Source organism: Impatiens glandulifera, chromosome 4 (genome assembly GCF_907164915.1).
Source record: "Impatiens glandulifera chromosome 4, dImpGla2.1, whole genome shotgun sequence".
NCBI classification, from domain to species: domain Eukaryota; kingdom Viridiplantae; phylum Streptophyta; class Magnoliopsida; order Ericales; family Balsaminaceae; genus Impatiens; species Impatiens glandulifera.
Genome location: NC_061865.1, coordinates 14,022,848 through 14,092,752, shown reverse-complemented (window position 1 = coordinate 14,092,752; position 69,905 = coordinate 14,022,848). Strand labels below are relative to the sequence as shown.

The 69,905-nt window shown below is 31.1% G+C and overlaps 5 protein-coding genes across 5 annotated transcripts; 2 read left to right on the top strand and 3 right to left on the bottom strand.

The window, feature by feature from the left end:
• Nucleotides 1-28,153: 28,153 nt before the first annotated feature.
• LOC124934785 lies at nucleotides 28,154-29,041 on the bottom strand. The gene has a single exon (XM_047475290.1). It carries the CDS (start codon nucleotides 29,039-29,041, stop codon nucleotides 28,154-28,156), a length of 888 nt encoding a protein of 295 aa, XP_047331246.1.
• A 9,360-nt stretch (nucleotides 29,042-38,401) lies between these two features.
• Nucleotides 38,402-40,136, top strand: LOC124934784 (ring-infected erythrocyte surface antigen-like). The gene is made up of 8 exons (XM_047475289.1): nucleotides 38,402-38,511; nucleotides 38,607-38,687; nucleotides 38,832-39,033; nucleotides 39,453-39,521; nucleotides 39,584-39,664; nucleotides 39,727-39,804; nucleotides 39,850-39,891; nucleotides 39,996-40,136. Exons 1-8 carry the CDS (start codon nucleotides 38,402-38,404, stop codon nucleotides 40,134-40,136), a joined length of 804 nt encoding a protein of 267 aa, XP_047331245.1.
• Nucleotides 40,137-58,630: 18,494 nt separating this feature from the next.
• LOC124934783 (UDP-glycosyltransferase 71A15-like) lies at nucleotides 58,631-59,479 on the bottom strand. Its single transcript, XM_047475288.1, has one exon. It carries the CDS (start codon nucleotides 59,477-59,479, stop codon nucleotides 58,643-58,645), a length of 837 nt encoding a protein of 278 aa, XP_047331244.1. The 3' UTR covers nucleotides 58,631-58,642.
• Nucleotides 59,480-59,496: 17 nt separating this feature from the next.
• On the bottom strand, nucleotides 59,497-60,189 carry LOC124934782 (UDP-glycosyltransferase 71E1-like). Its single transcript, XM_047475287.1, has one exon. The coding sequence runs from the start codon at nucleotides 60,187-60,189 to the stop codon at nucleotides 59,497-59,499; it is 693 nt and encodes a 230-aa protein (XP_047331243.1).
• Nucleotides 60,190-66,664: 6,475 nt separating this feature from the next.
• On the top strand, nucleotides 66,665-67,933 carry LOC124934781 (uncharacterized mitochondrial protein AtMg00810-like). The gene has a single exon (XM_047475285.1). It carries the CDS (start codon nucleotides 66,665-66,667, stop codon nucleotides 67,931-67,933), a length of 1,269 nt encoding a protein of 422 aa, XP_047331241.1.
• The last annotated feature ends 1,972 nt before the right edge of the window (nucleotides 67,934-69,905 follow it).

The window sequence follows — 69,905 nt, the reverse complement described above, 5'->3', positions numbered from 1 at the left end:
TTTTTATTCCCTACAATCATATGAGTTGATTGCAACTTACAGATCATGATTTCATGATCTATATCAAAAGTTATAGAACCTGCAATTCTTGACCAATTCAAGAACACTCGGTCCCCGATGACCGAGTCCTGTAAGACCGGGACCAAGAAATAGGACCAAGAATCCTCGATTCGGACCTAGACAGAGGACTAGTGTTCTTGAGTTAGGACCGAGACTCAAGACCGGTGTTCTTGAGAAAGGACCAAAGAATCCGACCTAGGTTTCTAACTTCGGACCGAGCCTCCTACGTCCTCGACTGAGAAACCTAGACATAAGACCGAACCTCCCAAACCTAGGACCGAACAACCTGAGTTCAGGACCGAGACTCCTAAAACCGAAGAACGAGACCTCCGGTCCCTCGACCGAATAGTCCGAGTTCAAGACCGAGCCTCTTGAACATAGGACCGAGCCCTCCATATTCATGGACCCATGCTCCCAAGCCCTGATCTAGACCACCCCAGTCTAGACTGAGACAGTTCGAGCCTAGATCGACAAAATTGGACCCAGACCCTAGGACTTCGATTCTAAGGCTTATTTGGTCCACTTTTCAAAATCCAAAATTGTTTTTATAAGTTTAGAACCCCAATCTATTTTCAAATAATCCTAAAATGTTAGAAAATAATATTTAAATATTTTCGGGATATTTCCTAAACGAAGATTTTGGCTAAGACCCCGTTTGGAATTTATTAATAAATTCTAACACTTATCTAATATTTTTCAGGATTTTACTCAGTTTTATATCAATGCAATCGTATGTACAACCTTTTAAATAATTTTGTACAATTATTTATGTAATCTAAACATATCCTTGTTTAGGATCCCCCGAATTACTAATTAAAGAAAATAAATGTTCTAAATAAATATTGTAATAGCCAGACTTTGTTTTAATAAAATAAAACCGTCATTTGACGGGCGCGGAGGATATAATGCGAAAGCCCTTTTCCGAGCGTAATCAAAATTCGAACCCTTATAGAAACTCTAGTATAAAGTACGTTTATACACGTACCTTTTACTGATTTTTTAAAAATTATTTGGCGACTCAATTTTCAAATAAATAATCTTTTAAATTAGTTATGTTTCAAATAAATTTAAACCGGATTTTGACCAAATTATTATTTGGCTCCAAATTATTAAAATTTGAATAAAATTAATTATTTTACCTGATTAATTTCTAAAGATCTCAGGTATTTCTCAAAATCTTTTAAAATAATATTTTCTTTTATAAGTCGTCTGACACGCAAAACAATGTTGAAATGCATCGAACTTTGAGTTACCCGCGATCCCCGTTTTGCCACGTGTCATCTGGAAACGTGTTAACCTACGGAAGGAAATTCCTAGAGGTTAGGATAGTTTTCCTAAGATTTAAAAATTATGTGTGTATTGTATAAATTCGAAATTTTCTAATTTATATAAAATATTTTCAAAAATAAATTCGGAAATTAAACGTGCTTTAACAAAAATTACAGTTATATAATTGAACATTTTCTAAATAATTATTAAATATTTATTATATTAATATATAACATTATTATAGTTTTTATCACAAAATATTATATCATTATTGTTAAAGAAAATAAAATTAATGTTATTGTTTAAAAATATAATAAAATTATGGTTGAAATTGTTATTATTTTATAAAAATATTAACATAATCAAACATTTATTCACCATTTTATTAATCAAATTGTCGTTCATTCAATAAAATAATAAAATACTTTATATTTTTAAATAAAATTTATTGTTATTATATAATCCCTTTAAATCTTTATAATTTTTTTTTTTAAAATTATTATCAATCAATTTTTTTAAATAATCATATATTTATGAAAAAAATTATATGAAACTAGTCCTAGTTAAAAATGCAAACAAACTAGTTTTTCGGATTGAAGATTTTTAGCGAGCCTAAGCTCAGTTAAGCTCATGTAATACTTGCTTTATGATTTGTATAGATTTTTCGAGCTAAACAATATATAAAAATTCTTATTTTATTCTAAAATCCTAATAAAATTGTTAAGATTAATAGAGATAATTACAAATTAGAAAGAAAAAAAACTAAATATTACCAATAAATTAAATTATAAAAATATCTCAAATATAATATTTTAATTAATATGCTCATGTATATATAAATAATATTTATAAAATAATTAGTGTTCTAATATAAGTTTAAGCCCATTCAACAATAACGGTTGTAAACTTGTAATTGCAAAATCCAAATTTAATTATACATAATGCCCTAATTTTGATCAAATTCAATTTGAATATGTTTAAATTTAGTTTTGCTTATTTTGTTTACCATGTTTGGATAGAAATAAATTCAAGAGCATTTACAAGGATGAGGAGTGATGTTGATGACGTTTAGAAGAGCATTACGTTTATTTGCGATTTCCTCCTTCGTACTTGGAGCCGAAATCTCAAGAATGAGCAAAATTGGTGTTTATGTTGAAATTAGAGAATGAATTATGATGAAGTCACTCAATCTAACATCTTCAAGGTAAGATTACTTATTATTGTTTGAAAAGTTGTTTGTTTGTGGTTTACTCATTTAGTTTGTAATTTTGGTTTTAATAAAAATTAAAGTAAATGTTTGTTTTGCTTTAAATAATGAATTAATTAAAAAAAATTATTTTTTTTGGGCTTTTTAATGAAATAACACCTTATCGTTTTTATAAGAAAAAAAATAATTATGATCAAATTGGGTGAACCAATTCCTGTTATACCCACCTTTCAAACAATTTTTTTCCAAATTACCCAACTTTTCATTCACATTCCTAAACTACCCACATTTCTCTCTAAATCATTAATCAACCTTTTAATTACACATTTTCCACATTAAATTCACTAATTACTCTATTTTATAAATACAAATATATATAATTAAAATTAATAATATATATTAAATAAAATATATTACCTAAATATTAAAATAACACATATATTTTATTTTTACTTAATTTTATAAATATAATATATATAATTAAAAATAAATATTATAAATTAAATAATACAAATAAATATTATAAACTAAAACAAAAATCATTACCTACACCTTTAATATTATATACTAAAATAAAATATATTATTTAAATATTAAAATAACATATATATTACATAAAATATTAAAATAACACATATATTTTTTTTCTACTTAATTTTATAAATATAATATATATAATTAAAATTAAACATGCTAAATTAAATATCAAAATAAATATTATAAACTAAAATTAAATAAATAACATAAACCTTAAATAAAATAAAATAAAATAAACCTTAAAATAAATTACCTAAATTTTAAAATATTTATAAAAATATTAATTTAAAAAACCTTAAAATTACAATAAACTTTAAAATATATATGTTATTTTAATATTTATGTAATATATGTATTATTTTAATATTTATATAATATAATATATTTTATTTTAATAAATAATATAATATTAAAAATTTATGTAATTTAATTTATTTTAGTGTATAATAATTTATTTTAGTTTATAATATTTATTTGAATTATATTTATAATATTTAATTTTAATTATATATATTAAAATATATATATATATATATATATTTGTATTTATAAAATAAAGTAATTAGTGAATTTAATGTGGAAGATGTGTAATTAAAAGGTTGATTAATGATTTAAAGAGAGAAATGTGGGTAGTTTGGGAATGTGAATGAAAAGGTGAATAGTTTGGAAAAAATTGTTTGAAAGGTGAGTAGAACCGGAATTGATTCCAAATTGGGTCGCCTAAAAAATGATTGATTTTATCCTAGGTCCAAAAGAAACAGATGGTTTTAACCTAATTACATTTCTATGTGAAGCCTTGTTTTCTTTTGAGTTTTTAAAAAAATCTATTCAAAATTAATTTTTTAATCACTTCTCAACAATCACATCACTATTTTAAATTATTATTTTTTTATTTTATTTGTATATATCAATACTCTTTAAGTTTTTTACCAAAAATAATTATCACCTCCTTAAAATAATCACAAATGCAATCATTTCAACTAAGGTGAGGAGGGAACAAGATAGATATCTAGATGTCAAGGAAATGTGGCAAACAAATGCAATGTTGTCTCAATGTTGTAATTGTTTTTTTTTTCTTGTCAATTTGGTCATTATATATTCAGATTCTAGTGATGATTCAATTTAGAAACTTGTTTTTGTGTAAGATCAATGTAATGTGTAGCCTTGTCGACGTTGAAATGAAATGAAATAAATATGTTCAATGTTGAATTGAAATGTGTGTTAATGAAATAAATATGTTATATGATTGAGTTTAATTTTAGTTGAACGGTAGTTGAATTTATTTAGTTTGATAAAGTTTTAATTAAAAAATATTGTAAGTTTGTAGATGAATCAACAAAGGTTTTTAATTCAAGTCTTTTTCATCTTTGGAATTCAGGCCTTTTTCATCTTTGGATGATGGAACTTTTATATGCATTTTCAGCAAATGTCACATTTAATTTTAAATAGTCAAACATATAGTGGCTTTTACTTCTCGGTGAGAAGAAATGATCACAAGATCACTATGATTATTTTAGTAGATTGTTTCGCAATAAGAACTAACAACTTGGCTAGAGGGTGTAAACGAGTCGAGTCGAGTACCATACTATTCGAACTCTATTTAAATTGCATTTTATATACTCGAACTCGATCGAGTACCAAAATGTATACTCGAACTCGGCTCGATTTCAATTCGAGCTACTCGAACTCGAAAATTCGAAAATTAAATTTTATTATTTAAAATTAAATTTTATCACTAAATAATATCTCAAATATAATATAATATATTTCATAAACTACACATATATAATCACAATATTATCTAAGAATAAGAAATATAAATACCATCACATAATTTAAAGATAATCATTCAATTACAAACATTTTATTTGGAAATTACAAACAGAATGTTCATCACAAATATTAAAAATTATACAATATGATGCATGTGTCATATACTAATATTCCAATTCTACCATATTCGAAATATTCGAAATATGAAATATTGGAAGGCTAAAAACAATGAGAAAATTGTTCCGTTAATAGTAGAAACCAAAAAATAGATGTTTGAAAGTCTTTTGATGGAGAAAGAATATGAAAGATAGATAAATGAGAAGAGAGAGGGATTCGACTGTTTGAAAATGAAAGAAGAAGAAAAAGAGATTTGACCGTTTGGGAATAAAAGGAGAAGAGAGAGATGAGTTTGACTGTTGTGAACAGGGCTAGGGCAGCCCACTCCCTAGGGCAACCCAATTATTAAAATTAATAAGATATTTTTATTAAATTTGTTATAATTTTAAACAAAAAGTGTTGTAACTTAGTGGTAAAAGACAAATATTTAAAAAATTTAGTTGATAGTGAGTTCAAATTTCATTAAAAGCTATTTTTTTAATCCATTTTTAAAATAGACTTAGGGCAATAATATTTTCGATTTTTTTTATCCGAGGCTGAGGCAGCCCAAATCTCAGGGCCGGCACTGGTTGTGAATAGAAGGAGGAGAAAACAAGAATGGAATGAGAAGAGAGATGATTTGAGAATGAATGTTTTGGGCGATACAAGGAAATTAGATTATATATATATATATATATATATATTATATATATAATATATAATATATAATATATAACGAGCTACTCACGAGCTACTCGAATAACAAATATAAAGATTGAGCTCGAACTCGATTTTATAAACGAGATACTCGAACTCGACTCGAGTTTTGTCAAACCGAGTTCGAGTCGAATTTTAATCGAGCTACTCACAAGCAGCTTGACTCGTTTACACTCTAGGTTAGACTCTCTGTTGGACCAGACAATGCAAGAAACCAACTTAGAAGCTAAAAAAACTGAAACTTGACGTATTGGCTTTAACGGTGGACTTTTATTCAGGGGTTTCTTTTTTGTCGTCCATCTCCTTTCGGGAACACAAGTGTTGGAGACGTCCCAAATTCTAATTTTGGCTTTCATTAATACTTTTTGTCTTCTTGGGCTCAAATATTTTCTTACAAGTTTTGGGAGACTTCCAACAAAATGATCATCCTGTCTTGATGATCATTTTGATTTTTGATTCACTTAATTTGATAGAGTATTTGAACTAGCACAACATAGACTAAATTTAAGTTTTAGGCTTAAATTAAATTGGTTTAAGTATTTGATTTAAAATTTATTATTATTTTATCTTGTTAAAAAAATATAAATATAATTAGTATTTAATTTATTATTAATATAATTAATTAATAAATATATATATATTTAAATAAATATATAAAATTTAATTTAATTTATTTTTAACATAATTAATTAATAAATAAATAAATATATCACTTTTATCAGTATATTAATTATTACTTTAAATGATATGCAGACATCTAAAGGTTAAAAAATATATAAAAAATAAAGGAAAATTTGATAAAATGAACTATTTCAAATTTAAAAACATTTCAAGATTAATAATGTTGGCAAAAATCACCTTTTGAGTCTATTTAATGTCCAAATTGTAAATTGTCCTTAAGAGGTCTTTTTGGTATTTTGAGTTGTTAAATCCTCCACATTTCTCTTTTCATCTTTTTCTTTTTATAAATCTAAACATCAGCAACTAGTAACGGTTCTCGTTCATCCCCACAACTATCTAACTTATCGTTCAACATCAGCGGTTTCTCCCTCAATCCCTACGTTACTCTTCCCTACGTTACTCTTTGAATCTCTCTTTCATATTCTCCCTTAATCTGTTTCTTTTCTCGTGAAGCGAATATAGTTCATGACACATATTTACAATTTTCTTGGTTAATCTAATATTTTGAGTTTGCCTAAAATTTTTTTAGGGTTTTTTACATTTTCTAACTAATATATTTTTGTTAGGGATTTTTTTTTATTATCTTTCTAATTAATCTAATATTTTCATTAACATTGTTAGATATGGGAGGCCTTTGAACTTGAGGGAGCTTGTGCAATTACCTGACCTTTTTAATAATAGTAAGTTTTTTAGATAGACAATTAACATATATATATATATATTTCTTCAGTTAATAACTATGTTTATTTTATCCTTTTAAAGTTTTTCAAACATGAAGATGGTAAGACGGTTGTAACTTTGAATGAGCAGTAGAGATGGTTATATGATTATCACTACTTATAATAATGGATTATCTACACGGGTAATTTAAAATTTACACGAGCTAATTTTTATTAAAAAAAAATTTCGGGCTAATTTTTTATCAAAAAGTCTATTCGGACTAATTTGATAATAATATAAAGTACACAAACAAAATAAACTAAGTTTACTATCAAGTATCTTTTAACGACGACAATTCATCAATAACGACGCTAGTTTAGTGTTATTGTCAAATACATAAAAAAATTATTTTGGGCTACCCAGACTACGACCCTTGCAGTCTTATACTTGGATCCGCCCTGATTATCTAATTATATATTTGATTGTTTTGTAAGCTAACTTATTATATATATATATATATATAACTGTCTATTTTTTTATATTATTTATTTTGACTTTTTATTTTAAAAATAGTCTGAAATTAATTATTTTTATTTAAATTAAGGTTTGCAAAAAAATTGTATCTGCACACAAGTTACATTGTTAAAACAAATTTATAAAATTAATTATAAAATTTTATTAAATATAAATAATCAAAATATATATTTATTATTACAAATTAGTTTTTATAAATATATTTATATTTATAAACCACTTATTTAATTGATAAACTTATTTTTTTAGTAAAATTAGTTAATAATATATAATTTACAATAAATAAAATAATTTAATATTAAAAATATTTATAAAATAATAATGTTATAAAATTATTTTTTTTCACTAATATAAAATTTGTTTAATAAAATATTTAAAAAATCTTAAATATATTTAAATATTAATATAAAAATTTAATTAACAAAAAATATGTAGCATGTAAAAGTTGTTGTATTTGTGTATTATATATATATATATATATATATATATATATATATATATATATATATATATATTATATTTTTAATTATATTTATATTTATATTTATTTTATCATTCATGAAGAAGGAGATGGATCAATTACAACTCCTCTGTTCGAGTGAAATCTATATATATATAATGATGCTTAATTTTTAAAGTGTCCGGATTGCCGGGTCGAGAGTTGTGGTTAATTTGGATACTTGAGTCGGATTGTGGGTTGACCCGCCTTTAAATTTTAAAACGGTTAAAAATGAAATTAAAAATGCTAGAGGTATGTTTCGAACGTGCAACCTAACAAAACAAGTACAACTCTTTAACCAACTAAGCTACAAAGACTTTATATTTTAAATTCAACACCAAATTTGATAAACGCGGGACGTTTTAATATTAATATAAGTTCAACTTTTTAACTAACTAATCTATATATATATAATGATCCTTAATTTTTAAAGTGTCCGGATTGCCGGGTCGAGAGCTGTGGTTAATTTGGATACTTGGGTCGGATTGTGGGTTGACCTGCCTTTAAATTTAAAACGGTTAAAAATAAAATTAAAAATGCTAGAGGTATCTTTCGAACTTGCAACCTAACAAAACAAGTACAACTCTTTAACCAACTAGGCTACACAAACTTTATATTTTAAATTCAACACCAAATTTGATAAACGCGAGACGTTTTAATATTAATATAAGTTCAACTTTTTAACTAACTAATCTATATTTATATATATATATAATGATGCTTAATTTTTAAAGTGTCCGAATTGCCGGATCGAGAGCTGTGGTTAATTTGGATACTTGAGTCGGATTGTGGGTTGACCCGCCTTTAAATTTAAAACGGTTAAAAATAAAATTAAAAATACTAGAGTTATGTTTCGAACGTGCAACCTAACAAAACAAATACAACTCTTTAACCAACTAGGCTACAAAATTTTATATTTTAAATTCAACACCAAATTTGATAAATGCGGGACGTTTTAATATTAATATAAATTCAACTTTTTAACTAACTAATATATATATATATAATCAAGCTTAATTTTTAAAGTGTCCGAATTGCCGGATCGAGAGCTGTGGTTAATTTGGATACTTGAGTCGGATTGTGGGTTGACCCGCCTTTAAATTTAAAACGGTTAAAAATAAAATTAAAAATACTAGAGGTATGTTTCGAACGTGCAACCTAACAAAACAAGTACAACTCTTTAACCAACTAGGCTACAAAAACTTTATATTTTAAATTCAACACCAAATTTGATAAATGCGGGACGTTTTAATATTAATATAAGTTCAACTTTTTAACTAACAAATCTATATATATATATAATGATGCTTAATTTTTAAAGTGTCCGGATTGCCGGGTCGAGAGCTGTGGTTAATTTGGATACTTGGGTCGGATTGTGGGTTGACCCGCCTTTAAATTTAAAACGGTTAAAAATAAAATTAAAAATGCTAGAGGTATCTTTCGAACTTGCAACCTAACAAAACAAGTACAACTCTTTAACCAACTAGGCTACAAAGACTTTATTTTTTAAATTCAACACCAAATTTGATAAACGCGGGACGTTTTAATATTAATATAAGTTCAACTTTTTAACTAACTAATCTATATATATATATATAATGATGCTTAATTTTTAAAGTGTTCGATTGTCGGGTCGAGAGTTGTGGTTAATTTGGATACTTGGGTCGGATTGTGGGTTGACCCGACTTTAAATTTAAAACGGTTAAAAATAAAATTAAAAATACTAGAGGTATGTTTCGAACTTGCAACCTAACAAAACAAGTACAACCTTTAACCAACTAGGCTACAAAGACTTTATATTTTATATTCAACACCAAATTTGATAAACGCGGGACATTTTAATATTAATATAAATTCAACTTTTTAACTAACTAATATATATATATATATATATATATATATATATATATATATATATATATATATATATATATATATATATATATAATGATGTTGAGTAAATGGATACTTGGGTCGGATTGTGGGTTGACCCACCCATAAACTTACAACGGTTAAAAATAAAATTAAAAATATTATCCGTAATTTTTTTTTACGGTTTTTTATATTATTAATCGTGCAAATGCACGGACTAAATGCTAGTTTGTTTAGTGATTCTAATTTGCGTTTGTTAAATGGTATTAATTATATAAGTATTAATTGGACGTGATATAAGTTGTAAAGGGTATTAAGAGATGTAAATTATATTTATATAGGTTATTTATATTTGGTTGAAAGTATAAGAGGGTTATAAATTGTATCAATTTTATAATTTGGTGTTTAATATAAAAATGTTGTATAAAATGTAAAATACATTTTTATCCTTTATATTTATATAAATTTAATTTAATTGTTAAATTAATATTTATTTATTTTTTTTTATTTCTTTCTATTCATATTTTTTTTATTATTACTTGTCATTTGTAAACACATTTTGTGTTATACTATAAAATGTTGTTAACAAATGTAGATATTTGTTTATGTTGAATATTGAAACTTTGTTTCTCACTTATAATATTTTATTTCTTTATTCATGGGAAAATCTTAAACTCGTTAGATCTAATTTAATAATCAAATTTTTTACCACTCTATTAAATCATGACCTTAGTAATAAATAAATTATTATTTAAGAATATATATAATTGATAAAGAAAATGATGGACTACTCACACTATTCATGACATAATTAATAAGATTAATACACTATATTAAATTTTACCACAATATATTAAATTATCTTATATATTTTATAGCATTAACAATTTATTTATTTATTTAATATTATATATATTTAAATAGAATCTAGATCTAATATTTTTTTTTAATAATTTTAATATTTTTAAAATTGAGAGAATAAATGAGCAATATATTAACTTCTTATACAAATTCTGTAAACTATAATTAAAAGTGTAAATAACTTGTCAAATAGGAAGAAAAAAACATAATCAAAATATGAGGGTAAATATGAAAATTGGGCTTTTAAGAAAAAAATAATAATAATAATTTAAGTGTAAATATGGAAGATATTTTTTTTATATATTTTTATATAGGTTTACTAGGTACAAGTTTGTACATGGTTTGAAGTATAAATTATATGACTTTTAAATATTATTTATATAAAATAATCAACTAAAACAATTAATAAAATTTACTATTAAAATTATTATTCTATAACATCTATTATTTCCACCCTATTGTTGCTTCTATTTAGAATAGTGATGTTTCTTTTTAGATTAATGATTCCATTATTTCTAATGGATTGTTGCTTATATTTAGATTATGGGTTCAAGAGTGATGTCAATTTACTGAAAAATATTTTTTCAATAGTTTGTTTAAGATAGACTTTGTTGATGAAACAAATGTGTTTTTTTTATTGATTTGTTAATGAAAGAAGTGTGTTTTATGGTTGAGTTTAGTTTTAGTTAAATGTTCAATGAATTTGCTCATGTTTAATAAGTCTATTTACAAAAAAAAAAAAAACATTATAAGTTTTTTGTTATGAAACTAAATTTCTTTAGGTTAGTGAACAAACAACTTGTCAAAACACTTTTAAAAGTCTAGCAGTTCTTGAGATTTTTTTTTTAAAATTATTAAATATAATCAATTTTAATTATTAATTAAAAAATACCATTTATTTTTAAAAAAAAAATATATTTATTATATATTAATAGTTTTTATATATTTTTAAATAATTAGTTAATTTATTTATATTTCTAAAATAACTAACTTTAATATGTTATTTTCAAATATTTTAATATATATATATATATTATTTTAAATTAATTAGCTAGCGGGATAAGATAATAATTTGATTATATATAACAAATAATTTTATAATTTTAATATTATTTATAACAAGATTAATAGAAATACTGCAAATTATAAAATAAATAAAAAATTGTTGTTGAAGGTAGAAAGCTAAATAATATGTCAATTTCACTTGCATTTAAGGAATAACTAAATAAAATATTATTAAATTGAAATTATAAAAACAACTTAAATATAATATTTTAAATAACAAACTCATAATATTCATAAAATGAATAATAAATTTAAATAATTTAATTTTTTAATTATTATTATTTTTTTTTGTCTATAAATGAATAATATTCATAAAATAATTCGTTTTTAATTTTTTTTTTAAAAAATATATTTTTTAAAAGAAATTAAATAACATATTACAATATATTATTTTAAATTATTTAAATATAATAAATTATTATTAAATAATTTTCTTAATAGTTACAAATTATTATTTTGAAAAAAATATTAATATAAAATAAAGAAGAAGTAATCTTTAAATAGTTACAAATTTGAAAAAATATATAACAGAAGGAAAAATAAATATTACCCTAGTGAATTTGACCGAAATCTCATTTGCTTTGGACATCCAACTGAAAAAAGAGAATATAAATAAAAATTTGACGTACAACAAAATTCAGTTACAAAAAGTGAGAAATTTCAAGTTATAATAATTTTTTTCTTTCCAGATAAACAAAGACGGACCTGGCCCGGAACAAATAAACAAATTATATTGTTTTATTATAAGTTTAGATAAAAATGGGCTAGCCCAAAAGAAACTGTTAACCTAATTACGTATCTCTATTCTCCGTAGCCGTCTTTTTAAAAAAAAATCAAAATATATAAATAACCGGTTTACAACAATGGAGGATACAAAAATAATCAATATTTCTCAGCACCCATGAAAATTCGTAGAAAGAGTTCTAACCAGGAAATGAAAGACAAGAATGACGCACCATTGAAAAGAGTTTTAAGTGGTAAAGTTCAAGTCTATGATAGTTTATATAGGGAGAGACGGTGGTTTGCCTCTTTACAAATACGCAACCACATAATAGATCTGAACAACCTGAACCACAACCAGGAACACAGTCGCATCCATGTTTGCTGCCAGGAACCGTGGGGAATAGGGTTCAAGAAGATGACGCCTTTCAAATCCTGTCGTTTTCGTTTCAGAAGAGGTCGACGAGTTGTTGTTGATCTTGATCTTGATGTTTTTTTTTTTTGTTTTTAGTTTAATTCATCTATGTTCATAGTTCTTATATGTTCATGATGATTTAAGGTCAGTTTCATATGTTTGTAAGTAGAAGAAAAGGAGAGGAAATGTAACTTGATTTATTTTAAATGATTGATGAAATTAAATAATTGTGTTAGATGTTGAATGTAATTGTGTATTTTATTTACTTGTTAATGTTTCTTTTTATTATTTGGAGAGTTTAATTTTAGTTTACTGATTAGTGAATTTATTTATTATTTGGAAGAGTTTAATTTTAGTTGACAATCTTATTTACATAAACATTGTAATGAAATGAATGATTGTAATGATTGTAATGAAATGAATGATTGTAATGAAATGAATGAAAAATTATGTGGATATTTACACAAACATTGTAATGAAATGAATGATTGTAATGAAGGGAATGAAAAATTATGTGGACAAATGAAGAAACAATTTTGACAAAAAAAAATGGTGATTTTGTGTAATTTAAAAAAAAAAAAAACAATTTTTTAAATGAATTAATATAATTAATTTTGTAAATATATATTTTTAATATTATTTAATTAATTTTATAAATAAATAATGCATACTTATAAAATTATTTTTAGAAAAGGAGAAAGGTGTACAACTATTTAATTATATAAATAAATAATAAATACTTATAAAATTATTTTTTTATAATGTTAGGTAAAATTTTAATTTTATTTAAATAAACGATAAATTTATTATTATTATTATTATTATTATTATTTTTTGTCAAAAGAATAAGAAAATAAACTTTTTTAAAATTTTCAATATACAAATATTATTTAAATTAACCCAAAACAAAGCCAACGGATCACACTTAACATAAATTTAACTTTTTTTTTATTCTAATATTTAAATTCTTATCATATAGTCCTAGAATATTTAACCAATTAAATTAATTTTATAAACGTTTAGATATTATAAAAATATATTTGTATATGTCTTCTTAAAAATATGAAGTATTTTATTCTTTAATTTTAAATGGTATATATCAAAATAAATAATATTTAATAATTTATCTCTTTTTAACTTTTTATTATTAAAAAATGTATTTAATAATTTTTCTATTTTCAACTTTTTATTATTAAATTATTATAAACAAAATTTTAAGAATTATTAATATATATATATTTATATTTATTATATATGTATTATTATTATAATTTATTTATATATATATATAAGTTTTATAATTTTAGAAGAAGATAGGTATTTATCTTGTTTTCACTCATTTCATTTGTATATACTTGTAAAATTATCTCATTAGATTAGATGTACAAACTAATAAAAGTATAATTAAATTTATGCACTAACAAAAATTGATTAATTTAGTTTCTTTTAATAAATAAAGTTATTTTTTATAAAATTTATATATATCTTAATTAAATGTTATTTTTTTTTCTCTTTTTTTAATTAATTAATTAATTAATCTCTTTATTTATTTATTAATTTTTCTCCTTTTATTTATTTCTTTTGTAATATATATATTTTTTAATTTTATTTAATATAAACAATTTTTTTTTAATAGTTTTTCTATTTTTCTAGATTTATAATAATAGTAAACAAAATTATTTAGTTACTATTTTTTTTTATAATCTTGATTATTACTATTTTGGTGTTGAATGAATTAATATATATTATTATTCAAATTTAATGATTTTTTTGTTGTTAAAAGGATAAGTCATTGTAATATATAAGTACGAGCTTATGTGAGAGACAAATAATTTTAAAATAATCAATATTGATATAGAAAAATTTCTATATAATAGAAAGAAATAAAATTAAAATATAAAATATGAAATACTAACCAATGAATAGACTAAAGAAGCAAAATAGATAAATGAAGAGAAATTAATTAATAAATAAAAAGTAGAGAGATAAATTAATTAATTAAAAAAAATTAAAAAAAACTTCCACAAAAATATTATATAAGAAAAAAAATAAAAAGAGAAAAATTAATTAATTAATAAATAAATGAAAGAAGAGATAAATTACTGTAATGTTCCTCACTATTTTTACTTATTTATTGTAATGTTCTTTACGATTTTTACTTATTTATTTATTGTATTCTAACATATTGTTGTTCCTTTTTTAAGATGGTGTCAACCCAAACTATGACTGACGAGTTTCCTTAGTACTAAGGTTTCATAGAAACCAATCTGACAAAAATTACTCAGAAGTTTGCTGCAATGGATCTAATGGATATGGCTCTTTATAGTATGCAGTGTTTGCGGAAGATCTAGAAGTTTATATTTTTATGGGGATTGTGGTATTTTTTATTTATGTATCTGGAGTACCTGACTGCTAACCGCGATGTATCAAATGTGATATCAGATCCCATTCTTTTTATGAGAAAGAAGTAGAAAGTGTTATTCCACCAAATTATAAAACTATGAATTGCTATTTATTGATATAATGTAAATACATTAGTCTTTTATTCATATATTATAAATACATTAGTCTTCTTCTATTGATATATTGTAAATACAAGTCTTGATATCAAGGTTTGTTGGAGCTAGTACAGATGTGTAAAAATATTATAGGGAGGCAAAGTTTCACAACATGGAGGAACTATACAATACTCGTGAGGATTTATACAATACTCGTGAGAAATTATACAATAATTGTGAGGGATTATACAATACTTGTAAGGAACCTTACAATACTCATGAGGAAATTTACAATACTCCTGAGAAACTTTATTTATTGAAAATAATATAGAAACAATAAGTAAATATTAAAGAGAGTAAGTAAAGTGGTATATTATTTATAAAATTTGAACATGAAGAAGCACAACTATTACTAGTATTGATCCTGCATTAAAATGGTTTTCCTCAATTGCACAATTATTCATACAATTATTCAAGTTCAACACTGAAAAATTATTCATAAAATTATTCAATATTATAAGAGCTCGCTCACGTAGTTTGATAGAAAAAATCATAAATTATGTCACTCATGAAATCACAAATTAAAGTTTAAGCTAAAGCTCATGCTATTGAGATGATGATGCTCTTACAGTAGATGTTGCAGGAATTAGAGCATGTTACCATGTTATGACTTTGACCACCATATGAGCTACATCGTCTCTAGACCTTATGAGGCTCCCATTGGCACACTTGTTTCTTGATATTTTCGGGAAATGTCCCAAGCGTCTTCATAAAAAACTAGTTAACATGTATTCGCATTTACATTCAACCATGATTAAGTTGAATAATACCTAAAAATATATAACAATTCTTAGAACTATACAATACTCCTCACGAACTATATAATACTCGTGAGGAACTATACAATACTCCGCACGAACTATACAATACTCGTGAGGACCAATACATAATGTAACGAGAATCAACTATAGTATTCTTCACAAAATCAGGTCACTAAGAAATAATCAAATCAACTAACTATAACATAAAATGCATATTAACATACCCATTTGAGAATTCGATGACTGTCTTCTTAAACTGTCATTGCGTTGCTGGTTGTTGATGTTGAACGGAGAGTTGTGGGGATGAGGAATAAAGTGTTGTTGGCTGCTGATGTTAAACGGAGAGTCGTGATGATGGAGAAGTGGGATTAGTTAGGGAGAGGGAGAGTCGTGATTGATAATGTTGTGTGGGAGAGTTTAGGGTTTTTTGGGAGGGGGAGGGAGAAGGGAGAGAAGATGAAGCGAATGAATGGGGATTCTCGATTAGGAGGGTATAAGACCCGTTAATGACACTATGAACATTTCACAGGACCAAAAAATCATTTTGGCAAACATTATCAACCTTGGGTCATTTTTTTAATTAGACCTATTATTAGGGTCATTTAGTTAAATTTCTCTTGCCAACTCGCCTAATTTTGAGAATGAGAAAGACAAAAATAAAATGGGCAACTTCTCTAGCGATTTGAGGCAAAAAGAAAGCATATTTATTTCCTCTCCAATGATTTCCAAACGAAATCGATAAGAGGTAGAGTCTCCATAGGAAACGTTGAGGCGATCGATTAGAAGGTCGAAGAAGGTTGTCGTGACCGTCCAACAATTCTAACAAATTCACTTCAGATCTCGGAGGATACTACGAAACCGGTTTAAAAGATATTAATGAAAGCGGTTCAAAAATAGAAACAGTTCTTTAAAATTAAATATTATTTAAAAGGCCGGAATAGTTAGATGGGCCTTTAATAATAAGATCCATGTAATAATATCAATATAAATAGAGGATAGAATGGTTGTAAAAGGGTATGACTTTGAATGTTTAACTTTTTCATCTTTTCTAATATATCATCTTCTTTATTCTTATTCTTTTATCAGGAACATCTTCAACATCTTTACTTTCTACTTTATTCTCTTCAACCTATTTTCATCTACACATTTCTGAATATAAGATACATTCACTTACCAAAGAGACGCTGTTCAAGATCGTAATCAAACGAGTCACGATAATTGGTAGTAGAGTCATCTATCCTCGACAATATTTCCGTTGATAATATGACAGATCACAAGCTATAGAAGAAAATTTTCAAAAATTAGGCGAGCGAATCAACAATATAGAGGCAACTTTCACAAACAAAGTCGAAGAGATACATCAAGTAATCCAAGAACAACAAAGAATGACAGAATTAGAAATTATTTCTCAATTCACTTTGTTGCAACAAGAGAACGCGAAACAGTTTGTACTCATACAACAAGAATCCGTAAAACACCAACAAAAAACCGCAAGACAACAACAAGAAGAAACTAGACGACTAGAAATAATGCAATCACAATTTTTGGAGAACTTGAAAGCAAATTATTAATTAATACCAAAATTTACCAATCAATCGGCTGAAAGAACAAAATGGACCAATTCTTCAAACACAAGAAGGAAAGACACTCCTCTAGGAAATTGCATTATCCGACGACCGAATGGAAGCCCGTCAGACAATAATTATATTAAAATGACATACGATCCACATACAACAAAAAAGACTTGGTTACAATCAATAGAGAATTTATCATTAAGAAATCCTAGAATCGATATTGATAAGTTTGTTGGAACAAATCCAATGGGTTGGGTACGAAAGGCAAACCAATTCTTCGAAAATTTCATAATGGAAGATTACGAAAAAGTGAATTATGCTATATATTTCTTTACGGGACGAGCTGATATTTGGATAATAGATTATTTAATAGATCATACTATTCAATTGTGGGATGACTTTACTAATGAAGTTCTACTAGCATTTCAAGAAGTGGGCCACCAAAATGTTATCATTGAATTTCATCAACTAAGATAAACTGGGACACTAACTGATTACATTAACTAGTGGAGGGAGTTACATTCATTGGTAATTTCCAAGAATGTTCGTCAAAGTGAAGGATATTATATTCAAAGTATTTTGGGTGGTTTACGTGATGAATTAAAAGAGGCGTTGAAACTGCTAGAACCTGAAACATTAGACAAAGAAATTCGACTAGCAAATGCTAAAGATGAATTCTTAGCTCTATTACCAAAGAATATGACAAGACCGGGATCGCCGATAGAGGACCGATGTCCGGCTAAAGGAGAACGCTTACACACTCACAACGGATGATACTATTCTAGTTAGAGATTACTACCGGTCTCAACACTACATAATTTGTCACAAACTCTTGAAAGTGCGGAAGTAGTTTTTTTCAACTTGAAGCAACACACACGGATTGGATAATAAAGATGAATGGAATGAAGAAAGAACACAACACAAGATTTATGGATGTTCGGAAATAAAACTCTTACGTCACCCCTTTTTCTCGAACCTTGAGAAGGATATTCACTAAAAATATTCAATCACACTTTACAATATGTCGAATAATCGAGGCTTACTTACTGCTCATTATCGACTTACAACGCTCACTACTCACACAGAATACAATGCGTTTATAATACACTTGACACACTTTTATAATGCCTTACACAGTATATGAACAAGGATAGTTTGAAGCTTGTAGGTTGTAACTTGTATGTATTCGGTTGTTACTGTATTGCTGTATTTCTCTCTCTATATGTATATATCAGCAAAGCACTATTCTGTGACTCTTCTTGTAACTGTTGCTTATGTTCTTCAGCTTCTCCTTATATAGTAGAAATATGACAACGATCATATTTCTCTTTCAACGGATACCTGCATGGTAATCCTTGAATCTGATTGGTTGGTCAAAAGGAGCCACAAGGCATTAAATGCGGTTGATGCTTCCCAAGAAATAATATAGCCGACCAATTTGTCTTCTATTGAGTTTAACAACTGGTCGGTTGGACAAATCTCTGCTCCTTGGAGGCTGCATTTGGACTTATACCAAAATAGGTATATCTGTTCACTTGGCAGTCTTCTACAGTTTACAGTCTATCAACAAACTTGTATCAAATAGAAAATAGCACAGTCTGTATATTTGAGAATCTCCTTCTTCCTATTCCCAAAGTGAACCTATTGCATCAAAATGGAAACTTCCAACAATTCCATATCTTTGATTTGATCTTGATTAATCTTCCCGTTAGGATTGTACGGTCATTTAGGATTGAGCCAATGTTTCAAACCGACCGGACATCATATCGGTTTGCTGCTTTGGTATCAGTTGACTGATCCTACCACCAAGGAGAGGAAACCAATCTTTAAGGAAAAGTTCACTGATCCTGAAGTTGAGCTGAAACGGTCTTCTACTGATGCTGAGAAGATAGATCAATTTGGGAGTTTTGGTTTGTGCTGCTTCTATGATATCGGTTTGACCGACCAATTTGAGAATATGACTGCTCCCGACTTTTCCTGCACAAAATGTTGAGTTTGATTAAGTTCTTTAGATAGTTAATTACTTATTAATTAACTATCTAGTTTATCTAACAGAATGTTAGACAGCTGAGTAGAACTACAGGAGAAAACATAAAGACGAATCATCCAAAACCAGCGTGGACAAATACGACTAAGGATAAGAGAATAACCTCAAGTTTAACATAACATACTCGATCTGTAAACTAGGAATCGATACAAGAAAAGAAACAAAAAAATGTTTTATTTTAAATGTGATAAAAAATATACTAGAGGTCATATATGTGCAAATCGATAATTATTCATGATTGAATTAGATGATGAGTTGGAAGAAAAACTGAGATTAGAAGAAGTAGAAAATGATGATACAATGGGGGGGGTGGAGGAGAACTGTCTGTTCAAACCATAAACGGTACTACAAGTAATTCTACTCTAAAGATTATGGGACAAATTAAGAAGAGAAAAGTAACAATACTTATCGACAGTGGCAGTACTCTGTCCTCTATTGATGAAGGGACCACTCGACAATTAGGATGTGAACTTATAGAGGATAATTCACTAATGGTAATAATTACAAGTGAAGGAGTTATGTACAATCGACACATTCTCCCAAATCTTAAATGGCGAATGTAAGAATATGAGTTTGTATTTAACGTAAGGACAATCAAGCTCGAGGGTTGTGATATGATTTTAGGAGTCGATTGGATGATAAAGTTTGGACTAGTAAGTCTGAATTATTCGGAAAGATGTATAAAAGCAAGACTCAACGAATTAAAAATACGTTTATACGAGACTAAAAAAAGAAGTACTTTTAAACTAATGAGTGAAGAAACAATGAGCAAGAGTATCAAGAAAGGATTGTGATGTTTTATAGGTCAAATATATCATATGGAAGTTAAAGATACAGAGAAATTGGACCAACATAAAATAATCCAGGCAAAAGAAATACCTGATATAAATATCTAGAGGTTGATCAACAAATATAAAACGGTTTTTAAAGTTCAAAAAAATATTCCACCTGTTCGAATAACGGACCACACCATTAATCTCAAATTTGGTTCAGATCCACCTAATAAAAAACCTTACCGTTATCCTTTTGTTCAAAAAGGTGAAATTGAATCATTAGTAGCTGAAATAAAGACAATAGGTTTTATAAGAAGTAATACAAGTTCGTTTGCCTATCCGGTGATCCTGGTCAAAAAGAAAGATGGAACTTGGAGGTTTTGTGTGGATTATAGATAATTGAATGAATTAACATTCAAAGACAAGTATCCAATACCTTCAATAGATGAGCAGATGGATGAACTACATGTAGCAACAATCTTCACAAAATTGGATTTACGGACAGGTTACCATCATATACGAGTTCGCGAGGAGGATGTACATAAAACTGCTTTTAGGACTCATTTAGGGTTGTATAATTATGCCTTTCAGATTATCTAATGCACCTGTAACTTTTCAAGCACTCATGAACAAAATTTTCTGAAAATGGCTAAGAAAGAGTATTATATTTTTTTTGATGATATTCTTATTTACAGTACTACTTTAGAATTACATTTATTCCATCTTGAAGAGTTTTGAAAAATTTTACGGGCCAATAGTTTATTCGTTAAATTGTCCAAATATTCTTTTGGATTAAAGAAGTTGGAATATCTAGGAAATTTTCTTAGTGACCAAGGTGTTGAGGTCGATCCACAAAAGATCAGTTGCATACAAAAGTGACTAGTTCCAAAAAATATAAAGGCTCTAAGAGGATTCCTAGGGCTAGCTGGATACTATAGGCGGTTTGTATGAATCTTTGGTGTTATTATTAAAACCTCTACATGGGCTTTTGAAGAAAGAGATGTTTAAATGGTTAGAGGATGTAGAAAAGGTATTTACAGATTTGAAAAATTCCCTCATTACTACTCCTTTATTAGCATTACATTAATTTAGAAGTTGAAACAGATGCATGTTACTATGGAATTGAGGCAGTTCTAATGCAGAAGGGACGACCTATTGCATATTTAAGTAAAGCCCTATCTAAGGATCATTTAGGGTTTTCTACGTATGAAAAGGAACTACTAGCGGTATTGATGGCAGTTACAAAGTGTAGACATTACTTATATGGGCGACACTTTATTATTATAACGGTTAATCAAAGTTTGAAATTTCTAATGGAACAAAAAATTACTACAGTTTTACACGAAAGATGGCTATCTAAACTACTTGGGTTTAATTACACAATAATGTATAAAAAGAGAAAAATCAACCTAGCTGCAGATGCCCTATCGAGATGAGAATCGGCTTCATTATCTATGTTATCCACTATTATGTTAACCTGGAAGAGAGAGGTGGAGGAATCCTACAAGGAGGACCAAGAAATACATAGAATCGTAGTTTTGTTGGCTTCAAAACCTGATCATTGTTCATTATACAAAAATGAGGGCAACATCATCAAGTATAAAAATAGAATATGCGTGGGACACAAAGGAACTCTAAGAGAAGAAATTTTAAATGTTCTGTTGTATAACACAAGTTTAGGAGGTCACTCAGGCATACAAACTACATATCAAAGGGTAAAAGAAAACTTTTTTTGGTCAGGACTTAAACGAAAATTGTAAGAGCTAATTAAAAATTGTGACATTTGTCAACGTTTCAAAAAGGAAAGTTCTAAGAAAGTAGGACTTTTACAACCATTAACAATTCCAGACACAACATGGTTGCACATATCCATGAACTTTATTGAAGGACTTTCAATATCAGACCGCTTTACAACATTGTTAGTGGTAGTAGATCGATTTACAAAATATGATCATTTTATCAAACTAAAACATCCCTATATTGCAACACAAATTATGAATCTATTTGTTGAAAACATTTATAGGTTACATGGGCTACCACAGACTATTGTGATAGATAGAGATCCTATATTTATCTGTCTTTTTTGGCAAGATTTGTTAAAGGTTATTGGCATCAAATCTCTATTAAGTACAACATATCATCCTGAAACTGATGGACAAACTAAACGAGTAAATCAATGTTTAGAATCTTACTTGAGGTGTATGAGCGGCTACAAACCAAAATAATGGAGCAAATGAGTGTCTTTAGCAGAATGGTGATATAACACCACTTTCCACACGTCTGAAACTAACACCATATAAGGCTTTGTATGGATTAGCTCCACTTCCACTACCATTGAAAACAATGACCAAAACTTCAGTAGGAGCGGTAGAAGACTTCATGCTCGAAAGAACTCGAATATGTTAGATAATGAAAGACAATCTAACCATTACCCAAAACTGGATGAAGTAGTGTGCTGATCGGAATAGGCAAGATCGACAATTTGTAGTGGGAGATTGAGTTTTCCTAAAACTCTAGCCATACCAATAAACAACAATAGCTACACGAAGAAACATCAAACTATTTGCTAAGTTTTTTTGACATTTTCTTGTTTTGGAAAAACTAGGGCAAGTAGCTTACAAGTTAAAATTACCTGAAAATTATAGGATTCATCTGGTGTTCCATGTCTCTCTTCTTCGAGCTAAAATGGGACAACTTGAAGCTGTACAAACAACACTATCGTTAGTTGGAGAAATTAAACTATAACCAGAAAATATATTAGAAAGGAGGATGATTAGACGCAAAGGCCATAGTGTTGCTCAAGCCTTAGTTCACTAGACACATACCCCTATAGAAAATTTGACATGAGAAAATTGAACGTTCTTCAGATCTCAACTTCCAGACTTTTGTGAACGATTTCCTACAAGTAAGCCCCGTTCTATAAGGGGATCTTTAAGAGAAGGGAATGTCGTGACAGTCAAACAATTCTACCAAATTCACTTCAGATCTTAGAGAATACTACGGAACCGAGTTAGAAGATATTAATGAAACTGGTTTAGAAATAGAAACAGTTCTTTAAAATTAAATATCATTTAAAAGGCCGGAATAGTTAAATGGACCTTTAATAATATTATCCCTCTAATAATAATCAATATATAGATTAGTGTAAATAGAGGATATAATGGAGGTAAAAGGGTATAACTTTGAATGTTGAACTTGTTCATCTTTTATAATATATCATCTTCTTTCTTCTTATTCATCTTCACCATCTTTACTTTTTACTTTATTATCTTCAACCTATTCTCATCTACACATTTTTTGATATAAGATACATTCACTTACCAAAGAGACGTTGTTCAAGATCATGATCGAACGGGTCACGACAAAGATCCAACGAATAACCAATTTCATCACACAAATCTGTCAAGAACCAAAGGGCGGAAGGGTGCGTTGTTTTCGGGAAGAAGGCATGTCTCAAACCGTGGGTATTTCCCCAGGCGGTCACATGAAACCAAGGATCAGGCCGAAGTGTTGTCCGACGGGTCTTAAGAAGATTTTGGGTGAATACCCCAATTTAGGTTTAGCCTCGCTTGGCACGAGGCAAACGACTATATTAGAAGATTTAGAAAGGGTTCAGCCTAGCTTATAAAATGAAAAAGGGCAGACAGAAGAAAGGAGGAGAGACCTTTTTCTTAGAGACCGAACGTGAGGATTTGGGAGGACAACTCTACACAAGCAAAAGAAAGGTGATTCCTATTTGGAGACCCTTAGAAGGAAAACTCGTAAGCTCTTAAACAATCACTCTGTCAAGTATAAATGCAACTTTCTTTCTGCTTAAAGAAATGGAGAATGAACATAACTTGTTGTTAATTTGAATGTCTATTGAGATGTTTATGTAATACAATGTGTTTATGTATTGATAAATCTTTAGTTTAACCTAAATGTTTGAAGTGGTTTGAGAGACTTGAGTTTCAGAAATGTTATGATTTGATTTAGCCGATTGATAATTTTAACCCATTATATATCCCTATATGCTGATATGAATCTGAAAGAATAGGGATAATCTTGTTTAATCTTCTTGCTCTTTACATCAGGGAAATCTCCAATATATATACATTACAAAAGATTAATAAGGAAACTAATAATATAATAACGATATTATTTTATATGCCTAATATAAAATTATTTTCATAATCTATTCACATATATTATTTTATATTCCTAATATAAAGATTATTCTCATAATCTATCACACCTCCGCAGTCGAAACAGGAGCTTTGCAAACGCTGAGACTGGCCCGAAAATCATCAAATAAAATCTTAGGCAGACCTTTAGTAAAAATATCTGCAATCTGGTATCGGGATGGCACATGCAAGACACGAACTTCACCCCGTTGGACTTTTTCACGAACGAAGTGAATGTCCATTTCAATATGTTTAGTGCGCTGATGTTGTACCGGATTACTAGAGAGGTAAATAGCACTAACATTATCGCAATAAACTAAGGTTGCCTGTGTAACCGAACATCTGAGTTCTAATAATAAGTTTCAGACCCAACATGATTCCGAGACGACATTTGCAACCCCTCTATACTCTGCTTCAGCACTAGACTTTGAAAAAGTAGGTTGCCTTTTAGAATATCAAGAAATCAAATTATCTCCAAGAAAGACACAATAACCTGATGTAGATCGACGAGTATCAGGACACCCGCCCCAATCAGCATCCGTATAAGAAATAAGGGAAGTAATAGATGATTTGTATAACTGCAAACCATAATCAGCAGTGCCTTGAATATAACGGATAATTCGTTTTAAGGCATTCATGTGAGCAACTTGAGGAGCATGCATAAACAAGCAAACTTGTTGTACAACATAAGAAATGTCCGGACGAGTGAATGTCAAGTACTGTAACGCCCCACATAAAGAACGATAAGAGGTAGGATCTCCATAAGAAATGCCGGATTGAGTGCTCATCTTTCCTTTAGAATCAACAGGAGTGGAAGCTGGATTACAATCTGTCATACCTGCTTTCTTAATAATGTCATGAGCATATTTCGTTTGAGACAAGAACAAACAATTCTTGTGTCGGGTAACAGCAATGCCTAAGAAATAACTCAAAGGACCCAAATCTTTCATTGCAAATTCAGTGCTAAGTTGAGAAATGACATATTTCCGAAGGGACTCTGAAGAAGCAGTGAGCACAATGTCATCAACATAAAGAAGAATGTAAGCAGTGTCATGATCATGGCGATAAATGAATAAAGAAGTATCCAATTTACTGTGATTAAAGCCAATTGATGCAGCAAAATCAGCAAAACGTTGATACCAAGCGCGGGGTGCCTGTTTCAAACCATAGAGAGACTTTCTCAAAAGACATACATGATCAGGACGAGCCGGATCTTTAAACCCCAAAGGTTGATACATGTATACTGTTTCATTCAAGTTGCCATGTAAGAAGGCATTCTTCACATCCAATTGATGAATAGACCAAGACTTGGATAAATCAATGCTAAGAACCATCCGTATAGTTGCCGGTTTCACAACCGGACTGAAAGTTTCATCACAGTCAATCCCTTTTCTTTGAGTTTTCCCATCACCAACAAGACGAGCCTTATGTCTCTCAAAAGAACCATCAGATTTCGTTTTATGCCGAAAAATCCAAAGCGAACGAATAATATTTACATTAGACGGACGCGGAACTAAGGCCCAAGTACCATTGTCAATAAGCGCATCATATTCTTCCTGCATAGCAATTTTCCAATTATGGTCACGTAGAGAATGTACGGGATTTTTTGGAATGGGTGATACAAAGGTAGAAGTGTGAAGAGAGTGGTCTTGGTATTTTTTATTGGGTTTGACAATTCTATGACGACTACGAGTGGCCATAGGGTGAGGGTGGGATGCTACAGGAGAAGGAGGAGTGGGAGAGTTTGAAGACTCGTTCGCAGGGTGAGTGTGGGATGTTATGGGAGAAGGAGAATAGTGGGGGGTGGTTGTGGGTTGGTGTTGGTGCTCGGGTGTGGTGAGAATTTGATGCAAGAGATGGGTGTTAAGGGCACCTGAATCATGACTCAAAAAATCGTATGTGTGAGATTTCAAAGTATGAATTTTGGAAAAAGGAAATGCTAACTCATCGAACCATACATGTTTGGCTATTATAATTTTTCGAGATGACATATCAAAACATTTATACCCCCTATGATTGAGCGGATAGCCAAGAAAAACACAAGGAGAAGACCGAGGTTCAAGCTTGTGTATTTTGGATGGTGGAAAAAGAGGATAACATAAACACCCAAAAACTCGAAGATGAGAGTAGTTAGGATGCTTTTAATACAAAATCTGAGTTGGAGAATTATAACCAAGAAGCTTTGTATGTAAGATGTTTTGAAGGTAGGTAGCCATTTCGAGAGCATGATGCCAAAAAGATGGTGGCATGGATGCATGACAGAGAATAGTGCGAACAATATTATTGATTGTTTTTCTTTTTCTTTCGGCCTTGCCATTTTGAGGAGAGGTATAAGGACAAGAAAGACAGAAAGTCATACCATGTTGGTGACCGAATTTTTCAAAACGAAGATTTTTAAATTCAGTACCATTGTCACATTGGAATGCCTTAATTTCTCTCTCAAATTGAGTACGAATATATGTTCGAACATGAATAAATAACTTATAGACTTGAGACTTAGAAGAGATCGGAAAAGTCCATAAAAAATTCGTGTAATTATCAAGAAAGAGAACATAATACTTATGGCCGAGAGAACTAGGAATAGGGGATGTCCACAAATCACTGTGTATAATGTCAAATGGCATAGTAGTATGAGACATAGAATCGGAAAAAGGCGATTTTATTAATTTACCCAAAGGACAAGAATGACAAACATGTTTAGCCTTAGGACATTGAATGAAATTACTACTACGCAATGAATTTAAAATTGCATTTCCCGGATGACCGAGACGGGAATGCCATATATTTGGAGAAATAACTGAAAAAGCTGACGGTGTGAAAGAAGAGAAGACTTGACGATCTGTGAGAAAAGGGTAGAGATTGCCACTACTATTACATCTCACTCGTTTGCTCCCCGTCTGCAAGTCCTTCACAGTAAACCCAAAAGGATCAAACTCAATGGAAACATTATTATCAATAGAGAATTTCCTATCGGAGATGAGATTTTTGACTAGTTTTGGAACATGAAGGACATTTTTTAGTTGAAGTGTGTTTTGGTGTAGAGATTTGTGACCATAACCATGAATTGGAATTTTGCTACCATCACCAACAATAATTGAATTATTATGACTATTGATCAAGGGAGAATATGACGATAAATTACCTTGAGAATTTGTCATGTGAGAGGTAGCACCCGTATCCATATAGTAGTTTGGATCAGACAATGTCATTGTGTACATTGCTTGATCAATATTGATTGACATGTAACCTTGAGACGATGGGCCTGACGTATAGTAAGCCTGAGGTGGTTGTGGCCCGAGGATACCGGTCTATTATGCAGGCTGACTGGGCTTCGTGGCGGACCAAGGAGATGGGCCTGGTGCCTGTGATGGATATGGGCAAGGAGGAAGAGCCCAAGGGCCTTGCTGCCAATATGCCCAAGGTGGAGGATACATCCATCCTGCTTGGGTCTTCTGCTGGTGCGAGGCGGTAGGACCACGCTGCGGGTTTTGCTGCTGCTGCGAGGCACCACCATTACGCTGTTGATTGCCAGAGGTACGCTTACCCTTACCGGAGATGCCCTTTCCCTTGGTGGTTTTCTGGACATTGCCACCATTACGTTGATTATTACCCCGAGAAGAATAATGGGAATTATCAGCATTATTTTGGGACGATAAATGTGATTGCGTGATGTGAGCCTCTATATGAGACTCAATAGAGAGATCAGCAGCATTCTCATGTTCTTCTAATTCAAGCATTGAACGAAGAGTATCAAAAGAGGGCAACGGGTTAAGATGACGAACAAACGTTCGAAAGGGCTTATATTCCTCCGAGAGGCCTTTCAAAAGTTGTAGAGCCATTCGATTGTCAGAGACTTTATCTCCAACATTCCTCAAATTATCAGCTAGAGTTTTTAGCTTAGCGCAATAAGACTTAACACCATCAAAATGAGCAAGCTTGGTGTTTGTAAATTGCGCATCAAATTGCAAAGCTCTTGCAGATTTGTTGTTAAGAAAAAAATGATGCAATCTGTTCCAAGCATCAACTGCCGAGTCATCAGGATCGAGGATGGAGTTTAGGAGATCATTAGAAATGGTCCCGTAAATCCATTGACGAACAATGTCATCAAGTCTCTGTGTTAAAGCCTTTTCGGATTCCGTCGGAGCGGGAACCGCGGCCGAAGGATTAACTGTTAGAGGTTGAATATGGTTGATCACCATATTAGCACGGCAATGAAGTTGAAAAAGGGTGGACCAACTGTTGTATTGTTTTCCTTCATAATCAAGGGTGATAGGGATGCACGCCTTGATGTTGGAAACAATGGTGGCTGGATGAACCTTGTTTTCGGCCATAGATGAAGAAGAGAGAAAGAAGAGAAACGAAAGTTAGGTTTAGAGAAAAGAAGCGGAAGCTGGGTTTAGAAAAGAAAGAAAAGAGAACCTAGGGCTCTGATACCATGAAAGAATAGGGAGAATCTTGTTTAATCTTCTTGCTCTTTACATCAGGGAAATCTCCAATATATATACATTACAAAACATTAATAAGGAAACTAATAATATAATAACGATATTATTTTATATGCCTAATATAAAATTATTTTCATAATCTATTCACCTATATTATTTTATATTCCTAATATAAAGATTATTCTCATAATCTAATGATAGATTATGAGAATAATCTTTATATTAGGAATATAAAATAATATATGTGAATAGATTATGAAAATAATTTTATCAGAATCCAAGATATGCTAATTTGATTATGTGAATGTTTCATAGTTTGAGTGAAATAGTTTGAGAGACTCAGGTTTAGAAGAATGTTAAAATTTGATTTAGTAAGTTAATGATTTTAACCCATTGCGTATTCTTGTTTGTTCATACTAATCTAGCATTTTCCAAGTTTAATTATGTGAATGTTTCATTTTTTGATCCAAATGGTTAGAGAGACTTGGATTTAGAAGAATGTCAAGATTTGATTTAGCATGTTAATAATTTTAACCTATTGCATATTCTTGTATGTTCATAATGAATCCAACATTTGTCAAGTTTGATTATGTGAATGTTTAATGATTTGACAGAGTGAGTTGAAGTGATGCTTTCGAAAAAAAAGAATAATGTTTGGGTTATGTGAAATTTTTGTGTTATATATTTTGGATTATCTAAAGACGTTTGTAAATGTTGTGCTGTAAAATCTCTTGCTATATATGGTTCTGCTGTAAAAGAAAAAAGACAGGTAAAAAGAAAAGCACTTCTCAAGTTTCAAACAAGGGACTTGAATGACGCACCAGCTTGAGTCCACCCTTTGGACATTATGTCATCATGTTGTTTGATTAAATAAATATCTTATATGATACTTCATCTTTCCTTGTTGTCCAAAAAAAATAAATGTATATAGAAGTTACTACTATTGGAAGTTGGAACCCAATTTCTCTTACCAAACAACTTTTGTGATCTATTTTTTACATCGAATCACTAGCTTTAAATTATTTTTGTTATAGGGATTTCTCTATGGTTTTGAAAAATGCATTGTTTTGGAAAAATCAAATATGAGAAGAAATAATTTTAAGATTTGAAAATTTTAAAGTTTTAAAATTGAGACTTTATAGACGAATCCATTATTTACCTTCCCGTAAAATCTAGTAGAGTTTGAAAGTTTTGTAATGGGAAGTCGTCATAGGTCTATTTTAGATTTTTTTTTTTTCAATTTTAATATCCTCGCGACTAAAGAGTCGCCGCCTAATTTATAAAAATTATGAAATTAAGAGAAATGAGTTTTGCGTTTGATTACGTGTGTAATATCAGTCTCTACAAATAACGGCTCACAATCTAGCCTTATTAGGATTATGACGGCTCACAATCCAGTCTTACCTGGACTAGTCAACCTCTAGTTTTGTATAACTACGTCACACCAATCAGTGGGAGAATTACGTGAGACCTGATTATTCCAAAGAAATATGTCAAGGACAAAAGAAAGATACGTAGGTAGCCTATATATAAGTCTGATCTCAATAAAAAAAAAATAATAATAAAGGAATAGCTATTCTTAGTTCTGTTTGACATAAAGTCTAAAGACAATATGACCTTAGTTCTTTCCACCAACCAGTGACAGTGATTTTAGGAAATAAGTAGGGCAAAAACTAAGATCTACTTTGTTAATGATTAATCTCCTGAATATCACCCTGAGTTTCTATAAAACTTTAATAGATGAATATTCTTCATAAAGCTCGTTTTCGTGCTACGTTATTATCCATAAAATTAACCCTTTATGGAAGGTTTTTGAAAAAAGAACTAGAATAAACTCTTAAAGCCAAGCCAAAACCGAAATCTGAGAAATGATGTCTCATTCCCATTTTAGAACAGAGAGAACTAGACTCAAGGCTTCAAAATATATGTATATATATATATAATACATGATCCCCTATAAGTTGAGGTAAAATCACTGTTTATGCTCACTCGGGTGACTATCTCGATGACTATCACAAGAGAAAAACGTATTGATTCTCCTAGATATACCCCAAGAACCAATATATATATATATATATATATATAAACGCTCTCGTGTAGGTTGAGGTGTTGAAATTACCGTTTATGCTCACTCGGGCAGTTGCCCCGATGACTATCGCATGAGCAAAATGTATATATTCCTCTAGATATATCCCGAGAGCCAAACAATACAAAGAAGAGAGAGCCAAAAAGTTGAAGCTCTCTCTGCAACTATACCAATAATAATCGAACTTTCAAAGGATTGTGGCCCATGGCAAAACCAAACCAAAAATATAGTTGAACGAGACCCCCATGTCTCGGTCACCTTCTTTGCGAGTTAAGAGTTTGGATAATCGTTTGCACGAGATTGGATTTATCATCTATATCTTAATATAAGAGAAAAAGGAACTCAAGCTCTTTAAGCGAGATAATCTCTACTAATTACATAATGCTCGTATTTTAGCCCCCGAATATATTTCAAATCCAATTCTTCATGATTCGTGGATGTGATCAAGGTTTCTTTTATTTTCAAACATTATTTGAAATAGATTTAGGAACAGTCCATTCCTCATAAATAACAAAATAATGGTTGATTTTTCATCCAATTGTGAAGGTCATTTCGTAAAATAAAAAGGGAAAATGTTTTATTGAAATATTCCCTAATAAGCGATAAGAGTCCCTTAAAAGTCGACGGTTATAATTCAGTTGCGAATGATATGTTGTCACATTAAATTCAAAGATCCCTTCAGAATAAAACAATCGATGTTTCACCTAGTTGTGAAGGACACTTTGTCAAACCCAAAAGAGATAAATTGTCAATCAGAACAACTCCTCTCGTAAACCATCCCCGGCTGAACTATATTTTTCAATTAGATGTGAAGGTCATTTTGTATAAGATCTTTCTAAAACTCTATTTGTTTAAGGAATAGTAGATCATTGTATGATTCTTAAAACCCTATTCTGATAGGCATCTATATAGGTTATTACTATAACCTATCCCATAAGAGTTAAAATTAATGTTATTGTTTAAAAATATAATAAAATTATGGTTTAAATTATTATTATTTTATAAAATAATTAACATAATTAAGTATTTATTCACCATTTTATTATTCAAATTGTCGTTCACCCAATAAAATAATAAAATACTTTCTATTTTTAAAAATAAAATTTATTATTATATAATACCTTTAAATTTTTACAATTTTTTTTAAAATTATCATATATTTATTAAAAAATATTATATGAAACTAGTCTAGTTAAAAATGTAAACAAACTAGTTGCTCGGCGATGGATCGAGGATTTTTAGCGAGCTTAGTTAAGCTCATGAAATACTTGTTGATGATATGTATAGATTTTTCGAGCTAAACAATATATAAAAATACTTGTTCTATTCTAAAACCCTAATAAAATTGTTAAGGTTAATAGAGATAATTACAAATTAGAAAGAAAAAAAAACAAAAACTAAATATTACTAATAAATTAAATTATAAAAGTAACTCAAATATAATATTTTAATTAACATGTTCATGTATATTTTTTAAAATTTTAAACAAATTTTGTCTATATATAAATAATATTTATAAAATAATTAGTGTTTTAATATAATTGTAAGCCCATTCAACAATAACAGTTATAATTGCAAAATCTAAATTTAACTATACATAATGCCCTAATTCTAATCAAATTCTATTCGAATAGGTTTAAATTTGGTTTTGCTTCTATTATTTATTATGTTTGGATGGAAAAAAATTTAAGAGCATTTACAGGGGTGATGAGAGTGATGTTGATGACGTTTAGAAAAACATTACGTTTGATTGCAATTCCTTCCTTCGTACTGGAGCCGAATCCTTGAGAATGAGCAAAGTTGGTTTTTATGTCGAAATTGGAGAATTGAACATGATGAAGTCGCTCAATCTAACATCTTTAAGGTGAGATTATAAACTTATTATTGTTTGAAAAGTTGTTTGTTTGTATGTTTTGTTTGTGGTTTATTCCTTGGTTTGTAATTCTGGTTTTAAAAAAAATTAGAACAAATGTTTCTTTTGTTATAATTCATGAACTCATGACAAGTTCATCAAAGTGAATCCAAATTTTTGTGTTCATGGACATAATTCTGATTATGAGATGAAAGATGTGAATGACGTGTGCAATTGAAAAGTTTAATTGGTACAGTTCATGCCTATAATAATATATATATATATATATATATATATATATATATATATATATATATAATTGTGGTGGCTTGCTCACTTAAGCATAAGCTTTTAGTGGAAGAATTGGAGTCCAATCAGGAGAAGACATTCAATCATTTCAACTAATGTGAGGAGGGAACAAGATGGATATCAAGAGGTCAAGGAAATGTGGCAAACAAATGCAATGTTGTCTCAATGTTGTAATTGTTTTTTTTTCTTGTTTTCAATTTGGTCATTATATGTTCAAATTCTAGTGATGATTCAATTTAGAAACTTGTTTTTGTGTAAGATCAATGTAATGTGTAGCCTTGTTGATGATGAAATGAAATAAATATGTTAAATGTTGAGTTCAAATGTGTTTGTTAATGAAATAAATATGTTATATGATTGAGCTTAATTTTAGTTGAACGGTGGTTGGATTTATTTAGTTTCATAAAGTTTTAATTAAAAAATATTGTAAGATTTTAGATGAATCAACAAAGGTTTTTAATTCAGGCCTTTGTCACATTTAATTTTAAATAGACAAACATATAGTGGCTTTCACTTCTCAGTGAGAATGTAGGGAAATGATCACAAGATCACTATGATTATTTTAGTAGATTGCTTCACAACAAGAACTAACAACTTGGCTAGACTTACGGTTGGACCAGACAAAGCAAGAAACCAATTCAGAAGCTAAAAAATGGAACCTTGACGTATTGGCTTTAACGGTGGATTCTTATTCAGGGGTTTCTTTTTCGTAGTCCTTCTCCTTCCGGGAACTCAAGTGTTGGCGACGTTCCAAATTCTAATTTTGGCTTTCATTAATACTTTTGTCTTTTTCGGCTCAAATCTTTTTCTACGAGTTTCGGGAGACTTCCAGCAAAATGATCATCGTGTCTCGATGATCATTTTGATTTACTTGATTTGATCGAGTATTCGGATTAGGTTTCCTTGGATCCTCATGGATGATTGATCCTTTAAGGAAGAAGACAAACCATTTAATGGCTTTGCGAATAGCGGTGGTTCGGTTTTCGCTCCGCATTTTAGGCTCTATGTCACTGGATTATATTTTAGGCTTAAATTAAATTGGCTTAAGTCAATTTGATTTGAAATTTATTATTATTATTTTTTATCTTGTTAAAACAAATATAAATATAATTAATGTTTAATTTATTATTAATATAATTAATTAATAAGTATATATATATATATATTTAATAACTATATAAAATTTATTTTAATATACTTTTAACATAATTAATTAATAAATAAATATATTACTTTTATCAGTATATATTAATTATAACTTTAAATGATATTTAAATAGAAGAGTAATAGGGGAGGGAATTTGAGGGAGGGAATCAGGAACGGAGCCATGATTTCAAGTCTACTCGGGCTAAAATTATTTTCACAAAATCTAATAGGTTGATATTGTCCCATTTTAATGTAAGTTCGTCTAATTTTATTATGATGATTTACAAGATGTCGCCACATAGAAATACGCAATCCAGGATCTCGTTCAAGAGTAGTTTCATCAAACTCAACTCTTTGAGATTTAGAAGAAGATTCTAAATCTCATCAGAAATTACTATATTTGGATCGATTGACTCAGATAATGAAGGATTATCAATTTTTAGCTTCAAAGAAGATAAAATATTGATTTTTCTCTTTCTCTCTGAATTTGACATTAAAAATTGTTGAATTTTAATATTTTCAACCTGTAAATTTATTAAATACTAAGAAAATTATCATTAAAACATAAATAGTATAAAAATGATACACACAAACACAAATTACTATAAAATTGAAATTATACAAACCTGGTAAAAGAATGAATTTCAATATAAACCGACAGAATGCACTCCTCCGTTTTGACCTAGTGAGTAATAAGAAAGAATTCAAATTTTAAAATATGATCGTGTCTGTTATTGTTAAGGACATATTGTTTTAGTTAGGTTGAATAAATTATATATATATATATATATATAATGTTTATCGGTAAGTAATTAGATTTAATTAGGAATAAATAAGTTAGAGACTTTTAATTAGAAAGTAATAAATTATATATTATTGTGTGAATTATTTATTTAGGAATTAATAAATTAAGATGTTTTTTAATTAGGAATAAATATAATTTTGAGTAGTAACTTTTTTTTTTATATTCTCTTAATAAATTAAATTTAGGTAGTTAAAATAGAATAAATATATTATAGAATATATTAGTTGGGAAATTTAAGGAAATGACCTCAAAGATGCCCTTATTTGAGCTGGTGGTAATTTATAATTTAAATTGCTTTCGTGGTCGTTTATTTTTTTTTTGACGAAATTTCCCTTTTCGTGAAACGCTAAGGGGCTTAGCGTTTCACGAAGTGGATTGGGTTTAGTATAAATACTGTAATTTTTTCATTTCCTTCGTTTTCTTTCTCTCTCTTCTCTTGTTCTCTCTTTCACGGCGGCGACGACGGAGGCTGCGGGCGGCGGTTCAATTCATATAGATTTACAAGATCTTTATTTCTAACCTAATCTATTTATGTTTTTATTTACACGATCTTCATAAACCCTAACCCTAAACCTATTTTGCATGCAGGTCTCTGATTTTAAGGATTTGAAGGTCGAAGAAGATTTGAAGGTTGAAGAAGATGTTCATTTCAAACCTAAACCTAATTCGAGTTATGTTCATGTTTCCATTTTCTTCATTTCAAACCCCTCGATTTAACATGTTTTGATTTGGTTCATATTGGTTCATATTTGTTATTTGGTTCATATTTGTTCATATTTGTGCGTTCATATTTGTTATTTGGTTCATATTGGTTCATATTTGAGCATTTCGTTAGGTTCATTAATGGTTCATATGGGTTTCCGTTTCAGGGAAGATTTGCTAAACGTTTCGCTAAGGACTAAACGTTTCACTAAGGACTTACCGTTTCGCTAAGGACTTACCGTTTCGCTAAGGACTTACCGTTTCGCTAAGGACTTACCGTTTCGCTAAGGGATTAACGTTTCGCTAAGTAGTACCTCGCGATTCGCTAAGTGTCAAGATTTTTTGTTATTTATAGTTTAATCATGAACTTCATTTGACAAGGTATCTACATCACTCATAGTTTTGAAGAGAAGTTGTGTTAGCAAAACAAACCTTATCTTTTTACATTAATAGAAACATTAAAATTCTTTAGAAAAGGCCATTTAAGAATCCATCATTGAGCTCCAAATAAGAGAAGATGGACTAACTTTGATTTCGTTAGTCATTAAGCTAAAGAAATAAATTTCAAACAATCTTCTCTTAGCTGGAGCTCAATGATTGATTCTTCAAAGGCCTTTTCTGAAGAATCTAAATGTTACCATATAAAATTATAAGGTTTGTTTTGTTAACACATCTTCTCTTCAAAACCATGACTTTGTTGTTGATACATTGTCAAACGAGATAGATTACCTATGAAACCAATAAAAATGTTTGTACTTCACGATTCGCTAAGTACTTCGAGCTCTAGTTATGAGATGATGGTTTGAATTCGATTTCGTTCGTTATTAACCAAATATGCTTAATGACTAGCGAAATCGTATTCAAACCATATTCTCTTACCTAGATGACTTCGCGATTCGCTAAGTACTTCGCGATTCGCTAAGTACCTTGCGATTCGCTAAGTGCCTCGCGATTCGCTAAGTGCCTCGCGATTCGCTAAGTGTCTCGCGTTTCGCTAAGTGCCTTGCGATTCGCTAAGTGCATCGCGATTCGCTAAGTGTCTCGCGTTTCGCTAAGTGCTTACTAACTCTCTAAGGAAGTTGAAGAGGCGCGCGTACGCACACGCGCTATACCTTATATTTTAAAAAAATCATTTCAGAACATTTCATTTCAACCCGCGACTCGTTTCTCTCTAACACCTCTTCACCGTCTTCACTGAACCTTGCCAAGGCCGATCATTTACGCCCGTCGTCTTCTCGGTTCTTTCTTCTCGTTCGTCATTATTAAACAGGTTGGTTCTTTCTTCTCCCTGCCAAGGCCGATCATTTTCTGTTTTTTTGTTTATGAGTTTTGGTTTTTTGCATGTAAAGTTTAAGCGTTTTGCATGTTAAGTTTTAGTGTTTCTTGTCTGTTTTTGTTTTTTTGTTTAGGGTTTTTTATTAGTTTATGTATGTTTTTTGTTGTCTTATGTTCAGTTAATGTTCTCAATGGTTTCGCTATTAGGGTTTCGCTAGGTACCTAGCGATTCGCTAAGTGCCTAGCGATTCGCTAAGTACCTCCCGATTCGCTAAATACTTATGGTTTGCGATGGTGTATGTATTTGTTCTTACATTTTTGATGATGTTTTTCCTTTTGTAGATGGCAGAAACCACAATTACTGAGTTTCCTAGTCGGATTTCTTGGAAAAGTGCTCTCTGCCTGAAGAAGATTGTTAAGAAGTTCGAGGATATGGATCTTTTGGAGAGAGTTTACAATACCCAGTTCAGATCATTATTCACAACCCCAGTTTTGCAGTTCTCAGGAACAATAGTACATCATATGTTGATGAGGAGGGTAAGCTCAAACTCCAAGGAGATAACTTTCATGGTGAATGGGCATGAACTTATATTTGGTATGAAGGAGTATGCGTTGGTTACAGACCTATACTTCGGCAGTTTTCTTGAGTTGAACGAAGAGGAATTCTGAGGTTGTCCACCTCTCTCGGTGAAATATTTCAAAGGGAAAAATAGTGTGCGAATGAGCGAGTTGGAGACTGCTTATTTGAAATGCAAAGACAAGGAAGATGCATTCAAGATGGGGCTGATATGCCTGATTTGCCAGTACCTATTTACAATTGACCCAAGGAGGGTGATATTTCCAAAAATACTCCACATGGTGGAAGACGAGGAAACTTTCCTCCGATATCCATGGGGGAAGGTCACCTTTAGACCCACCCTCAAGGGTTTAAACAAGAACATGAAACATCTGAGTCTCTCATATTATTCGAAGAAGGAGAAGACTGATGATCCTTATGCTCCTTTTGCATATAACATTTATGGGTTTGCACTGGCACTTCAAGTGTGGACGTATGAGTTCATCCAAAGCTTTGTCCCTAAATTCGCTAGAAAAATCAGATTAATGACCCTCTACGCCCAAGGTTGTTACTCTATCATTCCAACAGGAAAAACACCTTGATCGAGGTAAAGTATGCCCTTGAGACCACGGATGTGACTGAGATGGAAGAGTCCTCCATGGAGAAGAGGTTATATAGTGGTGAGGAATTTGAAGAAATGGACGAGACACCTAATGTTTTTTTAGGGATTTACTGAAGGGAAGGTCATCAAAGAGGATTTTGATGTAGATGAAAGTGAACATGAAGAATGTACTCCCCTAAACCTGCCTCCAGGAAGAGAAAGACTGAAGGTACTCTCAAAGAAGTAGTCAACTTGAAGAGGAAGCTTGCTTATGTATCGAGTCCGACCCGCATTCCTACTCCCCCCGCCGCGACGTCAAGTCCTCGGACACCTTCTGTTGGTGTTGGATGTAAATGTGATGAGCTAAAGGAGGAGGTGAAAGAGCTGAAAATAGAGTTGAAGAAGGAGCTAAAAGTGCTAAAAATAGAGATCATCAAAGAGTTGAAAATCACAATCAAAGAAACTCAACAAACTCACCTTGATTCGATGAAGAGGATAGTTTTTAGTATGTCCCAACAGTTGTTAGATAAATCCAACAAAATGATGTCCATATTATTAACCAAATTAGATGATATGGAGAAGATGAAGAAGAAGAAGAGCAAGGTGGGCAAGAAGAAGGAGAAGACTAAGGTAAAATTTTGTTTTGTGAACTTAACGATTCACTAAGTGCCTAGCGATTCGCTAAAAACCTAGAGATTCACTAAGTGCCTAGCGATTCTCTAAGGACCTAACGATTCGCTAAGGACCTAGCGTTTCGCTAAGGACCTAGCGATTCGCTAAGGACCTAGCAATTCGCTAAGTACATATCCAACTAGAATGTTGCTATTTTGCAGGTGAAGGATCCTAAGGAAGAATTCAAGGAGGAGAAGAGCAAGGTTGACCAGAATGTGGAGAAGAATGAGGTAAGATTTAGAATTTTGAACTTACTAAGTACATATCTGACCACAATGTTGCTATTTTGCAGGTGAAGGATCCTAAGGATGTGAAGATCGAAGAATTTGAGGAGGATGAGAGCAAGGTTGACCAGAATGTGGAGGAGACTGAGGTAAGATTTAGAATTTTGAACTTACTAAGTTCATATCTGACCAGAATATTGCTATTTTGCAGGTGAAGTATCCTAAGGATGTGAAGGTCGAAGAATTCGAAGAGGAGAGCAAGGTTGTTGACCAGAAGGAGGAGAGCAAGGTTGTTGTTGAGTAGAAGGAAGAGAGCAAGGTTGTTGTTGAGCAGAAGGAGGAGAGCAAGGTTGTTGACCAGAAGGAGGACACTGAGGTAAGTACCTAGCGATTCGCTAAGTACCTCGCGAGTCGCTAAGGACCTCCCGATTCGCTAAGTACATATTTGACCACAATGTTGCTATTTTGCATGATGGGAAGATGGATGATGTGGATGATGATGAGAAGATGGATGTTGTGGAGGATGATGAGAAGATGGATGATGTGGATGATCTGAAATTGAAAGTGAAGGTGAAGGATGAGGAGAGTGTGGATGTGAAAGTGAAGGATGTGAAAGTGTAAAAAGGAATTGAGAGTAAGAAGGTTGAAGATGACAATGATGATTTCAAGTTATACAATACTCTTCCTAAAGGAAATTTTGGGAGGAGAGTGAAGAAGCCGAAAAAAGAGGAATCGTACACCAACCCTTCTTTGTCAAAACTGCCAAAGACAAATGATCCAATGAAAATCAATCCCCTTCAAAAATTTGAAGATGAGTTGCTGGATAAAGTAAAAGATTGGTTGGATGATCCAAAAACCAATAATGTGAAAAAGGATGTAGCGACTTGCGTAGTAGGGAAGGATATGTTTGTTAGAGTTCTAACAAGGTTGACATGGCTTGAAGACACTGTAAGTCGTGCAATTCATTATTAATGTACTTCGCGAATCGCTAGGTACTTAGCGATTCGCTAAGGACCTAGAGATTTGCTAAGTACTTAGCGATTCGCTAAGGACCTAGCGATTCGCTAAGTACAGTTCAATGTTGTTTGATATATACTGAATGTATTCCTATTGTGCAGGAAATCGATGCATTCTGCTACCTATTGCGAAAAAGGATTACAGAATATCCCAAGACATATAAAAATTCTAAAGTCGCAATAGGGGATAGCGTATTGGTAGATAGAATAAGACGAGAGCACTAGAAATTTAGTAAGGATAGTGCAAAATATCCAATCGAAGAATTCAAAGACTATTACATGGGTGCACCGCATAGAAATATGCCTGAATGGTCAACAATCGACGATATTTACGTGCCCGTCAACATAAACCTGAAGCATTGGATTTTGTGTGTTGCACGTCTTCAAAAGAATCGCATTGACGTGTATGATTGCGATGCTTATCTTTATAAGAACCTGGATCCTTATTTGAAATCGTTGTGTGAGATGATTCCACATATATTTGCACATACAACAACTAACAGTGAGATGATAAGGTATCCTGACTTCAACTTCAAAGACCCCATCAAACCCATGACATACAAAAGGTTTCCACACCCCAAAGTGAAAACCGCAACAACTAAGATAGGAGAAGTCCCAAGAGCATCCAAGAGTGGGATTGTGGTGCATTCACGCTGATGTACATGGAATACTTGACTGCTAACCTAGGTGTGCAGAATGTGACATTAGATAACATGGAGTTTTTTAAGCAGAAAATGGAGGTTAGGTTATTCCTTCAAGTTATCAAACCTTAGTATTATTGTAATAAAATTGTAAAATGTATATTCATTCATATATTAAATTGCACCTCAGACTTGAAGATAACCTTTGAAGTTGTAAAAACAAGTGTTAACTTTGGTAAAATGTTAAAATATTGAAGTTAATATTGGTTCATATTTGTGCATTTCGTTAAGTGGTTAATTTGTGGGTTTTGCAGGACCTAGCGTTTCTCTAAGTACTTCGCGATTCACTAGGTACTTCTCGATACGCTAGGTACTTCGCGATTTGTTAGGTACTTCGCGATTCGCTAAGTACTTACCGTTTCGCTAAGTAACACAAACAACCTGAATGAACATCATATATGACAACTTATCCCAAACAACCTGAATGTGAACAACACATACTTCAACTGACCAGTACCACCATAATTCAATTCAATTAACAACATATATTACAATCATAATAATCTTTCAAGCTAATTGTACAAAGTATCACCACAATCAATCTAAAGGCTCGTACTGTTGAGATGATGGCTCGTGCTGTTGAGAAAATGACTTATGTTGCTTAGATGATGATGCAGCCACAATATTCATCTTTATGTGATATGTGCACGCACTTTGGTCTGCTTCTGGAAAAACAGCACACAAGGCATTGGCGATGCTTGGGTGTCTGTCGGATACGAAGACGAGATCATCAACTAATCCAATTGCGTCTCTCAGTTTTTACATAAAATAAGTCCAGAAGTTATTATTCTCTGAATCAACAACGCCGAATGCGACAGGATATAGTTTCTCATTCGCATCCAATGCAATAGCCACCAATAATTGACCACTCACCTTGTGCTTAAGAAAACTAGCATTAACACATAATACTGGACGTCAAAAGGCTTTGAAACCCCTAATTGAGAGGCCTAGGGACATGAACATATACTTGAAGTGGCCGAGCTCGTCTGTCTGGATGTCAGTTATGGTACTAGGATTATACTTCTCCAACATGTACAGGTATGATGGCAGTAATCCATACGAATCCTCTACCGTTCCTCGCACCGCTATTAAAGCATTTTCCCTTGCCCTCCATGTCTTATTATAAGTCAAAAATATCTCATAAATTGACTGCATGTCTTCAATTATTTTCTTAGGCAAGTGATTATGGTGATGGTCCATGTACTTGCTCTTCACGCACTGCCCAATAACCCATGCTGGTGTTTGCATTTTTTTCTTTGGCCTCGACAAAACTGAGCATGAGTGTTGTTGCTCAAATTTTCGGATCTCAAACATCTCAGAAAACTTATCTTTCACAGCCCACAAGCTCCACTTGCATGTCTCATCCAAATATTTCACTTCCCAAAGATGTTTTCTTGACTTCTCCACTTTGAATTCAAAATGATTGGTCATCGCATATTTATATAGAGAAAGTTGAAGTTCTATTTTATTTTCAAACAACGAACCGACTTCCAATACGGTTTCACTAGTTAATGTCATCGCAAATGAGGGGTCTGGCGGTGATGTGTCTGTCGGGTCTGTCGATGGTGTACCCATTGATGATCTTTTTGCACTAGATGGTGTACCCATTGATGATCTTCTTGCACTAGATGGTGTACCTATTGATGCCTTTCTTGCACTAGTTGGTGTACCCATTGATGATCTTCTTGCACTTGTTGGTATAGGTATTGATGCCTTTTCACCAATATTAACATGCAAGTCTTGAGTAAGTGAGATGTGAGGCAAAGAGTTTTCTCCGGCTTCATTTTGACTTTCAACAAAGAATTCCGAGGGTACAACGGGTGATACAATTTTTTGAGTAAGTTGTGGTGGTAGTATACTCTCTTAAGTTGGGTATGTAAGTAGTGATATCTTTTCTTTAGTAAATGCTGACTTTTCTACTACAGAGACACACAATGGTGACACGGTTCGACCCAAAATCAAGCGTGATAAATATGTGTTCAAATCCCCATCATAATCAATAAAAACAGGTTTTGGATTTCTGATATTTGGAATATCATACTTGACTTGCAACATTAAATCGTATGTAGATTTCTGCACGTTAAGTCTAGCGTAGAGTATATCAAGTAATTCAGCATAACGAGTACTTTGGGGTAAATCAATTGTTTTGATTGAAGATGCATCAAAATACAGTATTCCATCAGCATCAAGTTTCCACTCTCCATTATAGAAAACGAAAACTTCAGCTGCAATAAAAAACATGATTTGATTTAGGAACGGATAATTAATACTTCGCGAATCGCTAGGCTCTTAGCGAAACGGGAAGGCCTTCGCGAATCGCTAGGCACTTAGAGAAACGGGAACGCCTTAGCGAATCGCTAGGCCTTAGTGAAACGGGAAGTAAACCCTGAACAACAGTGATTCAAAGAAACCAAACATCAATAAACTTGAAGTATCATGCTTAAAAAAAACGTACCAAGTGGAACAGTGCTCGTGCTCGTCGTGGAGCTCATAATGGATTTCGACCCATCGCCGCTGAGATCGACGCCGGAGTTTAAAGAGAAGGAGGAGAAGAGCGGGAAGAGAAAGAAGGAGAAGAAAAGAAATGAAAAGAAATAAGGAATGTTATATTAAATAGTAAGGGTAATTTGGACATTTCACACATTCTCACTTCGCGAAACGCTAAGCCACTTCGCGTTTCGCGAAAAAAGTCAATTTTGTCAAAAAAAAATTAAAAGACCACGAACGAAATTTAAATTATAAATTACTACCAGCTCAAATAAGGACATCTTTGAGGTCATTTCTTCAAATTTTCCTATTAATTAGAATTATATGTTAGATTAATAAATATATTATAGAATATATTAATAAGATAAAATAAATATAATATAATATAATATATAATATAAAATTAGTTGATTGTGGTGGGTCTCCGGGCTATAATATGTAAATTAGTCAATTAGATAGCTATATAATTTTATATTATATAATATTATACTATTAACAGATTAAGTAAATTAGTCAATTAGATAGCTATATAATTTTATATTATATAATATTATACTATTAACAGATTAAATCCCTCATTGTTACAGCCCAAGGTCTGGGTGTGGCTCCGCCCTTAAGGGAATGGGGAGAATGAGGGAATAGGGAGAGAATGATGTGTCATTACATCATTGTACATTATTCCTTCCCTCAAATTCCATCTCTCAATCATTTCTCATTTAAATATTACATTATTTAATTTAAATAAATAAAAATAAATTAATAATATTCTAAATTTTAAATAAATAATATATATTTTAAATTTTTAAACAAATTAAGTCTAAAAAATATATAAAAAAATAAAGAAAAATTTGACAAAATATATCTATTTATATAGATCAAATTTAAAAACAACACAAGGTTAATAATGTTTATAAAAATGATATTTTGAGCTTGTGAAATATCTATATTGTCCTTAAGAAGCGTTTTGGTATTTTGGATAAACCTTGCACATTTCTTCTTTTTAATCTTCTCCCTTTTATAAACCCTAAACATCAGCAGTTAATAGTGGTTCTCGTTATCCCCACCACGACTATCTAACTTCTCGTTAAGCATTAAGTAGTTTCTCCCATGAATTTTTCCTTTATATTCTTCTTAAATCTCTTTTTCACATTTTTTTTTTGGCGAATATAGTTCATGCATATTTACAATTTTTTTTGATTAATCTAATATTTGAGTTTGTCTAGTAAAATAAATGGATTTTTTACATTTTTAATTAATATATTTTTGTTCGAGATTTTTTTTTGGTTATTATCTTTCTAGTTAATTTAATATTTTCAATAACTTTTTAAATATTATAGCCTTTCAACCTGGAGAATTAAAAATTAATATAACTTGTTATTTTCAAAGTTTTTAATAAAGTTATATACATTATTTTAATATATATATATATATATATATATATATATATATATTATTTTAAATTAATTAGCTAGTGGGATAAGATAATAATTTGATTATATATAACAATTAAATTACATAATTTTAATATTATTTCTAACAAGATTAATAGAAATACTGCAAATTTAAATAAAAAAATATTTTTTTGTTGAAGGTAGAAAGCTAAATAATATGACAATTTCACTTGCATTTAAAATAACTAAATAAAATATTAATAAATTGAAATTATAAAAACAATTTAAATATAATATTTTAAATAACAAACTCATATACTTGGTTGATTATTTAAATAATTTAATTTTTTAATTATTATTTTTTTTTATCTATAAATGAATAATATTTATAAAATAATTCTTTTTTAAAATTTCAAAATAATATATATTTTTTAAAAGAAATAAAATCTCATATTACAAATATTATTTTAAATTATTTATAAATTAAATAAATTAACAAATTATTTAAATATAATAAATTAACAAATTATTTAAATATAATAAATTATTATTAAATAATTTTCTTATTATTTTGAAAAAAATATTAATATAAAATAAAGAAAAAGTAATCTTTAAATAGTTACAAATTTGAAAAAATATATAACTAAAGGAAAATTAAATATTACCCTAGTGAATTTGAAAGAAATCTCATTTGCTTTAGACATCCAACTGAAAAAAGAGAAAATAAATAAAAAATTTAAGTATAACAAAAATCAGTTACAAAAAGTCCAGATAAACAAAGACGACCTGGCCCGGACCAAATAAACAAATTATATTGTTTTATTATAAGTTTAGATACAAATGGGCTGACCCAAAAGAAACTGTTAACCTAATTAAGTATCTCTATTCTCTGTAGCCGTCTTTTTCAAATTTTTTTAAAATATATAAATAACCGGTTCACAAGAACAATGGAGGATACAAAAATAATCAAGATTTCTTTACACCCATGAAAATTCGTAGAAAGAGTTCTAATCAGGAGATGAAAGATAAGAATGACGCACCATTGAAAAGAGTTTTAAGTGGTAAAGTTCAAGTCTATGATAGTTTATATAGGGAGAGAGTGGTGGTTTGTCTCTTTACATAGACGCAACCACAGAATGGATTTGAACAACCTGAAACACAGTAGCATCCATGTTTGCTGCGAGGAACCATGGGGAATAGGGTTGTCGGAATGCAGGTATGATGGATTCCATAATGCATACTTCTCTCCAGAGCAAGATTGCCTCATTTTAGTTTCATTCATCTTTCAAATCCAGCCATTTTCCTTTCAGAAGAGGTCGATGAATTGTTGTTGTTGATGTTTTATTTTGTTTTTAGTTTAATTCATCTATGTTCATAGTTCCTTGTATGTTCATGATGATTTAAGTCAGTTTCCTATATATGTTTAGATGTGTTTATTAGGAGTATAAGAAATGGAGAGGAAATGTAATTTAATTTCTTTTAAATGATTGATGAAATTAAATAAATGTGTTAGATGTTGAATGTAATTGTGTATTTTATTTACTTGTTAATGTTTGTTTTTATTATTTTGGATGAGTTTAATTTTAGTTGACTGATTAGTCAATTTATTGATTTTAGTAAATCTTATTTACACTTATAATGAAATGAAAATGACATGTATTGGTGAAGAAACAATTTTGACAAAACAAATGGTGTTTTTTCTTAGTAATTTTTATTTTTCAAGAAAATGTAATTTATAAATAAAAAAACTTAATAATTATTTAAATAAATTAATATAATTAATTTTGTAAATATATATTTTTATTATTATTTAATTAATTTTATACTTAATTATATATTTTTAGAAATAAAAAAGGTGTACAACTATTTAGTTATATAAATAAATAATGCATACTTATAAAATAGCTTTTTATATTGTTATGTAAAATTTTAATTTTATTTAAATAAACGATAAAAAAAAATTAATATTTTAGTATTATGTATTATTACTTTTTGTAAAAAGAAAAAGAAAATAAACTTTTTTAAAATTTCAATATAAAAATAATATTTAAATTAATCCAATATTACCACACTTAAATAATTTAACTTTTTTTTAACATATAGTCATGTAAAATATTTAACCAATTAAATTAATTTTATAAACTTTTAGATGAAATTATTTAGAGAGTAATGATAGTATAGAAAAATATTTGTATAGGTCAATTTTAAAAATATGAAATATTTTAATTTTTTTATTTTAAATGGTATATGTCACAATAAATAACATTTAATAATTTATCTCTTTTCAATTTTTTATTATTAATTTTTTTAATAATTTTTCTATTTTTAACTTTTTATTATTAAATTATTATAAATAATTCTTTACAAATTATTAATGTATATTTTATTTTTATTTATTATATATGTATTATTATTATAATTTATATATATATATATATATATATAAGTTTTATAATTTTAGAAAAAAAATAAGTATTTATTTTGTTATCACTCATTTCTTTTGAAATTGAAACATTAAATAAATTCTTAATTAATAAGAGATTTCAAAAATCACAACTAACTACAACTCAACTCATTTCTTTTAAAATTGAAACATTAAATAAATTCTTAATTATTAAGAGATTTTAAAAATCACAACTAACTACAACTCAAATTGTTACGAAAAAAATTTATATAGACTAAGTGTATATATACTTGTATAACTCCCATAAATTTTTTTTATCTAAATGTTAGACATATAACTAATAAAAAATATATTTAATGTATGTATCATAATTTTTTTTTTTCTATTTATCTCTTTTAATAAAGGAAAGTTAATATTTTTTAAAATTTATATATTGCTTAATTAAATATTATTTTTCTTTCTCTGTTTCTTTTTATTAATTAATTAATTAATTTATCTCTCTTTATTTATGAATTATTATTTTTTCTTTTCTTTTTCTTTTTTCTTTAATTTTTTTGTGAATTTTTTTTTTTATTCTCTTTAATATAAACAAAAATAAATTTAATAATCTTACTATTTAATTTTGTTCAAGTTAATAATAGTAGTAAACAAAATTATTTAATTACAATTTTTATTTTTTATATAATCTTAATTATTACTTTTTTGGTGTTGAATAATTAATATATATTATTATCTAAATTTAATAGTTTTTTTGTTATTAAAAGGATAAGTTATTGTAATATACCAGTATAAGCCTTTGAAAAATAGACCAAATAATTTTAAAATAATCAATCTTGTTATAAGAAAAACTTGAAATAATAAAAAAAAATAAAAATAAAATATCAAATATCAAATACTAACATATGAATAGTGGAAAGAAGAAAAATAGATAAATTGAGTGAAATTAATTAATTAATAAAAAGTAGAGAATGAAATTGATTAATTAAAAAAAAGTAAAAAAACCTTTACAAAAATATTACATAAAAATAGAAAAAATTAATTAACAAATAAATAAATAAAAAGAGAGTAAAATTGATTAATTAATTAATAAAATAAGGAAAAAAAACAAATATACAATTAAGAAATATATATATTTAAATAAAAATTAACTATATTTATGTTAAATGAACTAATTTTTAATAATACAAACGTTTAAATAAACTTTGGTTAGTTTATTAGTTGTACAAATTACTATATGTCTATATTAATTTTTTAGATAAAAAAATGCATTAAGAAATAAGAAATAAGAATTAAAATAATATAAAAATATAATTTAACATAAATCTAACAACATAAAAAATAAAAAACTTCTAAAGAGAAAAAATAAAATATTCAAAAGTAAATTATATATTTAATTTTTATTATATATTTATTTATAATTTAATGTATATATATATATATACATATTTATTTATTTTATAGAATATATATTTTACAAATATACATTCATATCTTTTATTAATTTGATTTATTTATTCCTATTATAACTCATTTTAAAATTATATAAATAAATAAATAAAAATTATTGAGAACAAAAGAAAATATATATTTAGAATTATTAAATAAGAGAAATAATTAATTAGACTAAAAAATAATTAATAAATTTTATATTTAATTTACACATTCCTCTTCGTTTTATTTTAAGTATAAGTGGGTATATTTTTTTTCCACCACTCATATCTGACTTTTTTTTTATCATATAAATAGATAGTTGGTTATCACTTGAAATGATATTTTTTTGTGTTGCTTACCCATCCTCGTTAAGAATAAAATTCAATGTCGCTCATAATAATTTATAGAGATTATTTTGACACCGGTTTATTGATTTGTTCGACTTGCTCTACATAATCATTCATTGTTACAAATTTTTGAAGCCACCTTAAAGAAATTCAAGATGGTTCTTAACACCTTAATTTTTATTTAGTTTTAATTGTTTGACATTATTCTATAAATTAATTTTTGATATAAAATTAATTGTTTGAATTAATGAAAATTGATTTTTTTTTAAATAAAATAATATATAAAATAAGTAAGAGATTTTATCAATGTTGCTTTATTAGCTTCCCGATTGAAATGTTGCCCTCACGTCAATTGAGTACCAACCGAGTTCCACTTTTGAAAAATCAAAAATTTCGGCCGATGATGATGGTTGCTCATCGCGAAGAAGAAGACAAACTAATGGGGAAACAACGTTGTTTGCTTTTTCCGCGTTTGAGCGTTAAGAGAGTCTTAAACGACGTCGTTTCTGGCCAAAGCGCGGATGCTTAGGCATTTTGTCCGAACTGAGCGTTTTGTTCGCGTCGGGGCTAACAACGTTGAGACACACATTAGTTATCTAGTGTTGCGATGAGGCGCTTCTCTTCTGTCGAGCTACGCGGTTCTCCGATGGATCACCCTAACATGGTGATCATTTCATCTACGATCATAGACTTCATCATCATATATATCGATCAATTAGATGAAGAACAGACAAAACTCATTAATGACATTTTAAATGAAATTTGATCCACTTGATCTATCATCCGACCTTGTAAGCCTATAAATAGCTTCCTCTAGTCAAACTAAAGGCAATGATGACAATCCCGAGCCCTCAATCAATCTCATACATAATCTGTCATTAAAATTTGCAAACTTTTCTTGAAAATTTTAAAATATTGTATAAATTTGTAAGCTCAGATCTAGACATCCACAAAATATCTAAAAGAATTCAGGAGTGTTTTCTAACTCACATTAAACTTCCAATCATCCCGTGGTTAAATTTATGAATTCAAATTGAAATTTTACATTTCAGTTCGATCAATTTCACTTAATTGTTCAATTTATTGAATGAAAAACGACCTTAAGATCATTTTATATAATTTGTGTCAAAACTAATCTAAATCAATCGATCCAAATCAAGAATACCCAAATTTGATTTGGAATATTTTCAAAATCTAGTTTCTGTTCTTGAGTTATATCTCAAGAACAACGACTCAAAAACCTTTCCAACACATTTTTAAGAATGTTAGGAGCTTATCTAGACCAATTTCAAGTAATTCCGATCATTTTGATCAAAAACTAATTTTTTATAAAACTGGAAATTTTATTTCTTAAATTGATTAAAATGAATCGCCAGTGTTCATGTTTTGGTTCCATTCAATCCTATGGAGTATAAAGAAGTTATTGACAAGCTCTTTACACTCGAAAAACCCTCAAAATCAAAATAACATTTTTTCTATAAACTATTTGATTTGAATGGATCATCATCCGGGTCGAATGATGCATGATGTTATATGATCCTTGAGACTAGACGAAGATCCCCATGCCCTTGGATCAAAGGATTAATGCCCCAAACAAAATCATTAAACCTGTAGTTTGATGTTCTTGACGTCCGACCGAGAAAATCGAACACTCCCTACACCCGATCAAGGAATCTCGCACCCCATCATGAAATTTTTAGCCTGATCTTTATTTTCGATCGAGAAATCAAGCCTAGCATGATTTTCGACCGAGAATTTCTAGCCCCGATCGAGAACCTTCAACATTAGGATCAAGAGCTCCCTACACTCGACATAAGATTTCCAGCCAATGACCGAGAGCTCCCTAAACCCGACCGAGAATCTCTAACCCAAGACCGAGGAATCCCGCACCTCGCTCGGGAATTCCCCACACCCGACCGAGTGGTCTCAACCCAAGACCAAGGAGTTTTAGCCCTCGACCGAGAGCACCGATCCTAGGGTCCATATATAAAAAGTTGTATTAAAATTTTCCATATTTTCTTTTTTCCAACCCATTTTCTTAACTATAATTCATTCAATTTTTAATTTTACAAGATTAATTTCAAACTTCTTTAAAAAAAATGTGATAATATCTAACTATTTATAAAATATAAAAGAAAGAATAGACGAGAAATATATATTTATATATATATATATATTAATTTAACAAATTATACATTATTAAAAAATATTAGTATTTATTTTAATTATTTAATATTTAATATATCAAATTATATAATTTAATATATTAAGTTTATTAACTAATATAATTAATATATAGATAAAAAAGTTTTGATATATTAAATTTTTATTTATTTATTATTAAATAATTAGAACGAAGTATTGAGTATTTACATCTTAATTTTAAATTTATGAATAGCTATAGTTGTCACACTTATAAAGAAAATGAGAGAAAACTTATTAAATGAATAAAGAAAGAAAATGAGGACTTGCTAAAAAGAAATGCACATTCAAACTATTAACGTCCGTATACTAAATTTCAACGATAATAGTTGTTTTTTCGATTTGATTGGTTCGGTTTGAACGATTAGAAGATTGATTTTGTCACTTTCGATATTAATTTAATGTATATAAACAAATATATATATTATGAAAAATATTCTGTAATCTAATTCATTAAAAAAAACAAATTCATTATACATAAAACATTTTGTATACTCAGCATTCCATAAAAATAGTCAAAATTATAAATTTTGATTTTTTTTTTAAATATTATTTTGGGGAGAATGCTAATTTTATTTAGGAGGGAGAGTTGTCAAATTTATTTATAAAATTGTAAAATTTTATTTCTGTATATGAAGTTGTCAAAAAGTGTCAAAAATATTCAAGATAACGGACTCTATCTAACGGGGTTAGATTTGTATCATTTGACATCCACATATAATCCACCTATTATATATATATATATATCTTTTAAACTATTTTTTTTTACAGAACTAACCTCCATCCCCACTTCACCAGTAACAACCCCATCGCCTCGCCGCCCAATATTGCAAACACATTTTATTTGACTTGGAAAAATAAATATGCGGATGATCAATGCAATCGTAGCAGCGATACTGAACCTAATACTGCAAAACATAAAACCAAGCTCATTTTTCTAATCATCATATTCCTTTTATTCATCATACATTTTGTCCATCCCAAAACCACAGTTCATCATTCAAGACGCCACTGTCTCCACCTTCAACCTCTCATCGTCGTCGTCGTTCAATCTTCTCTCCTCCACTCTATAAATCACCATCACCTCTAAAAACCGAAACGAGCATTCGGGTATCTATACAACGATCTGAGTATCTACGTAGAATACACACTCAGTGTCGGCCCTGAGATTTGGGCTGGCCCAGTCTTGGGTAAAAAAAATTGAAAAAAAATCGAAAATATTGTTATTCTAAGTCTATTTTAAAAATGAATTAAAAAAATAGAATTTAATAAGATTTGAACCGACGATTAACTAAACATTTTAAATACTTATCTTTCACCAATAAGCTACAACACCTTTTGTTTAAAATTATAACAAATTTAATAAAAATATCTTATTAATTTTAATAATTGGACTGCGAGTGGGCTGCCTAGTCCAAGGGCTTCCTGAGCTTACCCACAGGGCAGACCCTGTACACACTTCCTAGAGGATTATATCAGGGCCATAAGGTGAGTAATGTTTGGTCTTTGATTATTAACGACAATTGATCTGTACAATGTACCTTTATTAATTTTACAATTAAGCTTGACGGTCATGTCCATTGTAGGATTGGGACGTTAAATACTCGTAAGTACCATATTCATGGACTTTGTTCTTCTACGACGGGGACTGTTGGTGAAGAGGGAGAAGACGGCGGCGACGGGGACTGCTGGTGAAGAGGGAGAAGAGGGCGGCGACGGGGACTGCTGGTGAAGAGGGAGAAGAGGGCGGTTGCTGGTGAAGAGGTGGGTCACGGCGGCTGCTGGTGGAGTGGATGTTAGGTCTGTAAAAAAAAATTAAAGACAAAGGGTTTGTTTGAAATGAAAAAAAAAAATAATTAAAAATATATATATAAAAAAATAAGTGGATAATTACGTGGATGCCACATAGATAAAAATTAACATTGTGTTAGTGTTAGTTGACTTCCGTTATCTTATATATTTTTTTTAACAATTTTAGACAACTTTATATATAAAAATATAATTTGACATTGTATCAATTTTGTAAATAAAATTAACATTTCTCATATTATTTTTCAAGTATTTGACCGGTTTAAAATAAAAATATAGTAACTAATGAATTGAGTTAACCTGTTGGATTTGAAAGGATTAGTAGGTGTACTTACACCATTTACCACACATATATTAGACTTAGGCTTTTCTTTGGATGTAGTTATTCTAATAACTCAAAAAATTAAACATTACTTTACCCCTTTTATTCATTAAATTATTCCATTCATTTACTAAAATATTAAAAATTCCAATATTTTAAATTATTATTTTTTATTTTATTTATATATATTAATACATTTTTAATTTATATATATATAAAAAAAACATCATCATCTGCTTAAAATAATTACCAATCATCTTATTATTCACTCTCCAGATTATTTAACCTGGACAAAAGAAGGCCTTAGATTGCTCGATTTAGAACTTTTGAATTTTTTTATTTTTTATTTTTTGAATTTTCAAAGAGCATGTTCTTCAATTTTCTAAGAGCGTACAAATATATAAATACTAGAGCCGATACTAATCTTTGTCTTATTCCAAGATCATAAAATGTATCAAACATATGTTATATTCCCAAATAACACCCACGGATATGATCTCTTGTAACTCAATTATAAGTACCCACTGTTACAGCATTGAAGGTTGGCCTCGGTCTTGGCTTGATTGCGGAGGGCCAGGACCGAGAGTTGCCTAAAAAGAATGTCGCGGGTGTGCGGCATGGGCACTAGAGTTGCAAAGTGCCGTGTCGAAAGTTTCTGTCGGAGCGCGAGTTTCAAATACAAGGACCGAGAGATGGATGTTAGCACGCGTGTTTCGATCGGCATGATGCGGAGTGCCGAGACCGAGCTGAAGTGTGGTCGTGTGCGGGCGACCTAGGTGCAAAAGAGTGACAACGCCCAGCGCAATGAGAGTGCGCGCACCGAGTGTGGAAAATACGAAGTCGGCCGATGACGATTTGAGAAGGACCGAGGGCGATCAGACGATGGACCCTAAAATGTCAGCATGATGAGTTGTGGACCCGAAATATCAGAATGATGGGTTGAGGACCGAGAAAGTCGGCATGATGAACCGAAGTGGGGGATAAAGTCAGCAGCAGCTGGGTCCAAGGGAAAACGTGGGTGTAGTGGACGGTTACAGCCCACTACTTGTAGTTATACCCACGTCCAGAAGCTTGTGGCGCAGTTTGACCGAAGAAGACCGTGGGACTAGATAGTGGGCAGTTAAAGACCGAGTATTGGCGGTTGAGACCCACGATTCAGCACCCACGACCTAGCAGTTAGATCCACGTTCTGAGTTAGTTATTTTCCTAGGCTGATCTTATTTCTTTGGCTATAAATATAACACTTGAACTGCAAAAAGACGGTTGATTGAGTTTTGGTAGAAAAATACCCACATCTAGTGAGTCTTTTTGTGTGCAGCCAAGTGAGTTTATAGTCTTCTTTGTAATTATTATTTATGAACGAAATAAAATTATAAAGTTGGGCGTGACCCATAATTCTGTGTATTTTCTACTTTCCTGCATACTTATTGATTGTGTTGTGAGTTCGCTGTTTATTTCTGTGCGAGAAATAAATCTCTGTGTTGAGTTTGGCTGATTGTTTTGGTGCGCAAAACAAGCCGTACAAGGGCGAAAAAGTTAGTAAAAATACGCTGCGTAATTTGCCCGTGTGACAGGTGGTATCAGAGCCCCGTTTGCGATTTCTATTGAACATGACAAAAAGAAGAGAAACCCGAGGCCTTACTCTGGAGATGGAGCCAAGGCTGAGGCGCCTAGAAGCGTTGGTGGGAGCCCAAATGCTGGAGACGATGCTTCCATATTTGCTTAGATCAATGACTTAAACACAGAATGGTTGTCTGCTAGAAACTCCATTGCTGAAGTTTCAGAGTTGGTTGGTCGGAGGGCACTAGTAACTGAAAAGGACCTAGAGTCCAGACTTGAGTAGTTGGTGACTAAAGAGGACCTAGGGTCCAAACTGGATGAATTGGTAACGGAAGAGGACCTAGAGTCCAGACTGGAGCAGATGGTAACGGAAGAGGACCTAGAGTCCATATTGAAACACTTCGAGACTGAAATCAAACTCTTGAAGAGAGTTGTTGAAGCTTCAAAGTCGGTTGGCCAGGGAGCGCTGGTGACCGAAGGGGACTTTGTGTCCAGGTTGGAGCACTTTGACATGAAAATCAGACTCTTGAAGAAAGCTATTGGCAGCAACCATGCCACAACCTCTGTTTCTTCATCTTGATTCAAAGTACCGGAACCAAAACTCTTTGGTGGCGTGAGAAGTGCCAAAGAGTTAGAGAATTTTCTATGGGATATGGAAACTTATTTCGCAGCAACGAAGATCCCTGAAAATGAAAGAGTCTCGATCACAAGCATGTACCTAGCGGGGGATGCGAAGCTGTGGTGGAGAGCGCGCTTATCAGATGATGCGAGTGCAAATCGAACTAAGGTTGACTCGTGGGAAATCATAAAGTGTGAACTGAAGATGCAGTATTTGCCTCGAAACTCGTCTTGGAGGGCGAGAGAAGCCCTTAGAAACTTGAAACATGCTAGTTAGACTAGGGATTATGTGAGGGATTTTACCTCCCTCATGTTGGATGTGAAGGACATGTCCGAAGAAGAGAAATTGTTCAACTTTTTATCTAGTTTGCAACCGTGGGCGCTAACCGAACTAAGGAGGAAGGACGTGAAGAACTTGCCCTCGGCCATTGCTGCGGCTGATCGCTTAGTGGACTTCAAAACAATCGGGGGTGAAAATCCTGATGCTAAGAAGCACACTCAAAGGGACAAGGGGAAGGCTAAATCTTATGAAACAGAGGCAGCCAAGTCTAAGGGATCTAGTAACAAGAAGGAAACAAAATGGAGTTTTGCTTTCTGGGACTGTGCCAATTAGGGGTGTTTCATTTGTGAAGGAGACCATCGCGTGAAGGACTGTCCAAAGCGTGCAAGAGTAGCAACATTCTTGGCCGAGAAAAATGAGGAGCCTAGTGAAGAAACTCCTACAAGGGTGAACCCGATGCAATTATTGAGTGTGTTGCATGCGGAGAAATCATTTCCATGGATGGGACTGATGTTTATGAAAGTCTGCATCAATGAAAGAAAAGTGATGGCGCTGGTTGATTCAGGGGCCACACATAACTTTGTTGCTGACCGAGAAATTCAGAAGCTGGGGTTGGTGATGTCCCCACATAAGAGCTGATTGAAGGACGTGAATTCTGAAGCCACGCCAAATAAAGGCATGGCCAGGGCCGACCTCCAGGTGGGAAGTAATCAGGGACAGGTCGAGTTGATGGTTGTTCCTCTAGATGATTATGAAGTCATTCTAGGACTTGAGTTTCTGGTCCAAGCGATGGTGGTGGTGATGCCTCACTTGGGAGAGATTTTCATTGGTGATCCCAAGAGCCCCTCATTCATAACAGGAACTTACAAATCTCCAAATAAAAATAAGTCGGGATGTCTTGCATTCATGCAACTAGTTGAAAGCCATGTGGGGTAAGAGGAGGCAGATGCGTCGACTGGGTTGGAGATAAAGGCTAGAAATGGCCAAGTGTCGGCCTGTGCCAAGATCCCGACGCTTACTGGTCTAGACTTTCGAAAGATGCTCGAAAGGTAACCAAGGAGGACCCTAAACATCAGTCGCGGGTGAAGTTGATGGCTTGTTTAGTGTGTAAACTAGACAAGACCGGGAAGAAGATGGAAGTGGGTCTGCTGCAACGACCATCACATATTCCAGGGAGATTGGGGAGATATCTCTCAAAGGGCTTCGTTCTCGAATTCCCAATTGCAAGTAGGAAGATCTCTATCCCGTGTGTGGGTAGATAAGCCAAGTATACGGTCTCAATGGGGGTGCTAAAAGTGTCTCCAGTAGAGGAGACCGAGGAAGGGTGTTCTAAATACTTGGGTGCGGAAATATTCCTGAAGGCGAGCAGGAAGACCTCGGTCCCGGGAGTGGACCAATTATACAAGTACACGGTCCTGATGGCAAGGCTGAAAGCGAGTTCCGCTAGGAAGACAGAGAAAATAATTTTTATGTGCTTGGGTGAGGTAGGGTTGGTGCAGGCCCCAACGAGGACGTTGTGTTCCTCTAGTGGAAGTGGTATGTTACAACCTTGAATATTGGCCTCGGTCTTGACTTGATTGCGGAGGGCCAAGACCGAGAGGTGCCTAAAAAGAATGTCGCAGATGTGCGGCATGGGCACCAGAGTTGCAAAGTGCTAAGTGTCGAAAGTTTCTTTCGGGGCGCGAGTTTATAATACAAGGACCGAGAGATGGATGTTAGCATGCGTGTTTGGCTCGGCATGATGCGGAGTGCCGAGACCGAGCTGAAGTGTCGTCGTGTGCGGGCGACCTAGGTGCAAAAGAGTGACAACGGCCAGCGCATTGAGAGTGCGCGCACCGAGTGCGGAAAATATGAAGTCGTCGGCATGATGGACCGCAGTGGGGGATAAAGTCAGCAGCAGCTAGGTTTGAGGGAAAACGTGGGTGTAGTGGACGGTTACAGCCCACTACTTGCAGTTATACCCACGTCCAAAAGCTTGTGGCGCAGTTTGATCGAGGAAGACCGTTGGACTAGATAGGGGGTAGTTAAAGACCGAGTACTGGCGGTTGAGACCCACGATTCAGCACCCACGGTCAAGCAGTTAGACCTCACGTTCTGAGTTAGTTATTTCCTAGGCTGATGTTATTTCTTTGGCTATAAATATAACACTTGAGCTTGACAAATAGAAAAATACCCACAGCTAGTGAGATTCTTTTTGTGTGCAGCCAAATGAGTTTATAGTCTTCTTTGTAATTGTTATTTGTGAGAGAAATAAAATTATAAAGTTGAGTGTGACCCGTAATTCTGTGTGTTTTCTACTTTCCTGCATACTTATTGATTGTGTTCGCTGTTTATTTATGTGCGAGAAATAAACCTCGGTGTTGAGTTTGGCGGATTGTTTTGGTGCGCAAAACAAGCTGCACAAGGGCGAAAAAGTTAGTAAAAATCCGCTGCGTAATTTGCCCGTGTTTCACCCACTATTACAACATTTGAAAACAAAAACAATGTGATTAAAACTAGGTCGTTTTTATGTGTGAGATATTGTAACATCAAACAAGCCTTATTATGTAAAAACATAGTTTATTTATGATTAATAATGTCATCCATGAACCGGCCAATGGACACATAAGAAGAACCTCCCTCCGCCACGGCCTTCCTACTTTCGTGACTCATCTCCTTCATCCTCTTCCTCATCTCCAAACACTCCTCACTATTCTCATCCATCAGTTGCCTTAACGCCCTTTCAATCACCGTCGACGGCACCGTCGCCGTATCTTCTTCATCAGATATTTCCCACCGGCTTTGCCTATAATCCATCTTAACATCCACAGACAATCCCACCTCCTTCACCACAAAGAAAGCATTCATATTCTGCTCCGCCTGAATCGGCCACGTAGCAGTCGGAACCCCAAACCACACGCTTTCCAGCACCGAGTTCCAACCGCAATGCGACACGAAACCCCCCACCGCCTCGTGCGACAGCACCTCCACCTGCGGTGCCCACCCGATCACTCTTCCAATCTCGGCCGTTCGTTCTAGGAAACCTTCCGGTAATACCTGACCCGGGTCTTCGTAGTCGCTCGTGATCCACGTCATCTTCTTGTCCGTAGCCGACGGCCGCCTAAGCGACCAGAGAAACCGTTTCCCGACTTTCTCAAGCGCGTAAGCGATCTCTTTCACTTGTGCATCGGGGAAGGATCCCATGCTCCCGAAGCAAAGAAAAATAACCGACGACAAAGGTTGACCGTCCAACCACCGTATAATGTCGGCGGTAGACTTATCATCGCTTTCTTTCTTTAGCTTCAGGATCGGACCCACCGGGTAAACCGGTGGAATCTTGTCGTCCTCCGATAAGACTTTGATTGCGAGTGATTCTAGTTCCGTGAAAGTATTAACCGCAATCCCGTCCACCTGCATGTACTCGAAAATACATGTTAATAATTCCACCATTTCAAAAAAGAATCATAGTATAATACCTCTCTCAACGTCTTAGCGAGTCGGAGAAAAATCTTTGAGCCGCCTTCCTTATCCATTGCATTCGGCGGTATGACCTTCGCCGGATAACGGTTCTTGAAAACCGCCACATCTAGTTCAACGTCGGTGCCATCTAAATCAACCAAATTCTGGCCATACTCATCTTGAAGGGTCTGCAAATGCCACATGAGTCCGATTAATGAGGCACCGGACACGAAAAAGACATAACCAGGAACTTTAAACTCCTTGGCCACATCTACCATTCCAGCGCAGAACATGTCCAGGATGAACCCCACGAGCCGGCCCGAACCGGGACGGGTTATAATTTCCTGTTGAACGGTTTCCTTGATAATAGGATTGTAGAGATCAGATAAATTGAACATGGCATTAGGATCCACCACCATCGAATCGTCTTCTTCTCGACTGACTTGGAGAAAGCGAATACGGGTGGAGTCGGAGTCGTGATTATCGCCGGAGGACAGTGAGGTGATTATAGAGGGAACGTCCACGTTGGGGCGGCCCTTCATATTGATGATGAGGAAAGTAGTTGAGAGATTTGGGTATCGAGACAGAAGAAGATTTCCCATTTCAACCATGGAAATCACATGGCCTATTCCAAAGAAGGGGATGAAAACCAACTCAATCTTCTCCATTATTTATAACTTGATCGATCTCTTGTAATAGTTGATTGGTATAACAGTGTTATATTGTGAGGAGTAAATATGTCCTGTCTTTTATTTATATATAAATTTAGGCATACTTGTTCATTTTTTTGACAGGTATGTCTAGTATTAGTATGCCACGATTATATTTTTTATTTTATTTTTATACATAAGTCACTTCTTATACGGTGCACTTAAATAATAAAGAAAACAAATTCATACCTATCATGTTTGAATTCCATATATATCCCACATACTTTTGCATCATAAAATTATTATTATAATATATATTTAATATTTTATTACAAGAAAATAATAAATCTTAAAATCATGTAAAATTTAATATAAAACGAGGCATATGGATTTTAATTTATATAAAATTCTAATTTATTAAGATTTCTTTATAATGGTTTTTTGAATAACATTAATAGTTTTAATTTATAAATTCATTTTTTTTATTAAATTAGAGAGTAATGTAAGTTATTAATTTGATTTTACAATAATGCTAACCAAACTTGAACAATTTTTAGCTAAATAAATGAGGGCGCTCTAATAATCGTAATTTGTTATCTATATATATAGAATGATACTTAATTTTTAAAGTGTCTGGATTACTGGTTCGAGAACTGTGGTTAATTTGGATATATATGTGAGAGTAAATAGATACCGTTTATAAACTTAAAACGATTAAAAATAAAATTAAAAATATTATATATATGTTTCGAACTTGCAACCTGATAAAAATAAGTACAACCCTTTAACCAACTAAACTAATAACACTTTATATTTTAAATTCAACACCAAATTAGATGAACGATGAACGTGGGACATTTTAACAAAAAAAAGTTCATCTTTTTAACTAACTAATCTCTCTATATATAATGATGCTTAAATTTTAAAGTGTCCGGATTGACGGGTCGAGAATTGTGGTTAATTTGAATATATATGTGAGAGTAAATGGATATTTGGGTCAGATTATGGGTTGATCCGCCATAAACTTAAAACGGTTAAAAATAAAATTAAAAATTCTATATGTATGTTTCGAACGTGCAACGTAACAAAACAAATAAAACCCTTTAACCAACTGTGATTGTGATGTGGTTTGCCGAGGGATAATATGTTGATATCAATTAAAAGTGTTAAAAAAATATGAATCAAATATTTGATTGACCAAAGTGAAAGTGTAAGGTCACGAGATGAGAGGTTCATTCGGAAAAATTATGTGATGAGATATGTGAGAAGATAAATTATTTTACCGAAATGAATAAAATGTGGAATAATAGCATTCTATTTTTTTATTATAATATATTATTTGTAATTTATTAAGAATTTTAAACATTTAATACATATTATTATTATTTTTTTATTTATATTTTTATCCGTGTACATCCACGAAACTTTCCTATAAGGATAAAGACTAAAATATTTAGTAACATTTATAGTTTTGTTGGAAAAGTATAATAATGCAAAAGTTTATAATTTTTATATGACTTTATATGTTTCTTTTAATCATGGTAATTAAATTGTATAAATTTAAAGGAATAAGAGGCCTACATGATAATATAGTAAACATCAAAGATGTTGTGGATCAACTTAAAAGTTTAATTTTCAGTCAAATATTTTATATTGAATCAACCATATATTATTTTCATAATACTTACGTGACACATGTGGTGGTTAATAAATTTAATAATAAAAGAAAAAATCTAGGTTGGTTATGAAAAAAATAAACAACTATATTTGATCACTTACAAAAATAAATAATATACAAAATATATTAAAATTAATAAAATTATTTCTTGATTATATATATAGACAAAGTTTAAGCGTTTTTCTATTGGAAGAAGAGACATAAAAAAATAAAGTTAAATATCTAGTTCGACAAATTATAACAAACTCACTTATTTCACTGGTAAAAAAATGACTTTTAACAAAGGTAAAAACTCTCGGTAATAGATAATTTTCCCTCCGTGATAGTTTCACTGAGGACGATAAATGCTCTCGAAAGGTGTCGATAATTCAACTATCAGTGAAAGAAAAATTATTATCACCGAGAGAATTTATAGCCTTCATAAATAATATTATCACCGAAAGCACTAAGTGATCTTAGTGATAATTCAATTCTTTTTTATCGAGAGCAGAGCCAATGCTCTCGGTGATAGTCTTAAATAATTACCGAGAGCATTTTTTAACTTTTGGTGATACACTTAAATAATTACCGAGAGGAGATGTCTATTGCTCTCAGTGATAATGAGTTTTTTAAAATAAAATGGTTGTAAACTGATTATTACCTATTTAAACCAAAATAATTTCAGATATTATACAAAAATTATTACAAAAATATACCAAATTTCATATACCAATAAACCAAAATCTCAATTCATCCAAAAATTCATCATATACCAGTCAAAGTTCTAAAAGATAAAAACTAGTTCTAAATAATATATCATATACCAGACTAATCCGGAAGTAGAGATGGAGGATATCTCGCCATAAACGCCGCTAGCTGGTTTTAGAATTTTTCTCTTTATCTTTCCAACTATCTTTGTGTCTCAAGAATTTGCTCATGTATCACATTGCTCTTTTAATCGAGACTCTAAATGTTCTCTTTTTAAAGACTCAACTTGTAATTCACTGCGCAACTTCTCGAGCTCTTGCTTCCTCCGCTACGATTGGCTTCAACCTCGCAAATCTCCTTAAAACCGGGTGGGCATCACCCCGGTTCCCATCCCAATGACCCTGCTGTGCCCTTGTCATCTAAAAACGTTCTCGGTCAGCTCATATTCGGATTTATCGGGATTTCACTCCATTGTCTGACGCATCACATCCTACAAAATGAAACAAAAGTTGATTAGTTAATTATAACATCAATAAGTAAGTGAAATATGAAGTACGCTTACAATCTTCTCATATACATGGGGATCCAGCACACGAGTAGAGTCCTCTCTTGTTCCTTTTCTACTACATGTCTCGTATGAAAGATCAATGTGTGATGGCACCTTACTAGTAGTCCTCTCTTGTGAAGATTAAATGTTTATGTTAATTATCAAAATATAGTTAACATATTATTGACTCTCAAATAAATATACTTACCATTTTTGTTATCACCTAAGAGAATGACACACTCCCCCGCATGATGTGTCAATCGAACATTCTTCCTGTTTTTAGAATTTCGCTCACTTCTTACCTATTTTTGAAAACATCAATTAATACTTAGTTACATTGTAAAATTGATGTATAAAGTTTAGAATTTAAAGATTCATCCAAAAATCGTCTCGGAGAAAGTGACAATCATCTTCCTTATATTCATCCGAGATGTGTGTTCTAATAGCTACTTACAATAATATACAATTATGCCTAGAAATGTTGACCATTTTAATTTGATCTTTCAATTATACTAAGAAATGTTGACCACTTTAGTTTGATCTTTCAATTATACTATGAAAAGTTGAACCATTTTAGTTATAGGAACTAGCACAATGATATTCTTCTTATAAATAGTGAAAAATCTACTTTTCATTTTCTTATGTCCATTATAGACGCAAATATATGTTAATATTTGTAGTTTTGTCTAGAAATATAATAATGCAAAATACCTTGCGTATATTAATAAACTTTTTTTATTAACTAATTATATTTCATTTTTGTAGATATCTATTAATTTTTATTTTATTTTTATACATGGTCACATCACTTATTCCATGTTCACTTAAAAAAAGTATATTGCCTAAATATACTAAATTGAATCATAAACTTAATTTTATAATATATATTTAATTTTATTATTTTAATATAAAAAAGACATGAATAAATAAAAAAATCTTAAAATCATTTAAAATTTAATACTAATGGAGGCATATATGAATTATAATAAATTTTAATTTATATAAAATTCTAATTTATTAAAAAAATCTATAAACTTTTTAAATGACATTAATAAATTTTTTAATGCAAAATGTTTTTTATCTCCACTGTCGTCATGATAACTGCTCCAACTTAAAGTATTTTAATTTATAAACTCGTCTCTTACTATATTAAAGAGTAAGGTAAATTAAGAGGTATTAATTTAATCTGATCTTACAGTTATGCTATGAAAAATTGAACCATTTTAGTTATAGGAATATGTTCATATAGATGCAAATATATGTTAATATTGTAGTTTTGTCTAAAAGTATAATAATGTTAAAAGACTTAAGTACATGATAATATCACATGCTTAAATTAAGATTTTGTGTTTTTCCTCCATAAAACACCTTTTATTTTAAGATAATTTAATTCTATTTCATTTTTTAGATTAAATTAAAATTTGATCAAGAAAAATCATAATTTTTAAATGAAAGATTCATACAAAAAAATGGAATTTGAGACTAGAATTATATTTTAGATCCGAAGAATTTAGCAAATATTACAATAAAAGTTACCAAATAATTGAAAACCTTCTTCGCTGGTGAACTTTTTCTCTTATATCTCGAACTCTCGGTGATCCGACCATCCAACGCTCCTATCTAGGAATGTCAATTATATCTCGCTATGTGGTTTTTAACTTGAATATTTTTTTTGGGGAACACAGCTTAGCGCTATTTCATTAAAAATCCCAAAAGTGAGAGAGGGTCAAAATCAAAGTTAGACAATCTTTATCTTTGATTAAAGGATGACAAACAACGACCCTAAAGTATCTGATTGGAAACAACAAACAAACAAAAATTACAGTAAAAAATAACAAAAGCATACAAGACCTACAGTTTTAAAATTCTGATTCTATTGTGAACTTCCTCTTTGACTACTCTTACTCTGCTTTAGACTCCCAATTTGCATTCCTCAAAACACAATTTGCATTCCTCGAATTCCAGCGATTATATTATTTACGTCTCATCCTCACCTGTTTGGCTCTAGACTTTACTATTGATGATTGAACTGTTACATATGATGATGTTTGTTTGTGAGCTGCGCATTCAATGGCTTCAACTTTTCCTGAGTTGTTTCGATATAATTTTATAGTCTCCTCTTCACTTTCCTCCACTGCTTTTCTATCATTTTCATCTGCTAATTTTCCATTGCTTTCATCCCCTGATTCTTCACATTTTTCTTCCTCTAATTTTTCTTCATTTTCACCCTCTAATTCTTCTTCTTTATCTGATTCTTCATCTTCTCCTTCCTCTGATTTTTCATCTTCTCCTTCTTCTGAATCCTCAACATTTTCATCACCCCCTTCTTCATCTTTAGTTTCCTCTAGATGCTTTCCAGTTCCTGATTCTTCAGTTTCATTTTCTTAGATTTTCTCATTATTCTCTTGAACTTTTAGGTTATCCTTCTGTTTCTGAACATTCAAGATTTCTGATAGATTATGGAAAAAATCTTTATATTAGGAATATAAAATAATATATGTGAATAGATTATGAAAATAATTTTATATTAGGCATATAAAATAATATCGTTATTATATTATTAGTTTCTTTATTAATCTTTTATAATGTATATATATTGGATATTTCCCTGATGTAAAGATCAAGAAGATTAAACAAGATTTTCCCTATTCTTTGTCATGCATCCATGCCACCATCTTTTTGGCATCATGCTCTCGAAATGGCTACCTACCTTCACAACATCTTACCTACAAAGCTTCTTGGTTATAATTCTCCAACTAAGATTTTGTATCAAAAGCATCCTAACTACTCTCATCTTCGAGTTTTTGGGTGTTTATGTTATCCTCTTTTTCCACCATCCAAAATATACAAGCTTGAACCTCGGTCTTCTCCTTGTGTTTTTCTTGGCTATCCGCCCAATCATAGGGGATATAAATGTTTTGATATGTCATCTCGAAAAATTATAATAGCCAAACATGTATGGTTCGATGAGTTGGCATTTCCTTTTTCCAAAATTTATACTCCGAAATCTCACACATACGATTTTTTGAGTCATGATTCAGGTGCCCTTAACACCCATCTCTTGCATCAAATTCTCACCACACCCGAGCACCAACACCAACCCACAACCACCCCCCACTATTCTCCTTCTCCCATAACATCTCACACTCACCCTGCGAACGAGTCTTCAAACTCTCCCACTCCTCCTTCTCCCGTAGCATCCCACCCTCACCCTATGGCCACTTGTAGTCATCATGGAATTGTCAAACCCAATAAAAAATACCAAGACCACTCTCTTCACACTTCTACCTTTGTATCACCCATTCCAAAAAATCCCGTACATGCTCTACGTGACCATAATTGGAAAATTGCTATGCAGGAAGAATATGATGCGCTTATTGACAATGGTACATGGGCCTTAGTTCCGCGTCCGTCTAATATAAATATTATTCGTTCGCTTTGGATTTTTCGGCATAAAACGAAATCTGATGGTTCTTTTGAGAGATATAAGGCTCGTCTTGTTGGTGATGGGAAAACTCAAAGAAAAGGGATTGACTGTGGTGAAACTTTCAGTCCGGTTGTGAAACCGGCAACTTATACGGATGGTTCTTAGCATTGCTTTATCCAAGTCTTGGTCTATTCATCAATTGGATGTGAAGAATTTCTTCTTACATGGCAACTTGAATGAAACAATATACATGTATCAACCTTTGGGGTTTAAAGATCCGGCTCGTCCTGATCATGTATGTCTTTTGAGAAAGTCTCTCTATGGTTTGAAACAGGCACCCCGCGCTTGGTATCAACGTTTTGCTGATTTTGTTGCATCAATTGGCTTTAATCACAGCAAATTGGATACTTCTTTATTCATTTATCGCCATGATCATGACACTGCTTACATTCTTCTTTATGTTGATGATATTGTGTTCACTGCTTCTTCAGAGTCCCTTCGGAAATGTGTCATTTCTCAACTTAGCACTGAATTTGTAATGAAAGATTTAGGTCCTTTGAGTTATTTCTTAGGCATTGTTGTTACCCGACACAAGAATTGTTTGTTCTTGTCTCAAACGAAATATGCTCATGACATTATTAAGAAAGCAGGTATGACAGATTGTAATCCAGCTTCCACTCATGTTGATTCTAAAGGAAAGATGAGCACTCAATCCGGCATTTCTTATGGAGATCCTACCTCTTATCGTTCTTTATGTGGGGCGTTACAGTACTTGACATTCACTCGTCCGGACATTTCTTATGCTGTACAACAAGTTTGCTTGTTTATGCATGCTCCTCAAGTTGCTCACACGAATGCCTTAAAACGAATCATCCGTTATATTCAAGGCACTGCTGATTATGGTTTGAAGTTATACAAATCATCTATTACTTCCCTTATTTCTTATACGGATGCTGATTGGGGCGGGTGTCCTGATACTCGTCGATCTACATCATGTTATTGTGTCTTTCTTGGAGATAATTTGATTTCTTGGTCTTCTAAAAGGCAACCTACTTTGTCAAAGTCTAGTGTTGAAGCAGAGTATAGAGGGGTTGCAAATGTCGTCTCAGAATCATGTTGGGTCCGAAACTTATTATTAGAACTCAGATGTTCGGTTACACAGGCAACCTTAGTTTATTGCGATAATGTTAGTGCTATTTACCTCTCTAGTAATCCGGTACAACATCAGCGCACTAAACATATTGAAATGGACATTCACTTCGTTCGTGAGAAAGTCCAACGGGGTGAAGTTCGTGTCTTGCATGTGCCATCCCGATACCAGATTGCAGATATTTTTACTAAAGGTCTGCCTAAGATTTTATTTGATGATTTTCGGGCCAGTCTCAGCGTTTGCAAAGCTCCCGTTTCGACTGCGGAGGTGTGATAGATTATGGAAATAATCTTTATATTAGGAATATAAAATAATATATGTGAATAGATTATGAAAATAATTTTATATTAGGCATATAAAATATAAAGATTATTTCCATAATCTATCAATTTCCTTTTGTTCTTCAATTGTTTTTTCACATTGATTAATGACATGTTCAAAAGTATTGTAGAATGCATGTCTGTTTGACCTCCATTCATATGAAATATCCATGACTGTGGGCTTACATCTTCTGTCAATAATTGTCATTTTTACTGGTAGAGTACTTCTAGGATGCACTTCAATGCTTATCCTAACATATGTGATGTGTTCTCTTTCTTTCGTATTTGGGTCCATATACAATGGTTTTCCTAGTAGACTAGCAAAATTACTAAGTGCTTCTGCATTGTACATATGAGCCGGGATGTTTCTTAGTTTGAACCAAATTTGAGCCGTTTATTTCGGTTTTCTACGTAGGTTCAATTCTTCAGACTATTTTTCTAGCTTCATGCAGTTTGACCCAACATAAGTATGCCCCAACTTCAGAATATTCTCCAAATTTGTTCCCTACTTAAACTTTAGGAAATAAAGATCATTGATATTTGCAGATACCTTTTCCAGTCCAATGTGCTCCCATTGCTTTAGCAAGGCATCCTTAGTGACCAGGAAAGATACACGATTTTTTCCTATATAGTTACCAACAACTACATATTCCCACTCTTTAATGCATTTCTCTTCAACTTCAAGGGGTAATTTAAACTCAAAAGGAGATTTGAGAATCTCAACCTTTGGTTTAAAATCCCCCAAGTAAAATTTGTATTTGTATTGTACCTGAGTTTTAGCTTTCTGTTTAGTATTTTTCTTCCAAACTTCATTTACTTTCCAACCGGAGTTACTTCTGATAGTCTAATTCTCGATTTTTGGGCACATCATTAACTCCCTCATTGTCTCTACAGACCAACTAACTATCTTATCATATTATTCTTTTTTTGAGTAAATTCCAGTTCTGAAGGTAGTGAATATTAAGTTGGGCTATGAACTGTTGAGTTTTTTCCCAGCTAATAACAATCTCTTCTTTCTTCGCTTGAAACAACAATTTTGAAATTTGATTCTTTAGTCCGTAGAGATTAGCTCTTTCATTATATCCAACCCACCATTTTCCATCTTTGTTGATTTCTACCTAAATACTTTATGTCATTTTAGTTTTTTTTCGGAGAAGTTTCTCTATTTTCCTTCTGCTCTATTTCAGCATTCTCAAAACTCTGTTTCTACTTTGTTTCAGCCATCACTTTTTTCTTGTATCAATTTCCCCGAATTCTTTTTACTTCTTTCGTCTTATTTTTGTTCTTTTTCTCCATTGTTGAAGAGAAGAACACAATAATAAAGAAGAGTAAATGCAGAAACATGGCAATTCAGAAACCCTAAAGATTTAACGACTAAATTGTTTCGAAAGACAACCTTCCGAAAACACCCAAGATTTGAGAACTAATCGACGCTCGCAACTAGGAAACAAGCGTCCAGAAAAGATATCGATGCAATTCTAATAGATTTAGGGTTATCGTCACTTATTTCATGAATCGTGTCGATCGTGCCGATCGTATTTTTTAACTTGAATTTCCTTGTTATGTGCGGGTTTTCCCTAAAATCGAACGGGATGATATTTGTGTTCCCGCTCCGACTCCGCCCCGAACACTAATAAACATAATTGAATATATATATATATATATATATATATATATATATATATATATATATATATATATATAACCATTTCTCAAAAAATATTTTTTTGAATATATAACATTATCAATATGTTTATTTAATCTTCATATTATATAAAAGTTCTAAATTATTTTTTATAATAATATTTAATTTTAATATATTACGATATATATATATATATATATATATATATATATATATATATATATATATATATATATATATATATATATATATATATAATATTAAAATATTTGTAAATATA

Excerpts from the sequence above, each read along its gene's own strand:
- LOC124934785 (XM_047475290.1), bottom strand. The coding sequence starts at position 29,041 with ATGGTGATCAACCATATTCAACCTCTAACAGTTAATCCTTCGGCCGCG.
- LOC124934784 (XM_047475289.1), top strand. The coding sequence starts at position 38,402 with ATGAAACATCTGAGTCTCTCATATTATTCGAAGAAGGAGAAGACTGAT. Across the intron at positions 39,034-39,452 it reads AGTTGAAGAAGGAGCTAAAA|GTGAAGGATCCTAAGGAAGA; the intron begins GTGCTAAAAATA and ends GCTATTTTGCAG. Across the intron at positions 39,665-39,726 it reads AGAATGTGGAGGAGACTGAG|GTGAAGTATCCTAAGGATGT; the intron begins GTAAGATTTAGA and ends GCTATTTTGCAG.
- LOC124934783 (XM_047475288.1), bottom strand. The coding sequence starts at position 59,479 with ATGCAGGTGGACGGGATTGCGGTTAATACTTTCACGGAACTAGAATCA.
- LOC124934782 (XM_047475287.1), bottom strand. The coding sequence starts at position 60,189 with ATGGAGAAGATTGAGTTGGTTTTCATCCCCTTCTTTGGAATAGGCCAT.
- LOC124934781 (XM_047475285.1), top strand. The coding sequence starts at position 66,665 with ATGGTTCTTAGCATTGCTTTATCCAAGTCTTGGTCTATTCATCAATTG.